The 72,089-nt window shown below is 38.2% G+C and overlaps 1 non-coding gene and 1 pseudogene across 1 annotated transcript; one reads left to right on the top strand and one right to left on the bottom strand.

Moving 5' to 3' along the window:
- Positions 1 to 58,237: 58,237 nt before the first annotated feature.
- LOC127124403 (small nucleolar RNA R71) lies at positions 58,238 to 58,344 on the top strand. The gene has a single exon (XR_007803902.1). It is a non-coding gene; the product is annotated as a small nucleolar RNA R71 (small nucleolar RNA).
- An 8,214-nt stretch (positions 58,345 to 66,558) lies between these two features.
- On the bottom strand, positions 66,559 to 67,897 carry LOC127122154 (tubulin gamma-1 chain-like; annotated as a pseudogene).
- Between the last annotated feature and the right edge of the window lie 4,192 nt (positions 67,898 to 72,089).

Genomic DNA, 72,089 nt, shown 5'->3' with positions numbered 1-72,089 from the left:
ACCAAGGAACTTTGTATGACCTTTTTCCCTCGTCAAGGTTCCTAGTAGCCAAAGTTAAGCCTTCAAATTCAGAGCTTTGTGGTGCCTTCCCTATCATAATTCCTTTATGTGCCTTCTCCCTTCTCATTTTTGTAAAAAGTTTCACGAAGAGTTAGTAATGATATTTTTCCTAAAAATCCATCCATGACCTTATCAAGGCCTTTATTGAGCCCAACAAGAAACATGAAGGCATAATAATTTTCTTGCCTCTTGAGAAACAAAACACTATCTTCTGTACACTTCAAATTGTCATCATAACATAAATTCAACTCTTGCCATAGGGTCAACAACTCATCGTAATAAGCAGTTACACTCATGTCACCTTGTTTCGCATGCCATAACTTTGATTTTAAACCAAAAATTTGGGAGGACTTTTGAATATCAAAGTATGTTTCCTTAACAGCTTCCCACACATCCTTTGCATAAGGCAAAAACATGTAAGGCTCACCTATTCCAATTTCCATAGATCTTACCAGCTACAAAATAATCAAGGAGTTTTAAAACTTCAATTGTTCGTAAATTGGTCTCCTATTTCCAATTCAGCTATTGCTCTAGTTAAAAAACAAGCTTTCATTTGCTATTGAATATGATAACAGTCCGTCATTGCATATATTTAGTCAAAAAATCAGAGCAAAACAAGTGAAAGTTGAGCTAAAACGAAGAAGAATTACCAAAGAATGAGGAAAAAATAGCTAAGTGTGAAAATTGTGGACTTAGTGAAAATTTGAATGAAAAAGGGAGCAAAAGCATACCACTAGTACAATCACACGCACCAACGTGCACACGATATGGTCTTTAAAGTTGGATCGCGTGCATGATGCAAGGCATCACGCGTGCGATAAGTACTTTTTATGGGCTTTTTTGATGCGTTTTGGTCCATTATGACACCTTTAAAAAAGGGATTTTCTTCACTTTCACAACGGTTACGAAATTGGGAGATCAAGGCATGATTTTGAGAGCACACATGGTGATTTTTAGAGCATTTGAAGCCATTGGAGGCCATTACTTCAAGGGATTTCACATGTTATTTTCATCTATCAATTATGGTATTATTAACTGAATTATGAGTAGCTAAACTCCTCTATGTTAGGTTGTGTTATGACGAACCTATTTCTACATTGTTGGATTTTATATTGATTTGACCATTGTATGAACCTTTTGATCTATAATTATGTTCAATTGCTTCTTGTTTGTAATGCTTTTTATGTGAGATACTCTTTTAATCTGATTTTGGGCACATAGGGAATACTGATCATTAGTCTATATTTTAGACATATGGCAATTGTTGTACTTACGTTGGTTGAATAGGAATAGGAGACCCCAAGTAGTGGGATAGAGAATTAACGTTCTATACATCGCCTAACCCTGCTTACATTGGCGGAGTAGGGATAGAAAGCTCTGAGCAATGGTTAGTGAGTTATTTCATGAGGGATCGACTATAACGGTTTTTTTAATTAGACATGGTGTTACAGTGATAAGGCCATTATACAAGGCATTAAACATCAACAAAAGAGGAATAGGGGATTCTAGAACACAACCTGGTTGCTTTGGTGATATTGTTTAATTGTTTATTTACTTTTCGCACATAAACTCTAAAACCTCCATTTTTACTAGTTTTCTATAAAATTACACACATTTTGTCTTGATTGAAGGCAATCCATGTGAATTCGATCTTTTTATTACTTCGACAGTATCAGTACACTTGCCGAGAAGTCATCAAATTTTTGGCACCGTTGCTGATGACTATTGATTTTTCAACAAGGCGACGTTTGTGAAATTTTTATTTTTTAATATATTTTTTAGTCTTTTTAATTTTGTTTTATTTTCTTGTTTATCATAGTGCTACTGAGGTATTTTATGTTTGTATATGCATAGTTTAGGATCAACATTAATACCATTGGATCCAGAAATTGAAATTTTTGCACGTGCTCTCAGAAAAGAAGTTAGAAAAGCATCTCTGGGAGGAGGAATACCAGAAGAAGAGCAACTATTAAATTCTTTTGACTCGGAAGAAGAAGTTGTAATGGAATCTGCATAATCCCTAACTATGGGGGATTGCTGTAAACAAACCGCTCAACCCTTTAACAATAAGGAGATCAAGGAGAAGCTGCTCAAAATAATCAACAAGAAAATCAGCAAGGGAATGATGAAGTATTCAACCATCTGTAAGAGCAACAACAAACATAATCAATGCAAGGTCAACAAGAATCAGAATTTCAAAGAAGGACGGAAGCTCACACAATAGGGGTTATAAGATGGATAACAGAAGTTTCACCCACCTTGTATGCTGAACCTCCCAGATTTGCACCAGTGTTCAGAGACTTCTATGAACAACAAGAAGACCATATGCCTGCTCAGAGCTTAAGAGCCCGACTTGCCTCAACTGAAAAAATGGAGAATTACTTCACAAACCAAGATCAAGAGCAAGCAAGAAAGAGAGGCCACATGCGCGCAGAATGGACAAGGCAAAACAGTGGCTTAAACGACACAATGCATGTGCCTGATCTTTTATGCAATAATAACAGGTGAAAAAACATATAGTTTCTTTTTATTTTTAGAAGACTTTATTTTTTTACTTTCAACTATGACCTAGAGAAGAGCAATAGTTATCATGAGTGCTCTTCCTTTCCCAGTATATTATCCAAATCGTTGCTTAATAAACAAGTTTGTAGCGATTTTGATTTTTTTTCTTCAGATTTGCAAGTTTAGCACTTTAGCATTGAACAAATGATCCAAAAGAAACTTGATCATTGCAATAGCAACTAGCAACTTGAAGATGAAGGATGAGAAAATGATCAACAAACTTGTACTCAATCTACAAATATCTTATCTAGTAAGGTTTGAGCCAAATATTTTCATTGTTCACTTTTCTTTCTTTATGAGTGTGTCCATTATTTTATCTAGTTTAATCTATTTCTAATTAAGTTATCTGGTTTGACTGACACACACTGAGACAATTTTTTGTTTATAACTTTGAGCCCTTTGAAATCACTTGTAGTAATAGGTAATCCATTGCTAACCACTTTGGGCCTAAGCCATTTCTTTCGGTGACATAGCCATATATATTAGCCAATTGACTTGAAAGATTAAATCTTTCCACCCTCTCTTTAGAGTTAGATAGAAAATTTAGTTCTTTGGTGATATCTAAAAGAATAAGTTTGATGTTACTCTTGGAAGTGAGCAAACTTTTAAGTTTGGGGTGGGGGTAGGGATGCTCATGGACGATTAATTTCCATAGCAAGTCCATAACCATAAATAATCCATATGTTTTAACTAGGTATTAAAACCAATTGTTATAACCGGATTTTATTTTGTAAAATGGTTATAAACCAGTTATTAATCGATTATATCCATAACCAATTTTAAAATTAGTTTTGATTTAGTTTTTTTTAAAATCATTTTTTGCAAGATTTTTTTATTTAAAAAAATCTTTTTTTTTTAAATTTTAAGAAAAAATATTTATTTTCAATAATAAAAATTAGTTTTTTTTTTCGATTTATTTTTTATTTTTTGAAAAAAAATATTAAATGTTTTTCTATTTTTTATTTTTTTTTGTATTTAATGAGAAAAAATTAAAACTTTTCTTTTGAAATTGTTTTTTCAAAATTAAAAAAATAAATATATTTTTTTCTATTTTCAAAAATATATATATTTTTTGAAAAAATAGACTGATTGGGTTTTTATTTTGGATATGGATGTCCAAAATACGGATTTGGTTAAAACCATATTATTAACATATATAAAATATGGATTTGGTTAAAACCATACTAATAATTAACCGATTTTTAATAACCAAATTTGGATAATTTAAATAATCGGTTAATTTGAGCACCCCTAGGTGGGGGTACTAGAGAGTATGGTCCAAAAGTTCAAATCTTTTGAGAAAAAAGAAGTGGAAAAAGAGATTTCTTCAAAAAAAAAAGAGAAAAAGAAAATAATGATATTAAAAGAAGGACCAAAACTCTTTAGTACCATGTAAAAGGAACAAAGAGGTATTATGATAGAAGGATAATTAGGTACATAACTCCAAAGGTTTAAACCTACTTTCCTCAAAATATCCTACCCAAACATAAACCATGTTACAACCTGAAAAGACCTATAATGTGTATGCTGTGATTTTTATGATGAACTCTATTAGAACATTATCAAGCTAAGTATAACTGATTTTGCATGTTGATTAAGAGATCACCTTATCCACCGAGTGAGTTATAGTGAGTTTAGAGACATCATGAGTACTCGTCAATGTTGAGGACATTTTCCGAATTCCTCGGATAGGAGTTGAGAGCTAGAACAATGTCCAGGTAAAGGAAATATTTAATTTGGTGGTTCGAGTGTTATTTTGCAACTTGTTGTTTATTGAAATGTGCACTTGCATGTGATTTACTTGAGGACAAACAACGATTCAAGTTTAGGGTTGTGATGACAGTCTGTCATTGCATATATTTAGTTGAAGAATTGGAGCAAAACAAGTGAAAGTTGAGCTAAAATGAAGAAGAATATCCAAAGAATGAGGAAAAAATAGTTAAGTGTGAAAATTGTGGACTTAGTGAAAATTTGAGTGAAAAATGGAGCAAAAGCGTGCATCCACTGAAATAATCACGCGCACTTTAAAGCTACATTGCACGTAATATATACTTTTTCTAGGCTTTTCTGATGCGTTATGGTCCATCCTGACCTCTTTAAAAGGGGATTTTCTGCACTCTCACAAGGATTACGAAATTGGGAGATCAAGACATGATTTTGAGAGCACATGTGGTGATTTTTAGAGCATTTGAAGCCATTGGAGACCATTACTTCAAGGGATTTCACATGTTATTTTCATCTATCAATTATGATGTTGTTAATTGCATTGTGAGTAGCTAAGCTCCTTCATGTTAGTTTGTGTTATGGTGAACCTATTTCTATATTGTTGGATTCTATGTTGATTTGACCATTGTATGAACCTTTTGATCTATAAGGAAATTCAATTGCTTATTGTTTGTAATGGTTTTATGTGAGATACTCTTTTAATATGATTTTGGGCACATAGGGAATACTAACCATTAATATATGTATTGGACCTAGGGCAATTTTTGTACTTATGCTGGTTGAATAGGAATAGGAGACCCCGAGTAGTGGCATAGAGAATTAACGATATAAACATCGCTTAACCTTGCTTACACTGGCGGACTAGGGATAGAAAGCTCTGAGTAGTGGTTAATGAGTTATTTTGTGAGGGATCGACTATAACGATTTTGTTAATTCGTCGTGGTGTTATAGCGATAAGACCATTCATACAAGGCATCAAACATCACCAATAGATAAATAAGGGATTCTAGAACACAACATGTCCACTTTCGTGATATTGTTTAATCTTTTATTTACTTTTCGCACTAAAACTAAAAAACTCCCCTTTTTACTAGTTTTATACAAAATTGCACACATTTTGTCTTTTTTTGAGGCAGTCCCTATGGATTTGATATTTTTTTTACTTCGACAATATCAGTACACATGTCGATAAGTCATCAAAATACTAAGTGAATGATTTGGGCCCATTACTAAGCGAGTATGAGTAATCCTCTTGGTCATTGCCGCCTATGTTGGAATAATTGTCACCATAAATAATCTTGTCTTGTTTCCATTGTTACCGCCATTGTTTATGACCATAAGTGTTTCCTCTATTATGTCGTCTATACGACCACCTTTGTTTCCTTTGCCACCGTGACCACTCTCATCGCTATTTCCGCGGTTACTGCCATAGTCTACACCCGACTCAAGTGGTGGTTGTTTGCCATGGTTGGATCCGGTGTAGGCATATGCTGGGGAAGGCCACATGTTATTGTGATTTGCCATAGAGGGCTCAATTGGTATGTGAAGTGGGTCGGATAAGGGAACGGGTTGAACATAATTTTTTCCCGAACCCCACTAGTTATGGAAAGCTTTACTATAAAATCTTCACCTAATGCTCTTGATACCATATTTAAGATAATAGGTAAAGTGATGTTTACTTTATTCCTCACCCCCAAGCTCACTTGTATAGTGGGAATACAATAAATTAAAATTAGTTCTCTCCTTAATGGAGAATAAAGGAAAATAACAAAAACAATAAAATAGGGAAATAAAATATTATATATATATATATATATATATATATATATATATATATATATATATATATATATATATATATATATATATATATATATATATATATTCTCGAGTTGACTCATGAACACAACGGGTCGAACTATACATGGTTCAAGTTCAACTCGTTTAGTTAACGAACTTAGTTTTTTGCTCATATTCAACTAATTATATTCGTGAACCAAGTTCAACAATTTAGTTGTCGAATCGAGTTTCAAAGTATGTTCGAGTTCCGTTCATTTCCAGCCCTAGTTGAAGCAAGAATAACATTGCATTGTAAGAACTCTTCATTTTTATAATTTTTTAATTTTTTTTAGATATATGCTATCAACAATTAAATTTAATAGGATACTCAAAACTTGAAATTAAGAGCTCTTGAGGAACTTCTATATCTACCAGACCATCATTTGGTTCACAAATCTTACCATCCCTCACATTTAAAATCCATTTTGAGAATTTAGCTAATTAACTAACAATGATATCATACATAAGATGAGCTAATTAAAACATTGACTATATTAGAATAACTTCCTCTTGGAAAAACATGAAGAATTTGTCTAAAATCTCCTCTAAAAACTACTATTTTGCCACCAAATATTGTATTCTTAAGACATTGAGAGCTCATGATATCTTTAAGCGTTATCTCAAAAACCTCAAAGCAGTTTTTATGAGACATATGTGCTTCATCTCATATTACCAACTCTGTTTGTACCAATAACTCTGAATGTTCACTATGTTTTTTAATGTTGCAAGTAGATCTTTCAAGTGTTGACACATGAATTTTTAAATTTGAGTGTGATGTCCTTCCACCTGGCAATAATAATAAAGCCATCCAACTCGAAGCAAAAATAAGTACAATTTTTTCTACAAGCGCAATGCACTTGATAGAGTTCTCCATATGACAGTTATTCCAGTACCTCCATAACCATGTAAAAACACCCCTCCTCTTTGATTTTTCACAACTTGTGTGCTTTTATAAAAAAATGCATGTTGTTTATCTATTAATTGAAATGTAAGGATTATCATTAAAAATAACACATTATCAATTAATAATATAGTTTTGACATATAATTGTTGTTAGTAAGATAATTACCTGTAAGTGAACGAAATAAATCATGGAATTTTTGTCGTTCAATATCAACATTGTAATCACGTTCTTCATAAATCAGTTAGTTGCCTATGTGCCTCGTGAAATATGAATTTGGATAAGTCATACCTTTAAATTCCTTACAAATTCTTCAATTTGCTTATAACATATTCTCAATTTTGATAAGTGTCATATTTCGTATCTCTTCCTCAGTCAATTGCAAGCATGTGAAAGTCGGATAACAAATATAACTTCATTTATTGTCCATTCAGTATAATATTAGATTCTCTATAATGAATCTTTTATCATGATATATTCTAAGCAAATGCATGAATAATGTTGAAAACATTGAATTTGATAATGAATGTGTTATGTAGAATGGTTTAGAATATACAACTTCAACATTTTCTAAATATAATCTTACTCATATACATAAAACAGAAGGTACAACAATGTAGGAAACAAAGTAGTTATTCACTCAGATTTGTTTGTTGTTTTATGCAGTAAGATCAAAAAACAAAACAACAATGTATTAATCAATAAGAATACAAGACATTGGTTGATATTAGCATCATCGAGACTATATTGAAAGGAGTAAAAGATTGAAGAATCGAGCATTTTATAATACTAACACACATATGATCATATAAAATATTATGATTTCAAAAATATAATACTCAATTACCTTTATTACTTAACTTAATTCTTTGTTCATATAGGGTGTTGTCACATAACCAAATCCAAGTTCTTTCCCATACTTGATAGGGTATATTGACGATACTTGACAAAATCATAGTCATAAGTAAGTTTCTCAAGAAGGGATCAAAACCCAAATCCTTTACCTCTTTTATATCCGCTACATATTCATTATCATCTTCAAGAAATCCCATTTCAAAACATGCATCTCAGAAAAGCAATCTTTGAATTTCAGGACAATTTGGATTGTAAGTAAATGTGATAAAAAGGCCTGAAACCTAATATGGCTACAAATTCCCATTCCATCAAAATAGAGTTGACCCATGTACCTATGCTTCTGACATAACTTGAAGGTAACACCACTCTTTTACCTTTGTTTGATCATTCAGTGTTTATAACTTGTTTTATTTCATTTAGTCTACAATATTTACCAACTCTTAGCTTTTTCTGATTATTCTGAATATATGACAATCTCTCTAGGAAATCCATCAACTAAAAATTGTTGAAACAATTGTCTTGACTGCAACAAAGTGTGAGCTTTATTGATTATAGTTTGAATTCAAAATGTAACCCATTCTCTAATGGTAAGCATATTCCTCTTGCGTACCTTTTTTTTCTTCCTTGAAGCACTCAAAGTCTATAACCATCCTCATTGTATGAAACAAAATTGGATACTAATACGCTAGATAACTTGGATGAAACTCATTAATTCCTTTCATTTTCCCACTTTGTCTTTCAATTATAATATCTCTTTTAGAAGTAGTATCAACATCACCAACATCATGGGCAACAACCTCAGAAACAATTGGTTGTTTGTAAATTCTTCCATCGGTTGATCTTTCATATATTAAATTCAACTTTAGATCAGGTACAAAACTATATTTTAATCTTAATGCTGCCATTCTAAAAGACTTATCATGTGTATTATACTAATCCAACATAATTTTCAATTTTTTCATAATTTCTAGAAGAATATTAGTGTTGTTGATGCATTACAAAATAATCAGTATAATATAATATGATATAATACATGTTGATCGCAGCATATAGAAAATAACACATCCTCTACTTGATTTATTGATGAAGTATAAAGAGTAATGACCTTAGTCCTTGATTCCTATTTGTCATAAATGTAAAGTTATGAAACTTTGGTGAATGTCCAAGTAAAGGTAGCATGCTTCCAATTCTATGGAAAGTTTGTCCCTCTATTCTTATGTGAAAGCAAACATAGTGTTGTATATTATGGCGTGCTTTTGGTAATTTCTGCTATATGGTTCATCCCGATCAAACAACAAATGTTTAACTAATAATGGAGGTGATTTCAAAAGTGGTAACTGAACCTTACCATTTCCAAAACGGAGTTGATAGTTAGGCATTGAACTATGTCTATTTTTGACGATACCACATTAATAATCCGTAATGTTTGCATTTGATAAAAGGATCACCAATTTCCGAATATCCTGAATAAAAAAATGATTTGAGTAATTTATCAATAGTACCCGATAACGTTTATACTAAAAAACACAAAAGCATAATATAATATAATGATATGTACCAAAATTCTAATAACCAACAAAAGTAGAAATTGAGCTTGTCTAACATCTTCATTTTGGTATTCACCAACACTGCCACTTTAGTAATTTGTTGTTAATATTTCATCATCAGAGTCTTCACTTTGAATGTGTTCATTTGAAGTAACAGACAAGGTTGTAGTTTCATTTGTTTTTTTTTACACTTATTGATAATGAAGCTATATCTTGAATCTCATTTACAAACTTATTCAAAGATTAACACCGAGTGATTGAATAACACAAACATTTAATCTTTTAGTAGATAGAATACCTGATCCACTTGGCTATGTATGAATATTTTGGTTTCTAATATTAAGATATGAGGAAGTTATATCATTAAGTGTTGTGGTATAATGACTTCATGACGGAGAGTTTATGAAGTGCATCTCAACAATTGAAGTATATGAGTTTACGGAATATCATAACTGTTACCATCCATGTACTTAGAGAGTTTCTGATGTGCAACTCAACAATTGAAGTATATGAGTTTATGAAATATCATAATCATAATGTTTTAGTATAATAATTATTTAGAATAATACATAATACATAACAATCTTATTTACCATGTCTTTAGAGAGTTTGTGTTTTACTTACCGCTCAATTCTATAAATATTGTAGGTTACTTTGAAGAGACGTTAAAGAAGGTTGAAAGCTGGAGAATGTTTATGATTTTGTGGTATATTTAGAAATTTGTGTATGTATTTGAATGTGAAGGTGTTGTTTAATTGTAAGCCAGGTAAGATGGTTTAAGATTCAAATTATTATATTTAGTTTTAAGAAGAGTACTGATAAGTCATATGGGGTTGTTGAGCAATATGTGTTTTATTTATGAGTCACCATATATGTTTTCCTTGTAATTTTATTTCACTAGGATGCACTATCTATGTTCTAACTATATGTGTTTTTTAAATAAAATATTTTTTTATCTATTAGTCATATTCCAATTTGTACTGATAAGCAAAATCTATGTACTGATATAGATATACATATAAGTTATCTACTATTGTAAAGTTTGAGATGCAAAAACATTGAATAATGTAAACTTGCCAACAATAACAATGTTGATACAATTAATATTATGAAATATAAATATTGATTAGGACATACCAATGGGTACAATAATAATATTTATTTATAAACATAGTTGTAATATCAACATGTTTACCTTAATATGAAGCTTGTTGTTGTTGATGATTATGGTTATAGTTGAATCAGTTTCTACCCATATCTTTCCTGAGGAATATTTTGTTGTAGATTTGAAAATTTCAAACATGTTTAAAACCTAAGTAAATGTCAAAAGCATTGTATCAGTTCCATAAATTTAATGAAAGTACTAATAAACACAAAACTCATAGGTAACCTTCTAACAAACATGACAAGTTCCATAAATTTATCATTTCAAAGAAAAACCAAATTGGAAAAATTGAAGTTGATAAACCAAATTGGAAAAATTGAAGTTGATTCTAAAATGAATGCTAAAGTTGGGGATTTATACAAAATGCTAGAAACTTTAAACAAGTAAAATATGCATTTTGGAATATGAAAATGATGTATAAGAAGAAGTCCAAATGAAACATTCAAAATGACCAAACTAATAAGAGGATTAAAACATTAACTAAATAATAAACAATACATAATTAGAACACCATAATTTCAAAGCATCAGAAGACCACATAATCAAAATATGACAGTCAAACTGAAATCAAAATAGGAAGCTTTATAGAATTTAGGATAGGTCTTAAGTTACAAAAGAAACTTCTAGAACCATTAAAGTTATGGTTGAATCAACCAATGTCTATCAACACATGGTAAAATAAAACTACAAAACTAACAATATATCTTAAAGGTATCCGGTAGAAAAATACAACATCATTTTTCCTTTTTAACATCTTTGATTATCTTTGTTGAGGATTTTCCATATCATCAACTGATACAATTGTTGATCTTTTTGAAGGAGTAAGACCTGAACTTTCACCAATAAGGCCATAATCAACTGAGGCAAAGAGAGATTCCTGCATAGAGACAAATTAAGAGTATGTAAGAATATGTGGCTCAAATTGCAGTATGTTATTGTTAATAACAAATGATGTTATTTTGAAAAATAAAAATGAACTTAAAGTTTGTATGTATTTTAGAATCAATGTTATTTTGACACAATCATTGTTCCAAAATACAAAATTTGTCATGTATTTGTTATCCAAAAACATGAACTTAAAGTTTGTATCTATTTTAGAATCAAGTATGAAATAGATTCAGACACAACATAGTTATGAATCTTATGAAAAATTTACAATCAATAATCTAAATAACACACCTTGGAACTTATTCAACAATTTTGATGACTTCTCGATAAGTGTACTGATAGTTTCACAGTAATAAAAAGAATATCGTATCCCCATGGACTGCTATTTAACAAAGCAATAGTTGTGCAAGTATAAAAAGTAACAATTGGGGGGGGGGGGGGGTTGTCAAGTTTGCAGTTGAAAATAAAAGAAGTGTTCTGACAATTTAGAGAAAGTGGTCAGGTTTTGCATAGAATCCCCTATTTTTCCCCTGTTGATGTCTAATGCATTCCATAAATCAAGCTTCATTATATTTCCACGACGAGTTAATAAGACCATTATGCTCAATACTTTGGTGTATAGCTCACTGATTCCTATTAGAGGTCTCATATCCTTATTCAACCGGCATAAGTGAAATCAGACGATGATACAATATGTTAAATCTAAGGCCACTACTCGAGGTATCATATCCCTATTCAACCGGCGTAAGTACAATAATTGCCCTAGATCAGACGCATAGGCTAAGGGCCAGCATTCTATATACCTCCATAATAACATTGAAAGAGTATCTCAAATAATGTGCTTTAAGAAAGAAGCAATTAAATAGAAATATAACTAAGATAATTCATGCAACATCAAATTAAACATTTGTCCCAACAGGTTCATCAGACAAAACCTAAACTAAAAGTTTTTGGCTACTCATACTGATAGAATTACAATACTAATTGATAAGAATAAGATTGCATAAGAATTCCTTGAAGATCTGGCTTCAAATGGCTTTGAATGCGCTTAAAAACTCACTTTTGGTGTTGTAAATCGTACTCTCTAGTCTCCAATCCCAGAACCCCTAAAAAATTCAAAGTCTGCTTCTTTTTATAGCCATCAAATCATACCTGAACATGTCAGAAATTTCCCTGAAAAAGATCCCATCGCGCGTAATAGACTACATCGCACGCTCGATGCTGCATTGGCTGCTCTTTCACGCGCGCGATGGTGCCCGATACCACTTTTATTTTTTTCTACCATGCGCGTAACAACGTGTAATTATTCTAGTGACTTGCTCTCTTTTGCTTTAATCCAAATTTCTCTAAGTCCACAATTCTTCATACTTGGTCATTTTTGCTCCGTTCTTTGGCCATTGTTCATCAAATTTGATCATCTTTGACTTTTTTTTCTTTGTTTCTTCGACATAAAACATGAAATGACAGAGTGTCATCACAAACCTAAACTTGAATTATTGCTTGTCCTTAAGTAACTTGTCTGCACTGCAAATTCCAAATAGAAAAACAAGTTGCAACAATAACAAGTGAACATCACCATATGAAATTTGTTTTACTTGACCACTATTCTAGATTCCAAATGCAATCCGGCAAATTCAGAAAAATCCTCAATCTTTTATGAGTACCCAACTTGTCTCTCATCTCATCATGACTCACTCAATTGATATGGTAGTCTCTCAATCAACATGCAAAACAGTTTATACTGAGTTTGATCATGTTCTAATAGAATTCGTCCAAGAAATAAAAACACAAACACTTGAGGGATTTTTTGATTGTAATGTGGCTTATGTTCAGGTAGGACATTTTTTTTGGGAAAGTAGGTTTAAATTTTGGAGTTAGGTACCTAGTTCTCCTATTGTTATCATACCAACTCTTTTCTTGATTAACGATACAAAATATATCGCTATTGTGGTCCTCAATATTCATTTTGCATTCTTTTTCTCTTTTTTTGAAGAAGTTATTTTTAACTTCTTATTTTCTAAAAAAAATTGAATTTTTGATCGTTTCTTCTCTAGTACCTCAACTTGAAACTTAAACCTTGCTCACTTCCAAGAGCAACCCCAAACTTATTTTTTTCATACAACTTTAGAACTAAAAATTTCTACCTAACTCTAAAGAGAGGGTGTAAAGATGTAATATTTCAAGTCATATGACTAATAAATAAGGTGAAGTCACCGAAAGAAGGGCTAAGCTCAAAGTGGTTAGCAAAGGACTTTACCTATTACTACATGATGGTTTTAAAAAGGCTCAGAGTTCATAACAAACAACGGCCTCTATGTGTGTAAATCAAACCAGAAAAATTGAATCAAAAATAGCTCAAACCTGATAAAGCAATAATGCATGGATACACTCAATGAAAGGAATAGTGAATAGTGGAAATAATTTGGCTCAAATCTTACTAGTTGAGGTATATGAATGTTGAGTACAAGTCTGTTGATTCCTTTTTCATCATTTGCTTTCAATTCATAAGTCACTTTCCTAATGATCAAGTTTCGTATGATGGTGCTTTTGGTTCTTCTGTTCAATGCTAAAATTGTAATTTTTGTAAATCTAAAAGAAACAGGAGTAACAAATTGATTCATTAAAGACAAACATGATTAAAACCATACAATAAGGAAGAGTACTTATAAGTGTTATTACTCTTTGTTGGACATACATTAGAAAATAAATAAAAAATCTCTAGAAATTTAAAACTTGCTACATATCTTCTTCACATGTTATTATCGCGGGAAAGATCATGCATGTCATTCATGATGTTGAAATTATTATTTTGTCGAGTCCATTCTGATCTCACATGCTATTTTCTTCTTTCTTTCTCTTGATCTTGATTTCTGAAATGATTATCCATTTCTTTGGCACTTGCAAAGCATGCTCTTAAACTTTGACCAAACATATAGTCTTCTTGTTGGTTGTAGAAGTATCTAAATACATGTGCAAATCTTAGGGGTTCAACATACAAGATGGGATTTGGAGAAATTCCCTAGGGATTTGGCGAAATTCAATGTTTCTAAGTTGCAGCACTAAGCCATGCTCAATCACTCATTCAACCCCATGTCTACAGAAAGCATCAAGCATTTCTTGGGCCATGGTTTCGTTTATAACACAATGCTTATTTCTATAAGTCCTAAGAGCACAAATGAGAGGAGTTTGAAGATTCAAAATATAATTAATAACACTAGAAGAGTAGTCGATGTACTTACCTGGAACTTATGAAGTATAAGAGTCCACATCACTAAAAGCAGCATTTGCATAAAACTCGAGGCCAATGGTTTTGTTGGTTTTCTGAATTAAATCATTAACACTTACCCATTTTCGTTGTTGCAACATTTCCACCACTTCTTCGAAACCCCTCATATCATCGCATGCAAAATATCTTTCTCTCACGATAAGGTAGTCCACCAACTTTAAATACTTTTCAGCATTTCAGAAAGAAACTTCAAATTTGGAAAAGTTGAGGCATTTGGTGTGGGAGTACCGAGTGATGATGAACCTCTTTCAACTCTGCATCTTTTTGACCCATTCTACCTGCAACAACATACAAAAATAACAACTGCACAGAGAAAATATTGAGTAGAAGATGGTGATTAAAATAGATTTGGGGTTAAGAGAGATTAGAGAAAAGGGTTGTCAGGAAAAGAGATTTGAAAATCTCCATTTATATGCAAATTTTTGTTCTTATCGCGCGTGTCATGCATCCATCGCGTGCCCGATGCTAACGGTTCTTTCAACGTCTCTTTCGCGGGAGTCATGCGTTCATCACACACACGATACTAACAGATCCCAGATTCTCTAAATTCTCTATCGTGCATGTTATTAAGTCGTCACACGCGTGATATAGCCCTGCCATGCATGCAATAGGCTGCGTGATTTTTCCAGGGGCTTTCTTTTTTTTCCTTTCTTCTTTTCTTTTCACCTATCTCTTATCTACTTTATTTTTCATTTGTGTTCTTTTCTTTCCAGATAACATACATAAATCAACATGTTTTAATAAAATAAAATAAAAAATTTAAAAACACACTTACTAATGGGTTGCCTACCACCCAATGCTTCTTTACCGTTATTAGCTTGACGGCCATGCCTAAGGCATGTCGGGTGCAAGGGATACCCTCACGCCGGATAATTGTCCTTTATTCTTTCCTTTTTCATCCTTGATACCTTTGTCTTCAATATGGTAGCATGTTTCTAGATTATTTGCGTGCGGTGTCCATTCATAAGCATTAAACACCACTTTTTCATTATGGAACTTCAAGTTAAGTTCGTCTGTTTCCAAATCTATTAACGCTTTTTCGGTCGTCAAGAATGGGCGTCCAAGAATAACTGAACCACTCGTGCCTCCCTTCATATCTACTACCATAAAATCCACAGGAAAAACTAGGCCACCGACATGTACTAACACATATTGTAAAACACCATGAGGATGAGTAACATATAAATCAGCTAAGGTGATAGTTATATTACTAGGTAAGATCTCTCCCAAGTTTAATTCTTTCGCCTTATTAAGAGGAATTATATTGATACTTGAGCCTAAATCACATAGAGCATGTGGTATCTCTACCCTACCAATAGTGCAAGAGATGGTAAACTTACTTGGATCCTTAAGTTTTGTTGGCATTTTTTGAAGCAATGCCGTATCACATTTTTCATTCATATTTACATGCTCTTTATCCAACTTCTACTTTGTACCAGTTAATAATGCCTTCATAAACTTAGAAAATTCTGGCATTAGCTCTAAAACTTCATGAAAAGAGATACTTACCTGAAGCTTAGTTAACATCTCTTTAAACCTAGTAAACAACCCTGCCTCATCTCCCTATAGTGGTTTCTTCTTAATTAATGGATATGGTGGTTTTATGGAATCTGGTAGCTCTGGGTTAGGGTCATTAAAAATTTGTTTCTTAGTTCATCTCAAAGGGGAGTTTTTTTCTATCAAATGCTCAATGGTGACCCCCTTCTCAACTTGGTCACTCTGATTTTCATTATCCTCTTTCTTAGATCCTACTTCATCCTCTTCAATCAAGACATCTTCTACTACTTCATCCTCACCTATATTGGTGATTACCTTAAAACTTGCTTCTAAAGCCTTGTAGGTCTCATTTTTAAGATTATCCACAATGTTACATATAAATCCTCCATTAGAACTAGGTAAAGCGGCTATTTTTCAAGATAGCTAACGAATTTGCATCTCCAATTTTTTTTATAGATGCATCATGGTTCTTACTCATTGTTTCATGATGTTTATTTACCTGTTCAAAACTACTATGACTGACCTAGATGAATTTGTTAAGGGTCTCCTAAAGGGGTGAAGGTTTCCTTTAGGTTGGAGCCTATTGATTTTGCTGAACACCCTGATTAGCATTTGTGTTATGACTATTACTCCATCTAAAGTTTTGGTGATCCTTCCATCCGGGATTGTAGGTGTTAAACTATAGATTATTTTTTTAGAAAATTTCAAATTGAGCTTCTTCACTAGATCCTTCCAAAGAGAACACTCCATTTACATGTCCCTCTCCATAGAAATCATATTTCAATGCTTGTACCTGACTCACGTTAGCTTGACTCAAGCTGCTTTTAGCTAGCTTTTTATTCAATAATTCAATTTGAGCTAAAAGTGCAGTATGAGTATCAATAGCTAACATACCTTTTGGTGTGCCTGCAGTTTCAATTTTTATTGATCTTTCACTCTTTGAATGATATTCATTTAAGCACATATTTTCAATCAAGTCTTTAACCCTTGGTTTTGTCATGATTCTGACCGTGCCTCCCGCGTAAGCATCTAGAAGCATGCATGTTTGACCCTTGAGACCTTTAATAGAATTATGCATTTGCTCCATGTTATTCATGTTATGATTTGGGCACTTGTGTAATAAAAGTTTAAACCTTTCCCATGAGTTATACAAAGATTCAGTTTCCTACTGCTCAAAGTTTGTGTTTTCATCTATTCGTTTAGAAAATTCAGTGATGGTGAAAAATCTCTCAAAGAATTTGTCCTCTATCTCTCTCCATGTTCGTATGGGTCCAATTGGAAGGCAAAGCAATCGATCTTTAGCTCTTCCAATTAGTGAGAAACTAAACAACCTTATCTTGACTTGGTCTTCAGTGACATTAGCTGGCCCGCACATTGCAGTTATTTCGTATAAGCGAGCAAGGTGCTCCCACGGGTCTCGAATTGTGTTCCCGTCGAACGAATTGTCTCTCAAACCTGAAAGCACATAATTTTTTATGTCAAAGTTAGCGGGATTTTCCAGTATAAACCCTCTAGAAATATGTCCTTTATCAGTCCTTTTGCAATACTCCCCCATAATGGGTGGTGGTGCCACGTTTGCTATGATGATTTCCTCTTCGAAGTCTGAAGAAATCAGTGAATTTTCTTCTACTAACATCCTTTGAGTTAGAGTCGCTTCTCTAACCGCTCTCTTGATGGCACATGCAGTACTTTCAATTTTGGGTTCAAGAGGTGTCAATTCAGATCTTGAGTTGTGCATAGACAAACAAGAAATACCTCAGTAGCACTGTAGTTAAACAATTATGAGAAAACAAAAATAAAAATAAAAACTAAATAAGTAAAATTTTACACAAGCGTTGACTTGTTGAAATTATCAACAGTCCCCGACATTGGCGCCAAAAACTTGATGACTTCTCAGCAAGTGTACCGATAGTGTCATAATAATAAAAAGAGTATTGAATCCACAAGAAATACGATTTAACAAAGCAATAGTTGTGCAAGTATACAATTAACAATTGGGGGGACTTTCAAGTTTGCAGTTGAAAATAAAAGAAGTGTTATGACAATTTAGAGAAAGTGGTCAGGTTTTACCTAGAATCCCATATTTCTCCCCTGTTGATGTCTAATGCATTACATAAATCAAGCATCGTTATATTCCCACAACGAGTTAACAAGACCATTATACCTAATCCCTTGGTGTATAACTCACTGATTCCTACTAGAGGTCTCATATCCCGATTCAACCGACGTAAGTGAAATCAGGCGATGATACAATACGTCAACTCTAAGGCCAGTACTCGAGGTCTTCTATCCATATTCAATCGACATAAGTATGATAATTTCCCTATATCATACACATAGGCTAAGGTCCAGTATTCCTTATACGTCCATAATCACATTAACAAAGTATCTCAAATAACACGCTTTAAGTAAAAGAAGCAATTAAATAGAAATATAACTAAGATAATTCATGCAACATCAAGTTAAACATATGTCCCAACAGGTTCGAAATAGGTTCATCAGACAAAACATAACCTAAAAGTGTTTAACTACTCATACTGATAAAATTACAATATCAATTGATAAGAATATGATTGCATAAGAAATCCTTGAAGATCTGGCCTCCAATGGCTTTGAATACGCTCAAAAACTCACTTTCGATGTTGTAAATCATACTTTTCAGTCTCCAATCATAGAACCCCCCAAAAGTCCAAAGTATGCCTTTTTATAGCCATCAAATTGTACTAGAACACGCAGAAATTTCCCAAAAAATGGCTCATCGTGCATGCAATAGATTGCGTCGCATGCGCGATGCTGCATTGGCTGCTCTTCCACGCGCGTGATGGTGCACGATACCACTTTTCTTCTTTTTTATCGCATTTGCGATACCGCGTGATGCAACACATAATTGTTCCAGTGGCTTGCTCGCTTTTTCTCTTTTTTCAGCTAAATTTCTCTAAGTCCCCAATTCTTCATACTTGGACATTTTTGCTCCGTTCTTTGGCCATTATTCATCAAATTAGATCATCTTCGACTTGTTTTTATTTGTTTCTTCTACATAAAATATGCAACGATAGAGTGTCATCAAGTTTCATGATTAGAGAAACACTTCAACTTTTCATCTTTAAGAGAAACACTTCTTGTACACTGACCACAACAATCATAGTACCACCCAGATTGCCCAACTTCAAATTTATCTATTATGATTACAGTGACGCAAGTTGTCTCCTAGCTTCAAGAGAAACAAAAACTTAATTGATAATGTAGTAGTATAGTAGTCTGAAACGAAATCAACAAATACAACCATTATTATCATATCAACATACACTTACATATTGAATATTGTTGATTTTAGCAAGACTTGAAACCTGAGATTTTCATGTAAACTTCTCAAGATAATAATATTGAGTGTTTTGAGTCATATCAACTTGCAAGTTAGATGTTGATAATAAGGGAATCTCCCTTTGAAGATTGGATATAAAATAACATAAAATTATCGTCAAACATTAATCCAAATTAGATATATCATCTAAGTAAAAAAAATATTAAATTACAACACCTATTTTTGAACTTCTTGATTCCATCTATCGTAACATTAATGATTAGTAACTTTGTGTTATTCCATGCATTGGACACAATCAAAGGAAAAGTTCCTAAAGTTATGTAAATCACTAAAGTGGACATGAGATATATTAACAACAAATAATATTAGTGTTGATTCCAATCTTAATTTTTTTAATGATATGTTCTGAATAAACCTCATATCTCTGATAAGTTAATATTGATGACATATCACATATTGTTATATAAAGACATATGCTTGAAACAAACGAACAAAACTAATTGGTTAATGGAGGGTTAGACAAATAGAACTCATAATAATAGTGCTTAGTTTTTAAGGACTGAGCAAACCTCCTCAAGCAAGTATAAAGAGAGAGAAGAGAGTTTTCTTAACAGAATTTCATTCATCCCCTGCTCCAAGAGCAATTACAGCATATAAGGAAATGCAATAGAGAATCTAGTGAGAGATCTCACAGCTAAGCAAATCCTAACAAACTTGGCTGAGTCACAACCTTCTAGAAACATACTAGGAATAAGGGAATAAAATGCAACTAGGAAAATATAGTATTCATTAATAAAGCAAGTGGTCATTGTACTTAGAAGGAATCCTCTTAGTACGAGTGGGCCTAACTTCAACAGTGTTGGGCTGCAAAACAGTGGGCTGCTCATTACTAATTCCACCATTAGGAGTTGTATCTGTATCAATACCCATCCCTTCAAATTCAACCTTGTCCTCAAGGTTGTAAACTTCTTGCATCGTCTGCCAAGCTTCCCATGATGCCTCCTCTGGTGCTAAACCAGTCCATTGCACCAGAACTTGTTGTTGAGGGCTGCCATCAACTATAACGATCCGCTTATCCAATATAACCAGAGGAGTGAGTATAGGATTATTCCCCAAAGAATCAGCAGGAAGCTGTCCACTCTCAGCAGGTGGTGGACCAACATGAGGTTTCAAAAGCGAACAATGGAAAACATCGTGAATCTTTGAATATGAAGGGAGCTCTAATTTATAAGCTATGGGTCTAATGCGAGAGAGCACACGAAAGGGACCATAATACCTCTTATGCAACTTATTGTATTTGATACCTGAAAGAGAGACCTGTCGATATGGCTGCAGTTTGACATATACCCGGGAATCAACCTTATAAGCAACATCTCTACGTTTACCATTAGCAATGGACTTCATGGTAGACTGAGCTTTAGTCAAATTCTTCTTAAGAAGGTCTAGGATAGCGTCACGTGAGCTCAACAACTCATCAGAAGCAGCCAAATCAGACGTGCCAGCCACGTAAGAGGGAATAGAGGAGGGTGGCTTACCATAAACCACCTCATATGGTGTCAGACCAGCAGTGGAATGGAAGGAGGTGTTATAGTGCAGTTCTGCCCAAGGAAGGAATCTATGCCAAAGAGAGGGTTTGTGGTGAACAAATGCCCTCAAATATTGCTCAATTGTGCGATTAGTAACCTCCGTTTGGCCATCCGTTTGAGGATGGTAAGACGAACTCATGCGAAGGAGAGTGCCACTGAACTTAAACAGCTCAGTCCAAAATTTGCTAATAAACACCGGATCTCTATCCGAAACAATGCTCCTAGGCAACCCATGTAATTTGCAAACAATATTGACAAATAAATCAGCCACCTTATATGCAGTGAAATTAGAAGGCAATGCTCCTAAGTGCACATACTTGGAGAAACGATCCACCACAACAAGCAGAACTGTAAACCCATTAGAAGCAGGTAACCCGGTGACAAAGTCAAGGGAAATGTCTTCCCAAATACGTACCGGAATGGGCAGTGGCTGGAGTAGCCCCCCTGGTTTACTTGTCACATATTTAGTCTGTTGACAAGTGGCACATTCACGCACAAACTGTTTGATGTCTTGGTGCATTGCAGGCTAGCAAAAATTAGCGGAAAGGCGCTTGAGAGTCTTGACAACCCCTGCATGGCCTCCAATAGGAGTTTCATGAAATTCCTTAAGCAGCATGGCCTTGAAACGAGATGTAGAAGGGATCCAAATGCGCCCTTTGTGCAACAATAACCCATTAGAAATAGTGTAATTCGGAGCAAGAGAGGGATCAACAGCAACTTGCTGACACTTAGTCTGATAGTCAACATCCGAACTCAATTCTTTTCGTAAATCATCAATGAACAAGAACTGAGGGGTGGAGAGCACATTCAACTCAGCAACATGGGGTTCTTGACAGCGAGACAGGGCATCCGCAACAGTATTCGTCTTCCCGGGCTTGTACTGAATGTCATAATGGTACCCCAACAATTTATATAAATAAAATTGTTGTTCTGGGGTTTGTATCACTTGAGTAAGCAACTTCTTCAAGCTACGGTGATTAGTTTGGATTATAAAGTAATGACCAAGCAAGTATTGACGCCATCTTTTCACGGCACAAGTAATGGCATGAAGCTCTCGGATATAAGTTAAAGCTTTAGAGAGACGAGGACAAAACAACTTACTAAAATAGGCGATAGGGTGTTCATTTTGTAACAAAACAGCCCCCATAGCATACCCAGAAGCATCAGTTTGCACTGTAAAAGGCAATGAGAAATCCGGCAACACAAGAACCGGTGCTGTGGCCAAAGCAACCTTCAACTTATCAAAAGCCTATTGAGCAAGATCAGACCACTCAAAGGAATTCTTCTTAAGTAATGAAGTTAGAGGGTGATCCAAAGTAGCATACCCCTGCACAAACTTCCGATAGAAACCAGACAAGCCAAGAAATCCACGCAAACTCTTCACTGATTTATGAGTTGGCCAATCTACCACTCCCTGTATCTTAAGTGGGTCAGGTGCCACCGTGCCCTCAGAAACAATATGGCCCAAGTAAGCAATCTGACTTTGACAAAATGAACATTTTGTGGGTTTCAAGTGAAATTTGTGATTAATTAGCCAAGATAGTAAAGACCTGCGTCAGATGATCCAAATGTGTATCAAGTGAAGAGCTGAAGACCAGGATGTCATCAAAGAAGACGATGACAAATTTACGCAGCAACTCACGAAATATGTCGTTCATCGTAGCCTGGAAGGTTGCCGGAGCGTTACACAAGCCAAACGACATAACACGATACTCATAATGGCCGTCGTGAGTGCGGAAGGCGGTCTTAGGAACATCACCCGGAGCCAAGCGTATCTGATGGAAACCAGAAGTAAGGTCTAACTTGGAAAATACCCTGGCGCTACCCAATTCATCCAATAACTCGTCGATGGTTGGGACTGTAATTGCATTCAGGGCACGATAATCGACGCACATACGCCAAGAACCATCTTTCTTTTTAAGCAGAAGCACTGGAGATGAGAAGGGGTTTGTGCTAGGTTGTATCCACTGATGTGTGCTTTTCGCAAGTATACGAACACGTCAGAGTAATATAAAAGATTATCGAATCCACAGAGACCAAGTGCCAATCTATCGTTATCTGTTGTTATGGTGTTTATCAAAGGCAATCAAAATAGGTGTTTTTGGAGTGTGCAATGAAAAGTTAAGTGTTGAATAAAGATTAATTAATAAAGACAGGGTCGAATGTAATTCACGTAATCAATTAATAATCCAAGTACTTGCTAGTAGAGCTACTTATGGGCAGTGTTTCCTACTTTGAAAAGAACTAATTTAACAGGAACTGTCGCTTTCGCGTATTCAGAACCGAGTTGTACTCCCTAATCAAACCCTCTTATTGTCACTTATAAAAAGGCGCGCATTGCGTTAGAGTAGTAAACCTATTTTTAAGAAATATAGTATCTTGACTAAGTTGAAAAGTATTATAACCTGGATTTCTTAACCAAAAGAGGTTCTCACGAACCAGACTCTAAACTTATAAACGTGTCCGAAAATAGTTTTAAAATCTCTTTTCTTTTTAATGTTAAAAACTCCTAATGAACTAAACAAAGCGCTTTCGCTGTTTTTGAAATAGTTAAAAACAATTAAGTTTAAATAGACGTTGGACGGCTTTCGATCTTACCCAACGGAATTGAAGTGCGGGAAAACTTAAGTTGAAAGTTAAAATAGCCCTTAAGTGTTTCTACAAACAATTGTACGGATTATCGGTTCAATTATGATCCTTACATTCTAACCTTATAAATTTAGTTAGACATGGTAAAGTAAAAGTGCATTAATATAAATAAAAGTAGTGCGAGTGCGGAAAATAAATGAAAGTAGTGCGAGTGCGGGAAATAAATAAAAGTAGTGCGAGTGCGGGAAATAAATAAAAGTAAAGCGAGTGCGGAAAATAAATAAAAGTAGTGCGAGTGCGAGGAAATAAATAAAGTAAAGCGAGTGCGGGAAATAAATAAAGTAAAGCGAGTGCGAGGAAATAAATAAAAGTAAAATGAGTGCGAGGAAATAAACAAAATAAAGCGAGTGCGAGAAATAAATAATTTAAAGCGAGTGCGGGAAATTAAATAAGATAAAGACAAGTAATAAAAACCTGCTCCAATCGGAGGGTTGCGTAAATTGCAATGCGGAAATGAAAATGGCGGCAGGATTAACTTCCTTCCAAAGTGCTCCAAACTCGATTACAGACTCTATCACAGACTTGATTACACAATTGTGGTAACACTCCAATGCGAAGCGATTACCACTATAAAATACTGAATATATGCCTAAGTGAAACAAATTTGCTTCTGAGTTTGTCTCTGTTCTAAGTTTGGATGATTGTAAAAGTGAGTTCGCGTTTCTATTTATAAGCAAGTAAAAAGATGGAAATGACTTGGATGCCCCTCAACTTGAAAATAGGAGGAAATCGTTTTTCCTCTTGTGGCGCCCGCCACAAGGCCATGGCGCCCGCCACAAGCACAATATGGGGCGCCTTAGTGGAAGTAGTGGGAAAACGTGGGAGTTGATGGAAGTTGAGTTTGACACGTCATGGCTTGGTCTGTGGCGCCCGCCATTGGGTAGTCCATAAGAACAAAATGCTGAATTTTAGGGTTTTTAGCCCTTTTTCGCTCCTTTTCTCGATCGGGGCTCCGATTAAAGTAAAATCCTGAAAACAAAGGAAAACACAGTAATAACACAACAAAATGACAATAAAACAACTAGAATGCATGTGAAATCAGAGTCGAAAATACGTAAATTTCAGTGTTATCAAACTCTCCCACACTTAAACCTTTGCTTGTCCTCAAGCAAAACATTATAAAGCTCGTGAAAGAAAAACTGGTGTAAACGAGTGCTTCAGGTAAAAATTCTAAGTTCAAGTCGGGATGCAGTGATAGGTACTAACTGAGTGAACTAAGAGTATCATGATGACACTAATCCGCAAATACGGACATAAACTTCATTCCTATATTAACCAACCCATATTATCCCACAATACCTAGGCCTGCCTCTTCATCTCTTTTTGTGTCCTTTTCATTCAGGCGCAATCACATTAAGCCCGTTATTCGTACATGCTTCGTAGTAGAGTGGCCTGTTAGTGATTATGATCTGAACATGGGATTTCTGGCACATAAATATGTGTAAACCCTTTTATTGGACCCAACTGTAGTTGTGGGGGATCGGATCGTAATCCGCCCTACCGAGTTCAGTGCCAGATACCTCTGAACCAACTAGCAGTTGGTAAGTTTTTCTTTTTCTTTTTCTTTTTCTTTTTGTAGCAATTTTTTACAATTCTTTGGTTTAAATGACTTTGTGAGGGTCACCTATACCGGAGTTGCCTTTTTGCTTTCTTTTGTTTTTTTGTTTTTCTGGATCATTCACGTATTTGCATCGGTCCCCTACGTAGAGGATGCGTAGGCCGGAGCTGACTGCTAGGATAAACTACTGAGGACTTATACGAAAATGATGATTAAGGCCATGGTATATGGGGTTTCGGGATTGGTTCCTGTCATACCCCAAAATTTGTCCGTTAATCTTGCAAGACATTTTTCAAGGCACTCCAACTCATTTTTCAAGACATTGATCTTAAAGGAACAAAGACCCAGCACACAGGTGGCCAAATCCAGAAAACGACTTAAACTGGCTTGCTCGCTAGGCGAGCAAAATCCTTCGCCTAGCGAACCCTTCGCTGCACCACTCGCCTAGCGAAGCTTGCGAACACCAGAAATTTTGGGCTTCATTCTGAGCCCATTAGGTCACAAAAAACTATTATAAATACCAGAACTTCACACAGAAAAAGGGACAGAGGCAGATAGACAGAGAGAGACGGAGAGAGACCTACGGGGGCGAAAACCCACACCGACAGCAAAACCTGGAGGCTAACCAAGAGAATTCAGAGCAACCCTAAAGGAAACCCTGAAGGAAACTCATCTGCACAAAGGTTACCTCCGCCCAACTCAATCCGGCACCAACCCTAAGAGTGATCTGCCAATTCAACGTTGCAATTCAATTGCAAACAGGTTTGCACTACCACTACCGCTTTATGCTCCCAATTTACACGTGACATAATGATTAAATTTATAAATATATCTTAGTTTTTGCATGTGGATTTAAATATGCATGCATGTCTTGAATGTTTAACCATGTAATTTCTGTAATGGATGCCATAAGGTTTGGAGCTTGCTGAAATCGTACTGTCATTAAAACCAAAACCCGCGGCCGTTCGCTAGCACATCGCTAAGCGAACATGTAGCGAGTGTTCGCCAAGCCTTCGCTAGGCGAGGCAGTAGCGAACATGACAGTCGCTGATTTTCTTTTCTGTTCCGTTCTGTGTTTATCTGACATGTCCTATCATAGCTGTGTATTATTTGCCTGACATTATTACTGTTGCGCTTCCTTTGTTCGGTGCAACTATTGATTGCACCCCATTTGGTATTCTGACCTGTTTGCTGAATTTTGTGAGGACTCGCATATTCCCGAAGAAGGTAGCTTGCTAGGTATTCCACTTTATTTGTGGGATACCCTTGTGGAGATTCATCCTAATTACCTAATTGCTTACAAATGTTGCCTTTAAATACGTGATCTGATCCCTCTCTTTGTTGCCTTACGATATTACGGCCATGTCCCGCGAATGTAAGGATACCCTTAGCAAAGACCCTCCGGTTAAATCATCATAGTCCCTCGAATGTTGCCTTCGAATACATGGCTTTGTCCCTCGATGACCCTTCGTGGTAGCCTACGGTTAAATGATGATTGTCCCTTCGAATGCTAAGGTATCCTTACAACTGTTGCCTTCAATGACCAATCGACGACCCTACGATGTCCCTTTACATCCAAAGGATAAGACTACTTACTTCTCAATAGAAAGGACAGTTTTACCCTCCTAAGGATAGGAAATGCCCATAAAGACCTTGGGTAGGTATAACTCTTAAATGCTGACTCACAACTTAAAATACTTTTCACACCTCACACTTTGCAAAACATCTATTAGAAAATCACCACTTGGTATACATTCATACTAGAATCATTGCCAAGTTATATTTTTCTAAACAGTTTTCAAAATTAAACGAGATAAATACTTTGTATACATTCATACAAGAATCGTTACAAAGTTAAACTCTCTTTTCAAAACATTTTCTAAACAGTTCTCAAACACTTTTCCGGACAAGAAAAACATAAGTGATTAAGCAATTAAGAGCCCATGGATAACCATGGATACAAAGGGTGCTAACACCTTCCCTTTGTATAATATACCTCCCGAACCCAAAATCTAATCAAGGTCTTTCCTGTTCTTTTCCGCCTTTCCTTATTGGATAAAAGAAAAGTCGGTGGCGACTCTTGCTATCCGCGACATTTGCTTTCCAAAGCAAAAACACAAAAAGTCAGTTCACCGTATGACAGAACTGGCGACTCTGCTGGGGACATTTAAAGAGAGGTTACCTTAAAAAAAAAAGGATCACTTATTTGAATTGTCTGATTTACTTTTAAGGGATTGCTTGGGTATTCTATGCTTGAGTGAAAGATCCTACACCCGGATCTAGTGTACCTTAGGTAAGTAGCAAGAGATCATTGCGACTATCCGGCGTATACTGGAATGGTTAAGATGATGGCTACGGTTAATGTGACGCTTTGGATGTCCTGATGTTTCTCATGTTTACTTGAGGAAAAATTTGGCGTCTGCGTGGTGTCATCAAAGCATTAACTAGACCGTTAGAACCCTAATTGACTCATCCTAGCCATTAGAAAGTAGTGAGATAACTGACTTCGGTTCCGACTGGGGTTGGTTGATACTCGATACTACACTCTTTGAGATTGGACTTTAGGGAAATTTTGGTCAACCACTTGGTGTTGCACTGAAGTGGACTTAAGGAAAGGTCGATGATTGGAGATCCTTCTGTAACCCGGTTACTATTCTAGGACAGGTGGAACCAACCAAACTTCAGTGGGGAGGGTACTTACCTATGGAACTCATGCAAGCCTTAAAACCTAGGAATGATTGCGGCGTGACTTGTTTGTGTTTGTTACTTACATAACATCATAACATCATGACATCATGACATTGTACTAACCATTTCAAGGACTTAGGGATTTAATTTTGCTCTGTTAAACAGGCTATGGCTTCCAGGAAGACTATCCGGATCAATCTTGTAGCGATCTCTCCTCAACTCAAGGATTTAGTGTCGGAACTTCCCGATCATGCTCAGTTCATCAAGAAACATGGTTATCTCCTCAATTTAGTTACCACCGGTTTCAAGGAAGATATGATGAGAGTTCTATTCCAGTTCTTCGATCCTAAACATCATTGCTTCACTTTCCCGGATTATCAGTTGGTACCCACATTAGAAGAATTGTCCAGGCTGCTTGGGATACCTATCCTTGATCAAACACCTTTCAGTGGTTTGGAAAAGATTCCGAAATCTGAAGAAGTTGCCGCAGCTTTACATATGACAAAGTCCGACATTGAAGCTAATTGGGTAACAAGAAGTGGAGTTAAGGGTTTACTTGCCAAATTTCTGATAAATAAGGCCCGAGAAATCCTAAAGATTATAAATGTCCAGGCTTTCGAAGATGTTCTAGCACTACTAATATATGGTTTGGTGCTATTTCCTAATCCGGATCAATTCATAGACATGCATGCGGTTAGGATATTTCTCACTCATAACCCTGTGCCTACCTTGCTTGGAGACATTTTGCATTCCCTTCACACTCGTACTATGAAAAGGCAAGGGACTCTCATGTCCTGCGTACCTTTATTATCCAGGTGGTTTATTTCGCACCTTCCTCAATCAGTCTTGAAGAATGAGCAAAATTTGAAATGGTCTCAAAGGATAATGTCGCTCTCCCATTCAGACATCCATTGGTGTCCCCAACCCAAAGGAAATGTTATCATCATTGACCGTTGTGGAGAATTCTCTAACGTACCACTCCTGGGGATAAGAGGAGGTATTACTTATAACCCAGCTTTAGCCCTACGTCAGTTTGGTTATGCTCGAAGAGATGGTCCACATGAAATAATTATTCAAGGCACTGTGTTTGACTATGACAACGACTCTCAAGGTCTCCGTCAAAGGTTTGTACGAGCTTGGGGCATGGTGAAAAGAAGTACTTTAGGACAGAAAAACTCTATTCCTATGGAACCTTACCTCAGATGGGTACGCGCCAGAGCTCGTGAGCTTACCATGCCATATCTTGCAATCGGACCTCTGATTGTCGAACCAAAAGTTGAAGGAGGTGCCCCTCAGATCATTCCTTATCCAGATATGCCTACCAATGTTGAAGAATTGAAGAAATCCTGGATCCAGTTGAGAGAGGAAAGGGATACCTTTGAAACTCAGTTCAGTGCAGAAAGGAAGAAAGTATTAGAGCTCACCAGCCAGCTTAATGAGGAACGAAGACTCAATGCATATCTCCGTCCAAAAAGAAGCCGTCCCTGAGAGACTTGAGCTTTCATTGTATTTTCATTATTTTTTGTAATGAACATTGATTAAAGAAGTTATTAATAAAAGTTTCCCTCTTTTTGGTGGTTTACGCAGGGTTAAATTCCAAAAGTCCTTGAAAACATTTCATACATTGCATAGCATAACATAACATTGCATAACAGGTACTCTAAATGATCAATGTTCTCACGGTCTTCCTCTCAAACAGAAAAATGGCTCTCGAACAAACTGTCAAAGACCTCCAGGCTCAGAATACTCAATTCCAGGAGATGATCTTGAACTTATCCAAGGGGCAGGAGGAGCTGAAAGCTCTCTTGCTCGAGAAGAAGAAAGACAAGAAAGTTATGAGTTACATCAACCCGGGAAGAAGGCTTAAAGGACAGGCTCCAGGAGTCAAGTTTGGAATTCCGAAGGATAAAGAAGATGAGACAGAGAACGATTCGGAAGATGAGGATGCTGATCCCTTCAACCCTGAGGACGACGATGAAGATTATGAAAACAAACAGTACTCTCCAAAAGATGACAAGTATAAGTTGCTGGAAGAACGCATGCTAGCTATGAAGAGTCAGAAGGCGCCGGTCTGGATTTCGAAAGCTTAGGCCTGGTCTCTGATGTGGTCATTCCCCGCAAATTCAAGGTCCCCGCTTTCACTAAGTATGATGGTGCGTCTTGTCCCCAGATGCATCTGAGGGCTTATGTGAGAAAGATTCAGCCATATACCACTGATAGGAAGCTATGGATCCATTTCTTCCAAGAGAGTCTGTCTGACACACAGTTAGAGTGGTATGATTAGCTCGAGAGCTCTAACATCCGCACTTGGACTGATTTAGCGACAACTTTCTACAAGCACTACCAGTATAATTCTGAATTGGCGCCTACTCGGCTACAGTTGCAGAGTATGACTATGGGATCTAAAGAAAGCTTCAAAGAATACGCTCAAAAATGGAGAGATTTGGCTGGCAGAGTCAAACCCCCTATGACTGATCGAGAATTAGTGGACATGTTCATGGGCATGCTGACTGGCCCATTCTACAGCCACCTATTGGGAAGTTCCTCATCGGGTTTCACTGAACTTATATTAACAGGTGAACATGTTGAAAGTGGCATTCGAAGTGGAAAGATACAGGTGGCTACCTCTGCAAGTACCAAAAAGTCCTATCAGGGGAAGAATGAATCAAATGCTGTGTACGGTCAAAGGAGTCATAACAAGAAAAATCGTGACCATGCTGTTGGAGCAGTTACGATTGCAGCACCGCCATCTCAAAACTTCCAGCACAGACAAGACAGGCCGAGAAGACAGTTTACGAAGATCAATATGACTTTAGCACAAGCACTGCAGGGTATGCTAAAGGCAAATTTAATTACCCTCAGAGGCCCTCCTGCAAATCTCAACACTACTTCTCCTCGTTATAATCCCAATGCCAGGTGTGCATATCACTCCGATAGCCCCGGGCATGATACCAACGATTGTTGGTTGTTGAAGAATAAGATTCAGGATATGATCGATGCTGGAGAGATTGATTTTGATCCTCCGGAGACTCCTAATGTCATCACTGCTTCTCTGCCTAATCATGACAAGACTGTCAATGCTGTAGAAGATGCTGATAGCGATTGTGACTTGGATAGCTGGATTTTCCCAACAATTGGTGACGGACTCAATAATTGGAAGGCTGAAGACACTATCCCGATTTCCTTTAGTCAGGAGTAATTGTTATTGCTATTTTAGTGTTTCAAAGCATTGTGTCTATACCCGGGGCACAATAGCTAATTTTTCAAGGGTTTTGTCATTTTCATAAGCATATTCATATTCAATAAATCAATGGACCTTTTGCATTCAAATATTGCGCTCTTTATCTTTCCTGTCATCTTTCAAATAAGTTATGCTTTCTTACACACACTCACGTAACAAATTGCAGATCCATATCCACTCTGGATCCTGTTGATGATAATTCTACTACTGTTCATTATGACTTTGAAAATCCGATCTACCAAGCCGAGGGTGGAAGTGAGGAAGATTGTGAAGTACCTGGAGAGCTTGCCAGACTGTTACTACAGGAAGAAAAGACTATACAGCCGCATGAGGAATCAATTGAAATTATAAATCTGGGTACTGACGTACAGATAAAGAAGTCAGAGGTTTCTTGGGACGCTTGAATTACATTGCCCGATTTATCTCCCATTTGACTGCTACCTGCAAACCCATCTTCAAATTACTGAGGAAAAATCAAGAAATGGTATGGAATGATGAATGTCAAGAAGCTTTTGACAAGATCAAGAAGTATCTCCAAGAACCTCCAATTCTGATGCCACCAGTTGAAGGAAGACCTCTAAACATGTATTTGACCGTGTTAGAAAATTCAATGGGGTGTGTGTTGGGGCAACATGACGAGTCTGGTCGAAAAGAGCATGCCATATACTACCTTAGCAAAAAGTTTACCGACTGTGAAACAAGATACTCATTGCTCGAGAAAACTTGTTGTGCTTTGGCTTGGGCTGCTCGCCGACTAAGACAATATATGTTGAATCATACCACTTTATTGATTTCTAAGATGGATCCTATCAAATATCTATTTGAGAAATCTGCTGTCTCCTGAAAAAGTTATCACTGATAATGGTACTAATTTGAACTCTGCACGCAGTTCAAAATAAAACACCATAATTCTGAATTGGCGACTTGGTAATAAAGCGTATCATTCTACCACAAGGTGATTCTAGAGGCAAATGGACTCCCACATACGAAGGGCCATTTGTAGTTAAGAAGGTATTCTCTGGTGGAGCCATGTGTTGGTGTAAGCCCTAGAGGTCAATACTTTTGGTACTTGTATCGAATTATTTATTAATAATAAAAGGCATTTTCTTTATTATGGTTGATTAATAAAGTCCCTAGAATAGATAGTCCGTTTAATGTATTAAGTGTGACTTAATCATGAGAACACATTAAACATAAGGGCACTATTCTTAAAGTATCCGTAGTCGAGCTTTAATGTGAAGTGGGATAACATTAAAGCATTAAGACTATTATGTTTGTAGACTGATGATCACATCTCATGGATCATGGATAAAGAGTTATCAAGTCTTAAACATAGGTATGATTATTAGGAGTAATATTTATACCGGATTGACCCGCTATGAGAATGCTATATAGAAAGTTATGCAAAGTGTCATAAGTTATTCTCATGGTGATAATAGTGTATACCACTCTTCGACCTAAAACCACTATGGATCCTAGATGTAGAGTTGAGTGCCTTATTACTGATCCAACGTTATCCGTAACTGGATGACCATAAAGACAGTTGATGAGTACTCCACGAAGCATGCTGAGGGACATGAGTGTCCTAGATGGAATTTGCCAATCCTGCGTAACAGGATAAATGTCTATGGGCCCAATATTGAACTGGACAAGGTGACACGGTCTATACCTTATGTTCAATATAGACATAAGGGCAAAGGGGTAATTATACACATAATTATTATCACAGGAGGTTTTGTCAGATCACATGACATTTTCGTGACTTGGGTAGCAGTGATGTGTTGCTAGATACCGCTCACTGTTTATTATGTTAAATGCGTGATTTAATATAATTGCCAACGTCGCGAAAACCTATAGGGTCACACACAAAGGACGGATTGATGAGAGATAGAATAATTAAGGATCATCGTAAGGTACGGTGTACTTAAGTAGAATACGAAATATGGTAAGGTACCAAATACTTAAGTGATTTTGGCATATTATGAGATATAGGCCAAAATGCACTTAAGTGGGCTTTTTGGCTTGAAGCCCACACAAGTGGTTCTATAAACAGAGCTCTTGTGCAGAAGCTTTGTATGGGAATACAACACAACTGAAGAATTGGAATTTCGTATCTCTCTCTCACTCAAAGCCTTCATTCATAACAGCTAGCACTGCGATTGAAGGAATCCGTTCGTGTGGACTGAGTAGAGACGTTGTCATCGTTCAACGTTCGTGATCGCCCCGTGGATCTGTATCAAAGGTTTTGATCATTATCAGAGATCTGCACCAAAGGTTTGAATCGCCACAAGAGGTAACGATTCTATCACTGATCATGCCCATTCGTAAGGATCACTAAATGGAGAAAATTTTAAATTCCGCTGCGCCTTGGATGGCAATTCTCCAACAGTGGTATCAGAGCCTGGTTACGAAACCATGAATCTGATATCTGTTTTTGTTCTGTAATAATATGATTAAAACAGAATGAATCAAAGGTTAAATTGAGATCGATCAAGTTACATATATGTGATATATGTAACCCTTATGCAAAATACATTATATATGATATAGTGTTCTTGTTTCGTTCATTCAAACCCTCGATGATTGTTTTCCTTTGAGCGATCAATGGTCGTTTGCTTCTTGATCCGACATTAGTATGGTGAAGCAATGACATGTTGATCAATCATACTGAATTAACAATCGAGATGTGTTTGACGGTCTGAAATTGGTGCATCAGGGTTAGTGACGACACAAGGGTTGTGTTGTCAGAGAGTTATGCGATTGGGGTTTGAACGCACAAGAGTTGTGCTTCCTAAACACTTTTTGGAACAGTGTTAACCGGTTAACGCATATGGTTAACCGGTTAACGAAATGCGAAATAAATTTTTTGAGTTTTTTAATAGTGTTAACTGGTTAACGCATATGGTTAACCGGTTAACGCAAGCGGAAAACAGTTTTCCAAGACATTTTCAAACAGTGTTAACCGGTTAACGCATTTGGTTAACCGGTTAACGTAAGGCAGAAAAGAATTTTCTAAAAGTTTTCAAACAGTGTTAACCGGTTAACGCATATGGTTAACCGGTTAACGCAAGGAAATTTTCACCCGTTCGGCTAACTCAGTGCTTTAAAAGTGTCAAGTGTTGATACGAAAAGCGACATCGATTTTAAATGAATTGTTCATTAAAATGTGATGATCGGTCGTCGAAATTTAATTTGATTTTAATTAATTAAAGGAATTAATGATAATAATAAAGTGTTTATTATTGCCTTGTGGTGATCGGTTATGGCCTTAGTTTTCCTTTGTTTTGCTTTTGGGTTTTTAAAATACGACCTGCGTGTCGTGCCTCTCTCTTAATCTCTAAAATGTAACTTCTTTTCTCATCTCACTCCCTCGTATGTAAAACGAGTTTCTTTCATGTAATGTATTGATATGAAGAAAGCAAAGAAGTCAGTGCCAAAGGAGGACAACCTTGAAGATCTTGCTTGTAGAAGCTTAGATCGTCGTAGGTTAGCTTAGGTTCTCTCATTGGCTTGGGAGAACAATTGCGCTAGGGGCCATAACTGTTTCATTTTTGTATGTTGATGCATGTGAATGTATGTTGATGCATGTGAGAGACGGTTTATATGATAAACAAGCCGGTGAGATCAGAAAATTGCAATTCCCTCAAAATTAAATATTAAGTTTATGCTTTCCAAGTTTTAACACTCATCAAGACTAGTAATGGATAATGTAGGTTTCGCCTACGCGAGGTGCATGATCTATATATTAGTAAGGTGCGATGGGATAATTGTAATATCCAACTGTTAAAACAATGGGTCAAACTTAACTAAACAAATTATGAGAATATTATATATGTTTGCTTTCCAAGTTTTAGCACTCATCAAGACTGGTATCGGATATGTACGTTTCGCCTACGCGAGGTGCATGTTTTGTATTAGTTAAGGTGCGATGGGATAATTGTAATGTCCAACTGCTAAAACGATGAGTCAAACTTGATTATAATTTTCTTATATATGTTTAGAAGCAAGAGTTGGGAATAATCCATATGATGGATTGGAATAAGGAGTTATTCACCCAACTGAAATTTTCGAGAGTTGTATGAGATACAACTGGAAGGAGTTCCTACCTAAATAACCTAGTTTTGTGTAATCCGCCTACGCGGACTTAGAACGAAGTGAAATATGGATCTCGACCCACTAGGAAATCTTCCAACGGGATTTTCCGAATCAAATGATGAGGGTCATTTGTTTTGAGAAAAATAGTGGGAGCATGTTTAATTAAAGGCGTAATTAAATATGTCAATGATACTTATATTTTCATTAATCCTTATGTAGATTACCATGACAGCAAACACCTCTAACAACATCCTGCGATCAATCCTTGATAAGGAAAAATTGTCTGGGACAAATTTTCTGGATTGGCACCGAAACCTGAGGATTGTCCTCAAACATGATAAAAAGCTGTATGTCTTGGAGACACCTGTTCCTGAAGAGGAACCTCCTAGTTCTGCACCTAAGGCAGAAAGAGATGCTTATAAGAAGCATGTCGATGATGCCAATGAAACTGCTTGTCTCATGCTGGCTACCATGAACTCAGAATTGCAAAAGCAACATGAGAACATGTCAGCGTTCGATATGATCGAACACCTGAAGTTGCTCTATCAAGAGCAAGCAAGGCATGAGAGGTTTGAAGTTTCAAAAGCCCTTTTTCAAAGCAAGTTAGCTGAGGGAGCCCCTGTAGGTCCCCATGTACTCAAGATGATTGGGTATGTGGAAAACCTTGAGAGATTGGGTTTTCCCCTCGAAAAGGAACTTGCAACTGATTTGATCTTGCAATCGTTGCCAGATAGTTTCAGTCAATTTGTCCTAAATTTCAATATGATTGATATGGACAAATCTCTTCCTGAACTGCTCGCCATGTTAAGAACTGCCGAGCAGAATCTGAAGTCAAAAGGGAAGTCCATTCTGATGATCGGAAATGGAAAGAGACAGAACAAAAGGCCCACTAAGCAGAGTGATAAGGGGAAGGGCAAGGAAGTTGCCAATCCCAGACCCACTACAGCTTTGAAGCCTAGTGGAGGCATAGCAAAAGAAGGCACCTGCTTCCATTGCGGTAAGACCGCACACTAGAAGAGGAACTGCCCAAAGTACCTGGAAGATAGGAAGAATGGAGTAGAGACTCCAACTTCAGGTATTTTTGTTATTGAAATTAATTTATCTACTTCTGCATCATGGGTATTAGATACTGGATGTGGTTCTCACATTTGTACAAATGTGCAAGAACTAAAAAGGAGTAGAAAATTGGCAAAAGGTGAAGTCGACCTACGAGTTGGTAATGGAGCAAAGGTTGCTGCCTTAGCCGTAGGAACTTATGAATTGACTTTACCTAGTGGTTTAATAATTCAGTTAGAGAACTGTTATTATGTACCAGCAATTAGCAGGAATATTATTTCCGTTTCTTGTTTGGACAAGTTCGGTTTTTCATTCATAATAAAGAACAATTGTTGTTCAATTTATTTGAATGATATATTCTATGCAACTGCACAAATGAACAATGGACTATATGTCATTGATCTTGAAATTCCTATTTATAACATTAATACTAAAAGGATGAAACCTAATGAGTTAAATTCAACTTACCTTTGGCATTGTCGATTAGGCCACATAAATGAGAAACGCATTTCCAAACTCCATAAAGATGGACTGTTGGACTCTTTTGATTATGAATCATATGAGACATGCAGATCTTGTTTAATTGGAAAGATGACAAAGTCTCCATTCACAGGAAAAGGTGAAAGAGCTAATGATCTTTTGGCCCTCATACATACTGATGTATGTGGTCCACTGAACATATCAGCCAGAGGAGGTTTTCAGTACTTCATCACATTCACTGATGATTTCAGTAGATATGGTTATGTGTATTTAATGAAACACAAATCAGAGTCCTTTGAAAAGTTCAAAGAATTCAAGAATGAAGTACATAACCAACTAGGTAAGAATATCAAAACTCTTCGATCAGATCGAAGTGGTGAGTATTTAATCCTAGAGTTTGATAACCATCTGAAAGAGTGTGGGATCCTATCCCAACTTACTCCTCCTGGCACACCCCAATGGAAGGGTGTATCTGAGAGAAGAAATCGAACCCTGTTGGACACGGTCCGATCCATGATGAGTCACACCAATCTTCCAAACTCCTTTTGAGGACATACACCATTGACATCAGCTTACACACTTAACCGTGTTCCATCCAAAAGGTTGAAAAGACACCATATGAGATATGGAGTGGTAAGAGACCACATATGTCTTACATGAAGATTTGGGGTTGCGAAGTTTATGTGAAACGACAAATTTCAACTAAGCTTGAGCCCAAATCTGACAAATGCTTATTTGTGGAGTATCCTAAAGAAACAAGAGGATATTATTTCTACAATCCTTCTGAGGGCAAAGTGTTTGTCGCTCGAACTTGAGTTTTCCTAGAAAGGGATTTTATTTCCAAAGGAATCAGTGGGAGGAAAGTAGAACTTGAAGAAATTCAAGAATCACAAAGTATCGATACACCTATGGAGGAATTAAAGCAGGAAACACAAGTAGTTGTGTAAGAGCAACCTGCTCAAGTAGAACAAGACCAGCGTAGGTCAGGCAGGATACGTCACCTACCTGAGATATATGGATATCTGATCTAGGTGATGTATTACTCATGGATCAAGATGAGCCTGTGACCTACTCATGGAATCTTCGTTTTGATGAAACAGTTAAACTGTATGGATTCATCAAGAACGAAGATGAGCCTTGTGTCTACAATAAGGTTAGTGGGAGCATGATCGTATTCCTGATGTTATATGTAGATGACATATTACTCATTGGAAATGATGTCCCTACCCTGCAACAAGTAAAGACTTGGTTGGGGAAAATGCTTTTCTATGAAGGACCTGGATGAAGCAGCCTATCAGAATCTATAGAGATAGATCATGAAATGCTTGGCCTAAGTTAGAGTACATAGACAAAGTGCTGAGACGCTTTAATATGAATGATTCCAATCTGGTTATGTGTTTTGCTTAAATGGTGGCACTGTGAGCTTGAAAAGTTCAACGCAAGATGCAGTTGCTGATTCTACCACTGAGGCCGAGTATATTGTTGCCTTAAGTGCAGCAAAGGAAGCTGTTTGGATCAATAAACTTGGCATAGTCCCTAGCATTGTGGATCCCATTGGTCTCTATTGTGATAACAATGGTGCTATCGCACAAGCTAAGGAGCCTAGATCTCACCAACGATCCAAACACATACTTAGGCGTTGTGCGAAAATATGTAAAGTACCTACACTTGACAATATAGTTGACCCACTGACAAAGCCTCTTGCGCAGCAGAAGCATGATGGCCATACTAGATCAATGGGCATACGGGGTATGTCTGATTGGCTCTAGTGCTAGTGGGAGATTGTTGGTGTAAGCCCTAGAGGCCAATACTTTTGGTACTTGTATCGAATTATTTATTAATAATAAAAGGCATTTTCTTTATTATGGTTGATTAATAAAGTCCCTAGAATAGATAGTCCGTTTAATGTATTAAGTGTGACTTAATCATGAGAACACATTAAACATAAGAGCACTATTCTTAAAGTATCCGTAGTCGAGCTTTAATGTGAAGTGGGATAACATTAAAGCATTAAGACTATTATGTTTGTAGACTGATGATCACATCTCATGGATCATGGATAAAGAGTTATCAAGTCTTAAACATAGGTATGAATATTAGGAGTAATATTTATACCGGATTGACCCGCTATGAGAATGCTATATAGAAAGTTATGCAAAGTGTCATAAGTTATTCTCATGGTGGTAATAGTGTATACCACTCTTCGACCTAAAACCACTATGGATCCTAGATGTAGAGTTGAGTGCCTTATTACTGATCCAACGTTATCCGTAACTGGATGACCATAAAGACAGTTGATGAGTACTCCACGAAGCATGCTGAGGGACATGAGTGTCCTAGATGGAATTTGCCAATCCTGCGTAACAGGATAAATGTCTATGGGCCCAATATTGAACTGGACAAGGGTGACACGGTCTATACCTTATGTTCAATATAGACATAAGGGCAAAGGGGTAATTATACACATAATTATTATCACAGGAGGTTTTGTCAGATCACATGACATTTTCGTGACTTGGGTAGCAGTGATGTGTTGCTAGATACCGCTCACTGTTTATTATGTTAAATGCGTGATTTAATATAATTGCCAACATCGCGAAAACCTATAGGGTCACACACAAAGGACGGATTGATGAGAGATAGAATAATTAAGGATCATCGTAAGGTACGGTGTACTTAAGTAGAATACGAAATATGGTAAGGTACCAAATACTTAAGTGATTTTGGCATATTATGAGATATAGGCCAAAATGCACTTAAGTGGGCTTTTTGGCTTGAAGCCCACACAAGTGGTTCTATAAACAGAGCTCTTGTGCAGAAGCTTTGTATGGGAATACAACACAACTGAAGAATTGGAATTTCGTATCTCTCTCTCACTCAAAGCCTTCATTCATAACAGCTAGCACTGCGATTGAAGGAATCCGTTCGTGTGGACTGAGTAGAGACGTTGTCATCGTTCAACGTTCGTGATCGCCCCGTGGATCTGTATCAAAGGTTTTGATCATTATCAGAGATCTGCACCAAAGGTTTGAATCGCCACAAGAGGTAACGATTCTATCACTGATCATGCCCATTCGTAAGGATCACTAAATGGAGAAAATTTTAAATTCCGCTGCGCCTTGGATGGCAATTCTCCAACACCATGATGCTTGCTACAATGGATGACGAAGAGTCCCCGCATCCCGTGAACACGGACATAGATAAAAAATACTACGCATGTACACCCGGCAAGTCGAAAACCTGAAAAGACGGCTTGGGCAAAAAAGGGTATCCTGGTGGACTGAAAACCTGAAAAGGCGGTCCAGCCAAAAATTAGGGATTAAAGCGTATGACTATGTCCCGTTCTCGGTTAGCTTCACCAAAGCCAAAAGGACTGAACAAGCCAATCACTTCTATCCGACAGCAGGGGATGAGATGCTTGAAGACATAATGGCAGTAGTAGAATTAAAATCAATAGGACTTTTTCTTCATAGCTTTTTCTTTGTTCTCTTGACAATTTCCTCTTACTAGGATTTCTGTCTCCTTGTACTCAAATTGCCTATCTATAGGCCCTCTTTCAAAATCAATACAATTTTATTCCCAAAAAGATGCTTTTGTTTTACTTTCTGTGTTTTGTTTGCATGAACGTCCATTGATTTAATTCGAATTAATGTATGCATGTGAATACGATTGATGTTTACCAAAAATATATGCTTAAAATAGCAATGGCAGTTACTAAAAGACTTTAGGGTCAAGGATAAAGTCTAACCATGCTTTCCGATGAATCCGGTTGCTAATCCTATTCCCCAGCAAAACCAGTTCTTTCCCAGAAGAAATTGGCATTACTAGACAGACTGGTCATCTCTGTTATCCCCCAGCCAGGTCCTGTTGAATATTTCTACCATCAGACAAGAAATCAAATATCCCCAGCTAAGAAAGGGTCATCAATATAAATATCTCCAACCAGAATATCGGGATTTATTTTCCCATGGCAAATTTTCCAGACGCATAATTCATTCATGCATCATTTCACAGCAAATGCATGCATACAATGTTCGCATTCATTTTCAAAAGCATAAAACATCTCATGCATCATAACATTGCATGAGGCTAACTTTCTTTTCAGGTTAATTATCCTCCTGATACAGTCAAAATAAAGATTCATTCAGACGGATCTTTATCAATTACATTCAAGATTCAACTATATCTTTCATATATAATCCATATGAACGTTCGTTCTGACAAGCACTCTGACATCCTCCTAATGATGGCATCTTTAAGCCCATCCCAGACATTTATCGCGAATACAACATATACCAATATTATCAGATACAGCCTAACGTACGGCTCATTCTGCAACTCAGATACGATCTAACGTACGATCCATTCTGATCTTCATTCCTCAGATACTACCTAGCGTACGGTACATTCCGAGGTGTAGTCTAGCGTACGACTACTTATTATCAGATATAGCCTAACGTACGGCTCATTCTGCAACTCAGATACAATCTAACGTACGATCCATTCTGATCCTCATTCCTCAGATACTACCTAGCGTACGGTACATTCCGAGGTGTAGTCTAGCGTACGACTACTTATTATCAGATACAGCCTAACGTACGGCTCATTCTGCAACTCAGATACGATCTAACGTACGATCCATTCTGATCTTCATTCCTCAGATACTACCTAGCGTACGGTACATTCTGAGGTGTAGTCTAGCGTACGACTACTTTTTGTCAGATACAGCCTAACGTACGGCTCATTCTGCAACTAAGATACGATCTAACGTACGATCCATTCTGATCTTCATTCCTCAGATACTACCTAGCGTACGGTACATTCCGAGGTGTAGTCTAGCGTACGACTACTTTCTGTCAGATACAGCCTAACGTACGACTCATTCTACAACTCAGATACGATCTAGCATACGGTCCATTCTGATCGTCATTCCTCAGATACTACCTAGCGTACGGTACATTCCGAGGTGTAGTCTAGCGTACGACTACTTTTTGTCAAATACAGCCTAACGTACGGCTCATTCTGCAACTCAGATACGATCTTGAAGGAGAATTGCGACCCAAAGCGCAGCGGAAATTAAAAATTTTCTCCTTTAGAGATCCTTACGAACGGTCATGATCAGTGATAGAATATTTACCTCTTGTGACGACTGAAACCTTTGGTGCAGATCTCTTGTGACGATCAAAACCTTTGATGCAGATCCACGAAGCGATCACGAACGTTGAACGATGACAACGTCTCTACTCAGTCCACACGAACGGGTTCCTTCAATCTCAATGCTAGCTGGTACGAATGAAGGCTTTGAGTGAGAGAGAGAGAGAGTGATAGAAAACGAGAATAATGCAACCGCAAATTTTTGCTTCTGCACAAGGGTTCTATTTATAGAACCACTTGTGTGGGCTTCAAGCTAAAAAGCCCACTTAAGTGTATTTTGGCCCATATCTTATAATATGCCCAAAATCACTTAAGCCCATGGTACCTTACCATATTTCGTATTCTACTCAAGTACACCGTACCTTACGATGTTCTATAATTCACTTAAGGGCACCGTACCTTACGGTATTCCTTAGTTACTCTATCTCTCATCAATCCGTCCTTTGTGTGTGACCCTGTAGGTTTTCGCGGCGTTGGCAATTATATTAAATCATGTATTTAACATAATAAACAGTGAGCGGTATCTAGCAACACATCACTGCTACCCAAGACACGAAAATGTCATGTGATCTGACAATTCCTTCTATGATAATAATTATGTGTATAATTACCCTTTTGCCCTTATGTCTATATTGAACACAAGGTATAGACCGTGTCATCCTTGTCCAGTTCAATATTGGGCCCATAGACATTTATCCTGTTACGCAGGATGGGCAAATTCCATCTAGGACACTCATGTCCCTCAGCATGCTTTGTGGAGTACCCATCAACTGTCTTTATGGTTATCCAGTTACGGACAACGTTTGATCAGCAATAAAGCACTCGACTCTACATCTAGGATCCATAGTGGTTTCAGGTCGAAGAGTGGAATACACTATTATCACCATGAGAATAACTTATGACACCTTGCATAACTTTCTATATAGTATTCTCATAGCGGGTCAATCCGGTATAAATATTACTCCTAATATTCATACCTATGTTTAAGACTTGATAACTCTTTATCCATGATCCATGAGATGTGATCATCAGTCTACAAACATAATAGTCTTAATGCTTTAATGTTATCCCACTTCACACTAAAGCTCGACTACGGATACTTTAAGAATAATGTCCTTATGTTTAATGTGTTCTCATGATTAAGTCACACTTAATACATTAAACGGACTATCTATTCCAGGGACTTTACTAAACAAACGTAATAAAGAAAAAGCCTTTTATTATTAATAAATAATTCGATACAAGTACCAAAAGTATTGGCCTCTAGGGCTTACACCAACAATCTCCCACTAGCACTAGAGCCAATCAGGCATACCCTTAATACCCATAGATCTAGTATGGCCATCATGCTTCTGCTGCGCAAGAGGCTTTGTCAGTGGGTCAGCAATATTGTCAAGTGTAGGTACTCTGCATATTTTCACATCTCCTCTATCTATTATCTCTCGAATGAGATGATAACGCCTAAGTATGTGTTTGGATCGTTGGTGAGATCTAGGCTCCTTGGCTTGTGCGATAGCACCATTGTTATCACAGTAGAGACCAATGGGATCCACAATGCTAGGAACTATGTCAAGTTCACTAATGAACTTTTTGATCCAAACAGCTTCCTTTGCTGCACTTGAGGCAACAATATACTCGGCCTCGGTTGTAGAATCAGCAACTGTATCTTGCTTTGAACTTTTCCAGCTCACAGCGCCACCGTTTAAGCAAAACACATAACCAGATTGCGATCTAAAGTCATCCTTATCTGTCTGGAAGCTAGCATCGGTGTATCCAATTACAGCCAACTCTTCCTGACCTCCATATATCAAGAATGAGTCCTTAGTCCTTCTTAAATACTTAAGGATATTCTTGACAGCTACCCAGTGAGCATCACCAGGATCAGATTGGTACCTACTCGTTGCACTTAAAGCATACGAGACATCTGGTCGAGTACATAACATGGCATACATGATAGATCCTATTGCAGATGCATATGGAATCTTATTCATGCGATCCCTTTCTTCCTTAGTTAAAGGGGATTGTGTTTTTGATAGACACAGGCCATGTTGCATAGGTATGAATCCTTTCTTGGAATCATGCATATTAAAGCGTCTCAACACTTTGTCTATGTATGTACTCTGACTTAGGCCAAGCAGTTTTTGTGATCTGTCTCTATAGATTCTGATTCCTAATATATAGGCTGCTTCACCTAGGTCCTTCATAGAAAAACATTTCCCCAACCAAGACTTTACTTGTTGTAGGGTAGGGATATCGTTTCCAATGAGTAATATGTCATCTACATATAATACCAGGAAAACGATCATGCTCCCACTAACCTTCTTGTAGACACAAGGCTCATCTTCGTTCTTGATGAATCCATATTGTTTTACTGTTTCATCAAAACGAAGATTCCAGCTTCTGGAAGCTTGCTTCAATCCATAGATTGATCTTTGTAACTTACATATCTTTTGGGCTTCCTCTGGTATGTCAAATCCTTCAGGCTGTGTCATGTACACATCCTCAAGAAGATTCCCATTAAGGAAAGCAGTTTTGACATCCATCTGCCATATTTCATAATCATGATATGCAGCGATAGCAAGTAAAATCCGAACAGATTTAAGCATTGCAACTGGTGAAAAGGTTTCATCATAGTCAATCCCATGAATTTGTTTACATCCTTTTGCAACCAGTCTTGACTTATAGGTATGTACCTTACCATCCATGTCAGTCTTCTTTTTGAAGACCCACTTGCATCCTATAGGGTTAACTCCTACAGGAGGCTCTACCAAGGTCCAAACTTGGTTTGTGTACATGGAATCCATTTCAGATTTCATGGCTTCTAGCCACTTCTCAGATTCGGGACCAGTTATGGCCTCTTGGTAGGTCACAGGCTCATCTTGATCCATGAGTAATACATCACCTTGATCAGTTATGAGATATCCATATCTCTCAGGTAGTTGACGTATCCTGCTTGACCTACGCTGGTTTTGTTCTACTTGAGCAGGTTGCTCTTCCACAACTTCTTGTGTTTCCTGCTCTAATTCCTCCATAGGTGTATCTATGCTTTGTGATTCTTGAATTTCTTCAAGGTCTACTTTCCTCCCACTGGTTCCTTTGGAAATAAAATCCTTTTCTAGGAAAACTCCAGTTCGAGCGACAAACACTTTGCCCTCAGAAGGATTGTAGAAGTAATACCCTCTTGTTTCTTTAGGATACCCCACAAATAAGCATTTGTCAGATTTGGGCTCAAGCTTAGTTGAAATTTGTCGTTTCACATAAACCTCGCAACCCCAAATCTTCATGTAAGACATATGTGGTTTCTTACCACTCCATATCTCATATGGTGTCTTCTCAACCTTTTTGGATGGAACACGGTTAAGTGTGTAAGCTGCTGTCAATAGTGCATGTCCCCAAAAGGAGTTTGGAAGATCGGCGTGACTCATCATGGATCGGACCATGTCTAACAGGGTTCGATTTCTTCTCTCAGATACACCATTCCATTGGGGTGTTCCAGGAGGAGTGAGTTGGGATAGGATCCCACACTCTTTCAGATGGTCATCAAACTCTAGGCTTAAATACTCACCACCTCGATCTGATCGAAGAGTTTTAATATTCTTACCTAGTTGGTTTTGTACTTCATTCTTGAATTCCTTGAACTTTTCAAAGGACTCTGATTTGTGTTTCATTAAATACACATAACCATATCTACTGAAATCATCAGTGAATGTGATGAAGTACTGAAAACCTCCTCTGGCTGGTATGTTCAGTGGTCCACATACATCAGTATGTATGAGGGCCAAAAGATCATTAGCTCTTTCACCTTTTCCTGTGAATGGAGACTTTGTCATCTTTCCAATTAAACAAGATCTGCATGTCTCATATGATTCATAATCAAAAGAGTCCAAGAGTCCATCTTTATGGAGTTTGGAAATGTGTTTCTCATTTATGTGGCCTAATCGACAATGCCAAAGGTAAGTTGGATTTAACTCGTTAGGTTTCATCCTTTTAGTATTAATGTTATATATAGGCATTTCGAGATCAATGACATATAGTCCATTGTTCATTTGTGCAGTAGCATAGAATATATCATTCAAATAAATTGAACAACAATTGTTCTTTATTACGAATGAAAAACCGAACTTGTCCAAACAAGAAACGGAAATAATATTCCTGCTAATTGCTGGTACATAATAACAGTTCTCTAACTGAATTATTAAACCACTAGGTAAAGTTAATTCATAAGTTCCTACGGCTAAGGCAGCAACCTTTGCTCCATTACCAACTCGTAGGTCGACTTCACCTTTTGCCAATTTTCTACTCCCTTTTAGTTCTTGCACATTTGTACAAATGTGAGAACCGCATCCAGTATCTAATACCCATGATGCAGAAGTAGATAAATTAATTTCAATAACAAAAATACCTGAAGTTGGAGTCTCTACTCCATTCTTCCTATCTTCCAGGTACTTTGGGCAGTTCCTCTTCCAGTGTGCGGTCTTACCGCAATGGAAGCAGGTGCCTTCTTTTTCTATGCTTCCACTAGGCTTCAAAGCAGCAATAGTGGGTTTGGGTTTGGCAACTTCCTTGCCTTTCCCTTTATCATGTTTGAGGACAATCCTCATGTTTCGGTACCAATCTAGAAAATTTGTCCCAGACAATTTTTCTTTCTCAAGGATTGATCGCAATATGTTGTTAGAGGTGTTTGTTGTCATGGTTATCTACATAAGGATTAAGAAAATATAAGTATCATTGACATATTTAATTAGGCCTTTAATCAAATATGCTCCCACTATTTTACTCAAAACAAATGACCCTCATCATTTGATTCGGAAAATCCCGTTGGAAGATTTTCTAGTGGGTCGAGATCCATATTTCACTTCGTTCTAAGTCCGCGTAGGCGGATTACACAAAACTAGGTTATTTAGGTAGGAACTCCTTCCAGTTGTATCTCATACAACTCTCGAAAATTTCAGTTGGGTGAATAACTCCTTATTCCAATCCATCATATGGATTATTCCCAACTCTTGCTTCTAAACATATATATAATCTTATTATAATTTGTTTAGTTAAGTTTGACCCATTGTTTTAACAGTTGGATATTACAATTATCCCATCGCACCTTACTAATATATAGATCATGCACCTCGCGTAGGCGAAACCTACATTATCCATTACTAGTCTTGATGAGTGTTAAAACTTGGAAAGCATAAACTTAATATTTTAGTTTGAGGGAATTGCAATTGTTATGATCTCACCGGCTTATTTATCATATAAATCGTCTCTCACATGCATCAACATACATTCACATGCATCAACATACATTCACATGCATCAACATACATACACAATGAAACAGTTATGGCCCCTAGCGCAATTGTTCTCCCAAGCCAATGAGAGAACCTAAGCTAACCTAATAACGATCTAAGCTTCTCCAAGCAAGATCTTCAAGGTTGTCCTCCTTTAGTATTGAATTCTTCTCTAAGCTTCTCCAAGCAAGATCTTCAAGGTTGTCCTCCTTTGATCTTGAATTCTTCTCTTTCTTCATAACATTGTCTTCTTCTCTTTCTTCACAGTATTACATTCCAGAAGAAACTCGTTTTACATACGAGGGTTTGAGATGAGAAAAGAAGTTACATTAAGAGATCAAAAGGAGAGGCACGACACGCAGGTCGTATTTAAAAAAAAAAAAAAAACCCAAAACAAAGTAAAGAAAGACTAAGGCCATAACTGATCACCACAAGGCAATAATAATAAACACATTGTTATTATTAAATTTTAATTCCTTTAATTAATTAAAACCAAATTAAATTTCGGCGACCGATCACACTACGCAGCGCCCCTGTCCAAAATTTTAATGAACAATTCATTTGAAATGGACATTGTTTTTGCATCCACACAACTCTTGCGCAGGCACAAAACAGAAACCCCAAAATTTTGACTCTGGGAGTGTGACGACCGTCACAGGCGTGTGACGACCGTCACAGGCAATGTGAGTGTGACGAGCGTCACAGGGTTGTTATGACCGTCACAGGTCAAAACAGAAATGCCTAAAATTCTGTGAGTCTGTTACGACCGTCACAGGTCAATCTATGGGTCTGTTACGAACGTCACGCGTCTTGTTACGACCGTTACGCATCCAGTTTGTTACGCTTGTTATACTCGTCACACGATCTTCACGAGGCCAATTAACAAACTTTGAAACAGTCAACACACGTGTTCCAAAAACCCTAAATTGACAACTCCTTGACGGCACAACCCTTGCGCCGTCACCAACCCTAATGCGCCAATTTCAGACCGTCAAACACACCTCGATTGTTGATTCAGTATGATTGATCAACAGGTCATTGCTTCACCATACTAATGTCGGATTCCGAAGCAAATGACCATTGATCGCTCAAAGGAAAACAATCATTTAGTGTTCGAATGAATGAAATAGAAACAGTATATCACATATACTGTACTTTGCATTGGGATTACTTATATCATATATAAGTTGATCGGTCTCAATTGCGTAACCTATGGACGATCGATGTATCGCTGCTTCACCATACTAATGTCGGATTCCGAAGCATAGTCAACATCAATCATCCAACTCGTACACTCATGATGCCAAATTTAATTACCCGTTTAATTAATTGATTCATTCTGTCTTTTAATCATATTAATACAGAAATTAAACACCTATCCGAGTCATGGTTTCGTAAGTGGCTCTGATACCACTGAAGGAGAATTGCGACCCAAAGCGCAGCGGAAATTAAAAATTTTCTCCTTTAGAGATCCTTACGAATGGTCATGATCAGTGATAGAATATTTACCTCTTGTGACGACTGAAACCTTTGGTGCAGATCTCTTGTGACGATCAAAACCTTTGATGCAGATCCACGAAGCGATCACGAACGTTGAACGATGACAACGTCTCTACTCAGTCCACACGAACGGGTTCCTTCAATCTCAGTGCTAGCTGGTACGAATGAAGGCTTTGAGTGAGAGAGAGAGAGAGAGTGATAGAAAACGAGAATAATGCAACCGCAAATTTTTACTTCTGCACAAGGGTTCTATTTATAGAACCACTTGTGTGGGCTTCAAGCTAAAAAGCCCACTTAAGTGTATTTTGGCCCATATCTTATAATATGCCCAAAATCACTTAAGCCCATGGTACCTTACCATATTTCGTATTCTACTCAAGTACACCGTACCTTACGATGTTCTATAATTCACTTAAGGGCACCGTACCTTACGGTATTCCTTAGTTACTCTATCTCTCATCAATCCGTCCTTTGTGTGTGACCCTGTAGGTTTTCGCGGCGTTGGCAATTATATTAAATCATGTATTTAACATAAAAAACAGTAAGCGGTATCTAGCAACACATCACTGCTACCCAAGACACGAAAATGTCATGTGATCTGACAATTCCTTCTGTGATAATAATTATGTGTATAATTACCCTTTTGCCCTTATGTCTATATTGAACACAAGGTATAGACCGTGTCATCCTTGTCCAGTTCAATATTGGGCCCATAGACATTTATCCTGTTACGCAGGATGGGCAAATTCCATCTAGGACACTCATGTCCCTCAGCATGCTTTGTGGAGTACCCATCAACTGTCTTTATGGTTATCCAGTTACGGACAACGTTTGATCAGCAATAAAGCACTCGACTCTACATCTAGGATCCATAGTGGTTTCAGGTCGAAGAGTGGAATACACTATTATCACCATGAGAATAACTTATGACACCTTGCATAACTTTCTATATAGTATTCTCATAGCGGGTCAATCCGGTATAAATATTACTCCTAATATTCATACCTATGTTTAAGACTTGATAACTCTTTATCCATGATCCATGAGATGTGATCATCAGTCTACAAACATAATAGTCTTAATGCTTTAATGTTATCCCACTTCACACTAAAGCTCGACTACGGATACTTTAAGAATAATGTCCTTATGTTTAATGTGTTCTCATGATTAAGTCACACTTAATACATTAAACGGACTATCTATTCCAGGGACTTTACTAAACAAACGTAATAAAGAAAAAGCCTTTTATTATTAATAAATAATTCGATACAAGTACCAAAAGTATTGGCCTCTAGGGCTTACACCAACAGATCTAACGTACGATCCATTCTGATCTTCATTCCTCAGATACTACCTAGCGTATGGTACATTCCGAGGTGTAGTCTAGCGTACGACTACTTTTTGTCAGATACAGCCTAACGTACGGCTCATTCTACAACTCAGATACGATCTAGCATACGGTCCATTCTGATCTTTACCTCTCCAGCATACAGCCTAACGGACGGCTCATTCTGCAGCTCAGATATGATCTAGCGTGTGATCCGTGCTGATCCTTTATCCCCAGCGAAGTCGACAACCTAATGGATGACTCACTATACGGTCTAGCTTATGACCCGGTGTGGCACCCATGTCTTCAAGTTGGCCTAATGTACGACGCACTCTGAAGCTCTCATCATCAAACTTTCTGGATGGCATCTCTAAGCCCATCTCCATCGAGACTAACTTTTAGTTAGCAAGCGCAAATTTCTGGGGCATTCTAAGTGTTCAATAATCTTACATCTCCAGATCACGAATGGCATACATACCATTCTAACTCTCTCGGTTTAAGAATATAGAACAGGAGCAGCTGTCATACCCCAAAATTTGCCCGTTAATCTTGCAAGACATTTTTCAAGGCACTCCAACTCATTTTTCAAGACATTGATCTTAAAGGAACAAAGACCCAGCACACAGGTGGCCAAATCCAGAAAACGACTTAAACTGGCTTGCTCGCTAGGCGAGCAAAATCCTTCGCCTAGCGAACCCTTCGCTGCACCACTCGCCTAGCGAAGCTTGTGAACACTAGAAATTTTGGGCTTCATTCTGAGCCCATTAGGTCACAAAAAACTATTATAAATACCAGAACTTCACACAGAAAAAGGGACAGAGGCAGATAGACAGAGAGAGACAGAGAGAGACCGACGAGGGCGAAAACCCACACCGACAGCAAACCCTGGAGGCTAACCAAGAGAATTCAGAGCAACCCTAAAGGAAACCCTGAAGGAAACTCATCTGCACAAAGGTTACCTCCGCCCAACTCAATCCAACACCAACCCTAAGAGTGATCTACCAATTCAACGTTGCAATTCAATTGCAAACAGGTTTGCACTACCACTACCGCTTTATGCTCCCAATTTACATGTGACATAATGATTGAATTTATAAATATATCTTAGTTTTTGCATGTGGATTTAAATATGCATGCATGTCTTGAATGTTTAACCATGTAATTTCTGTAATGGATGCCATAAGGTTTGGAGCTTGCTGAAATCGTACTGTCATTAAAACCAAAACCCGCGGCCGTTCGCTAGCACATCGCTAAGCGAACATGTAGCGAGTGTTCGCCAAGCCTTCGCTAGGCGAGGCAGTAGCGAACATGACAGTCGCTGATTTTCTTTTCTGTTCCGTTCTGTGTTTATCTGACATGTCCTATCATAGCTGTGTATTATTTGCCTGACATTATTACTGCTGCGCTTCCTTTGTTCGGTGCAACTATTGATTGCACCCCATTTGGTATTCTGACCTGTTTGCTGAATTTTGTGAGGACTCGCATATTCCCGAAGAAGGTAGCTTGCTAGGTATTCCACTTTATTTGTGGGATACCCTTGTGGAGATTCATCCTAATTACCTAATTGCTTACAAATGTTGCCTTTAAATACGTGATCTGATCCCTCTCTTTGTTGCCTTACGATATTACGGCCATGTCCCGCGAATGTAAGGATACCCTTAGCAAAGACCCTCCGGTTAAATCATCATAGTCCCTCGAATGTTGCCTTCGAATACATGGCTTTGTCCCTCGATGACCCTTCGTGGTAGCCTACGGTTAAATGATGATTGTCCCTTCGAATGCTAAGGTATCCTTACAACTGTTGCCTTCAATGACCAATCGACGACCCTACGATGTCCCTTTACATCCAAAGGATAAGACTACTTACTTCTCAATAGAAAGGACAGTTTTACCCTCCTAAGGATAGGAAATGCCCATAAAGACCTTGGGTAGGTATAACTCTTAAATGCTGACTCACAACTTAAAATACTTTTCACACCTCACACTTTGCAAAACATCTATTAGAAAATCACCACTTGGTATACATTCATACTAGAATCATTGCCAAGTTATATTTTTCTAAACAGTTTTCAAAATTAAACGAGATAAATACTTTGTATACATTCATACAAGAATCATTACAAAGTTAAACTCTCTTTTCAAAACATTTTCTAAACAGTTCTCAAACACTTTTCCGGACAAGAAAAACATAAGTGATTAAGCAATTAAGAGCCCATGGATAACCATGGATACAAAGGGTGCTAACACCTTCCCTTTGTATAATGTACCTCCCGAACCCAAAATCTAATCATGGTCTTTCCTGTTCTTTTCTGCCTTTCCTTATTGGATAAAAGAAAAGTCGGTGGCGACTCTTGCTATCCGTGACATTTGCTTTCCAAAGCAAAAACACAAAAAGTCAGTTCACCGTATTACAGTTCCTATATTTACGAAGTCTATAGTGCTAAGATAATACTGATGTTTCGGAAAGTTCTCCCAAGTCACCGCATCCTTACTTAAAACATGTCTTTAAAACCTGAAAACTTTCAGAATAACACTGTTTTCTTTTGCAAAAAATTTTGGTGGGGCTAAAGGTATGGGGAGGTAGGATTGTACTAAAGATCTACTATATTTGGTGACTTGTCAGACTCATGCATTATACTAAAAAGCAAAATAAACAACTAAAAGGAAATAAACTATCTAAAAACAGTAAAGAAAAAACGATAAAGGAAAACGAGAAAAGACAACAAAGAAAGGACGATAGAGTCTCCTCCCACACTTAAATCGAACATTGTCCCCAATGTTTTGAAATAAGATAAGGAAGAGTTACCTGGCAACCTATTGCTGACCACTAGTGCCCTCGCCATCCTGAGGTGGACGACGGGATCGGGTTACTAGGCTCGATACCCAGTGCCTCCATACAATGCTGATCAGGATAACATGTGGGTGCCATAGGGCGCTGATACAAAGCAATGTATCGCTCCCTCTGAGCATTATCTCTATAGGCAACATGCATGTCATCGAAACCCTGCATCCTGTAAACGTTAAGAAAGTGATCCTGAAAATGCAAACCATTCAAATTTTTAGTCTCGATGCAAAAAAAAAAAAAAGCGAAAAAGTAAAATGAAAGAAAAACCATGGGTTGCCTCCCACGCAGCGCTTGGTTAACGTCAATAGCTTGACGATTAGAATCTATACACCTGTAGTGGGAATTGGTGGATCAATCAGGGTGTGGCTCGAGTAGTATGCTGGAATGTCTCCTCCTTCGTAGAGCTTCAGTCTTTGTCCATTTACAATGAATGGACTACATGTTTGGTTCTTGATTTCTACGGCTCCGGATCTCAGAATCTTGGATACTTCGAAAGGAACAATCCATCTTGAACGTAGCTTTCCAGGGAAGAGTCGTAACCTAGTGTTGAAAAGGAGAACAAAATCGCCTATATTGAAGTTTTTCTTTACTATTCTTTTGTCGTGATAGGCTTTTGTCCTCTCTTTATATATTTTTGCATTCTCGTAGGCAGATTGCCTAAGTTCTTCTAATTTATGAATGTCTAGGGTACGCTTTTCTCCAGCGGCTAGGTAGTCTAAATTCAAAGTTTTAATAGCTCAATAGGCCTTATGCTCTAATTCGAACAGTAAGTGACAAGATTTTCCATAAACCAGTTGGTAAGGAGTAGTTCCTATAGGGGTTTTGAAAGCGGTTCTATAAGCCCATAATGCTTCTTGAAGCTTCTGAGACCAGTCTCTCCTAGAAATAGAAACAGTTTTCTCTAGGATTTGTTTTATCTCCCTATTAGATACTTCTACTTGGCCACTAGTTTGTGGGTGGTACGGTGTTGCTACTCTATGCCTAACTCCATATTTTCTTAAAAGTTTGTCAAATATTCTCGATATAAAGTGTGATCCTCCATCGCTTATGACTAAACGTGGTGTTCCAAATCTAGGGAATATATAGTTTTTAAATAGTTTGATTACTACCCTAGTGTCGTTTGTGAGTGCAGCTATAGCTTCAATCCACTTAGACACATAGTCTACAGCTACTAAGATATACCTATTTCCTAAGGATGGTGGGAAAGGTCCCATGAAATCTATACCCCATACGTCAAAGAGTTCTACTTCCTGAATGTTTCTTAGAAGCATTTCATCACGTCTTGAAATGTTTCCAGTGCGTTGGCATCTATCACATTTGACAATGCAAGCATAGACATCGCGCCACAATGTAGGCCAGAATAGGCCAGCTTAAAGAATCTTGGCGTATGTCTTAGAGGTGCTCGCATGTCCACCATAAGGTGCAGAATGACAATGCTCGATAATATTATTTACCTCTTCTTCTAGAACGCAACAGCGAAAAATGCCATCTTTACCCCTTTTGAAAAGGAGCGGTTCGTCCCAATAGAAGTTTCTCACATCGTGGAAGAATTTCTTCTTGCGGTGGTAGTCAAGATCAGGGGGTACTATATCAGTAGCTAGGTAATTAACGAAATCTGCATACCAGGGTACGTTACTTATTGCTAAGGAATTTTGGGGGTGCTCATAAGGATCTAGGTTATTATCTTCAATGGTTTCTACTTTAGCGATCAGTCTATCATAAGCGAAATCATCGTTTATGGGTACTAGTTCAGGCTTTAGATGTTCTAGCCTAGAAAAGTGATCGGCTACTACATTTTCAGTGCCTTTTTTATCTCTTATATCTAAATCAAACTCTTGTAGTAATAGAATCCATCGGAGTAACCCGGGCTTGGCATCTTTTTTACTTAATAGGTAACGAATGGCAGCATGATCGGTGTAAACTATAATTTTTGCTCCTACTAGATAAGATCAAATTTGTCTATAGTGAAAACTACAGCGAGTAATTCTTTCTCAGTTGTTGCATAATTAAGTTGGACAACATCTAGGGTTCTACTGGCATAATAAATGGCATGTAATTTTTTATCTTTCCTTTGTCCTAGAACGGCTCCAACTGCATAATCACTAGCATCGCACATAATCTCAAAAGGTTCCGACCAATCGGGCGGTTTCATAATGGGTGCTGAGATTAATGCTTGCTTTAAAAGATTAAATGCGTCATTACATTTTTCATCGAAAATGAATTCAGCATCTTTCATTAAAAGTCCAGTTAAAGGTTTAGTTATTTTGGAGAAGTCCTTAATAAAACGCCGATAGAATCCAGCGTGTCCAAGAAAGCTTCGGACTTCTCTGATTGTTTTTGGGGGTTTTAGGTTTTCTATAACTTTTATTTTAGCTTTATCTACCTCTATACCTTTTTCGGAAACTATATATCCTAAAACTATTCCTTCGGTTACCATGAAATGACATTTTTCCCAGTTTAGCACGAGGTTCACCTCCACGCATCTCTCCAGGATTTTCTCAAGGTTAGCAAGGCAATTATGGAAATCAAATCCACAAACCGAGAAATCATCCATAAACACTTCCATGATACCATCTAGGTAATCTGCAAAGATTGACATCATGCAGCGTTGGAAAGTAGCTGGAGCATTACAGAGGCCGAACGACATTCGTCTGTAGGCAAAAGTTCCATAGGGGCATGTAAAGGTAGTTTTTTCTCGATCTTCGGGGTGAATAGGTATTTGGAAGAATCCAGAGTATCCATCCAGATAGCAGAAGTAAGAGTGTCTGGCTAGATGCTCCAACATCTGGTAAATAAATGGTAAAGGGAAATGATCCTTCCTAGTTGCTTTATTTAATTTTCTATAATCTATACACATCCGTCATCCTCCTTCTAAACGTTTTGCTACATGTTCGCCTTTATCGTTTTGCACGACTGTGATGCCTCCCTTTTTAGGTACTACATGCACAGGGCTCACCCACTTACTGTCCGAGATCTGGTAGATTATACCTGCCTCAAGTAACTTAAGAACTTCCTTTTTAACAACATCACTCATTATAGGTTTTATTCTTCTCTGATGTTCCCTAGAGGGTTTTGAATCTTCTTCGAGCGAAATCCGATGCATGCATACGGATGGGCTTATACCTTTCAGGTCAGAGATATTATACCCTAAGACTGAGGGATATCTTCGTAAAACGTCTAAAAGTTGGTTCGTTTCCTTTTGGCTCAAGGTAGCACTAACTATCACTGGACGATTCATCTTTTCATCGAGGAACTCATATCTCAGGTTCTTAGGAAATTCCTTAAGTTCTAAGGTTGGTTTCTTAGGGCATGGCATAGGATCTGGGGTAAGGGATAAACATTCGTAAAGGTTATCATCGACGTAGGGTTTCTTAAAGTCATCATCTTCCCTTATGAGAGTTGATGGTAACTTAATTGTTTTTATAATTTCTTTTTGTTCTAATTCTCTAACACATTCATCAATGATATCTAAGGCATAACACGAGTCTCCCATCACAGGTGCCATAAGAAATTTCGAAAGTATAAATTCTATTTTCTCGTCACCTACCTCAAATGTCAACTTTCCTTTCTTGACATCTATTATGGCTCCTGCAGTCGATAAGAATGGTCTACCTAGAAGGATTGGTATATCATTGTCCTCTTTGATGTCCATGACAACAAAATCAGTAGGGATAAATAACTGACCTATCCTAACAGGAACATCTTCTAAAATGCCTATCGGATATTTAACAGATCTATCGGCTAACTGAAGTGACATCTTAGTGGGTTGTAATTCTCCTAAGTTTAACCTCTCACAAACTGCTAAAGGCATTAAGCTCACACTAGCTCCTAAGTCTAGAAAAGCTTTTTCGATGACATGATTACCCAAAAGGCAAGGAATGCAGAAATTTCCAGGATCTTTATCTTTCTTTGCTAATTTGTCCTCGGAAATAGCATTACATTCCAAAGGCTTCGGATCGTCAAGTCTACGTTTGTTGGTAAGGATGTCTTTGAGAAATTTTGCATAAGAAGGTATTTGGGTGATGGCTTATGTGAAAGGGATTTCTACATGAAGTTTTTCTATAACTTTAATAAATTTTTGATACTGTTTATTGATCTGGGTTTGTTTGAGTCTTTGCGGATATGGTATAGGTGGTTTATATGGAGGGGGTGGTACATAAGTTTTATCTTTAGGTTCTTCTCCTTTTTCTCGACCATCCTGGTTTTCAGATTCCTCTGGTTCCTTTACTTCGTCCGTGGGTTTTGTACATTCCTTAGAAGTTTCAGGTTCACTCAATCTAGGGTTTGGTGGCTCATCATAAGCGTTCCCACTTCGTAGGGTAATGGCATTGGCTTGTCCTCTCGGATTTTGTTGAGGTTGTCCAGGGAATTGTCCTCCAGGTGTAGTCTGAGGGGCTTGGTTTAAAGCTACCTGAGAGATCTGGGTTTCAAGCATCTTGGTATGAGTAACTATTTGGTCAACCTTGGTTCCTAACTGAGTAATCAATTCGTTAACATGAATGTTTTGGTTCATGAACTCCTTGTTTTGTTGGGTTTGAGCGGTCATAAAATTTTCCATAATTTTCTCAAGGCTCGGTTTTGGTGGTACAGGTTGCATAGGTTGATTTGATCTTGGGGCTTGATAACTAGGTCTCGGAGGTGTATTATTTTGAATAGGGTTATTGTTTTTATAGGAGAAGTTCGGGTGATTCCTCCATCCAGGGTTATAGGTATTCGAGTATGGGTTCCCTTGGGTGTAGTTCACTTGCTCAGAGTGGGTTTCGTTTAATAGACTGCATTCTGCAGATTGGTGTCCTTTGGTTCCGTATATCTCACAATCCGACGAAACTGCGGCTACAGTATTCGGGTTTATGCACATATGCTCGACTTTAAGGGCTAATGCGTCCATTTTAGCTTGCATCATGTCTATAGAGCTTAGTTCATGCACTCCTCCTTGGGCTTCCTTCTTCTCAACTGTCACTCGTTTGACTCCCCATGATTGATGGTTTTGGGCCATATCTTCAATGAGGGCACTAGCTTCAGGATAAGGTTTGTTCATCAGAGCACCGCCTGCGGCAGCGTCGATGGTCATCTTTGTGTTATAATGAAGTCCATTATAGAAGGTTTGAATGATTAACTAATTTTCTAAACCATGATATGAGCATGCTCGTAACAACTCTTTATATCTCTCCCAAGCTTCAAACAACGATTCTCCTTGGTTTTGGGTAAATCTAGTTATATGGTTTCGAAGAACGGTGGTCTTACTCGGGGGAAAATATCTAGCAAGAAAAACTCTTCTAAGGTTATCCCAAGTCGTAATGGAATTGGGTGGAAGGGAATCTAACCATGATAGGGCTTTATCTCTGAGGGAAAAAGGAAATAATCTTAAACGTATTGCCTTAGGAGAAGCTCCATTGGTTTTAAAAGTATCTGCTAATTGAAGAAATATTTTTAAATGTTGGTTTGGGTTCTCGGTAGCGAGACCTGCAAATTGTCTCTGTTGCACTAGTTGCAACAGGGATGGTTTAAGTTCAAAATTATTGGCTGGGATAGTTGGGTTTACTATACTAGAACTAGGTTCTTCATTAGATGGTTGAGCGAAGTCCTTAAGAGGTCTTTGGTTTTGATCTTCGGCCATAGCTCTCTTAATTCTATGAAAGAATAAACGTGTGCGAGCGTAACGTTCAGGTTCCGCCAGAGGGTATACTAAGCTTAAACTTCCAGTGCTGCGAGTTCTTCGCATTGACCGGCGGGAAATAGCCTAAGTCTAAACGGTACAACAACAGGAAAATGAAATTTGACGAAATTGGTCCCCGGCAACGGCGCCAAAAACTTAATGCGTGCTTTTCCCAAGTATACGAACGCGTCAGAGTAATATAAAAGATTATCGAATCCACAGAGACCAAGTGTAAATCTATCGTTATCTGTTGTTATGGTGTTTATCAAAGGCAATCGGTGTTTTTGGAGTGTGCAATGAAAAGTAAAGTGTTGAATAAAGATTAATTAATAAAGATAGGGTCGAATGTAATTCACGTAATCAATTAATAATCCAAGTACTTGCTAGTAGAGCTACTTATAGGCAGTGTTTCCTACTTTGAAAAGAACTAATTTAACAGGAACTGTCGCTTTCGCGTATTCAGAACCGAGTTGTACTCCCTAATCAAACCCTCTTATTGTCACTTATAAAAAGACGCGCATTGCGTTAGAGTAGTAAACCTATTTTTAAGAAATATAGTATCTTGACTAAGTTGAAAAGTATTATAACCTGGATTTCTTAACCAAAAGAGGTTCTCACGAACTAGACTCTAAACTTATAAACGCGTCCGAAAATAGTTTTAAAATCTCTTTTCTTTTTAATGTTAAAAACTCCTAATGAACTAAACAAAGCGTTTTCGCTGTTTTTGAAATAGTTAAAAACAATTAAGTTTAAATAGACGTTGGACGGCTTTCGATCTTACCCAACGGAATTGAAGTGCGGGAAAACTTAAGTTGAAAGTTAAAATAGCCCTTAAGTGTTTCTACAAACAATTGTACGGATTATCGGTTCAATTATGATCCTTACATTCTAACCTTATAAATTTAGTTAGACATGGTAAAGTAAAAGTGCATTAATATAAATAAAAGTAGTGCGAGTGCGGAAAATAAATGAAAGTAGTGCGAGTGCGGGAAATAAATAAAAGTAGTGCGAGTGCGGGAAATAAATAAAAGTAAAGCGAGTGTGGAAAATAAATAAAAGTAGTGCGAGTGCGAGGAAATAAATAAAGTAAAGCGAGTGCGAGGAAATAAACAAAATAAAGCGAGTGCGAGAAATAAATAATTTAAAGCGAGTGCGGGAAATTAAATAAGATAAAGACAAGTAATAAAAACCTGCTCCAATCGGAGGGTTGCGTAAATTGCAATGCGGAAATGAAAATGGCGGCAGGATTAACTTCCTTCCAAAGTGCTCCAAACTCGATTACAGACTCTATCACATACTTGATTACACAATTGTGGTAACACTCCAATGCGAAGCGATTACCACTATAAAATACTGAATATATGCCTAAGTGAAACAAATTTGCTTCTGAGTTTGCCTCTGTTCTAAGTTTGGATGATTGTAAAAGTGAATTCGCGTTTCTATTTATAAGCAAATAAAAAGATGGAAATGACTTGGATGCCCCTCAACTTGAAAATAGGAGGAAACCGTTTTTCCTCTTGTGGCGCCCGCCACAAGGCCATGGCGCCCGCCACAAGCACAATATGGGGCGCCTTAGTGGAAGTAGTGGGAAAACGCGGGAGTTGATGGAAGTTGAGTTTGACACGTCATGGCTTGGTCTGTGGCGCCCGCCATTGGGTAGTCCATAAGAACAAAATGCTGAATTTTAGGGTTTTTAGCCCTTTTTCGCTCCTTTTCTCGATCGGGTAGTCCATAAGAACAAAATGCTGAATTTTAGGGTTTTTAGCCCTTTTTCGCTCCTTTTCCTCCTATCCTTATGCCTCCAGTCTCAGGGAGACCGCTGATTATGTACTTGACAATTCTATGGGTTGTGTTCTCGGTCAACACGACGAGACAGGTAGGAAAGAACATGCCATCTACTACTTGAGTAAGAAGTTCATAGATTGCGAGTCGAGATACTCAATGCTTGAGAAGACATGTTGTGCACTTGCATGGGCTGCTAAGCGATTGAGACAATACATGCTGACTCACACAACCTTACTGATCTCCAAGATGGATCCAGTCAAGTATATATTTGAGAAGTCAGCTCTCACCGGAAGGGTTGCTCGTTGGCAAATGGTACTGATAGAGTACGACATCCAGTATACATCCCAGAAAGCCATCAAAGGGAGTATTCTATCAGACTATCTTGCTCAGCAGCCGATTGATGATTACGAGCCGTTGAAGTTTGATTTTCCAGATGAAGACATCATGTTCCTCAAGATGAAAGACTGTGAAGAGCCAGTTGTTGGGGAGGGACCTGATCCAGACGAAAAGTGGACTTTGTTATTTGATGGGGCCGTCAATGCCAGAGGAAGTGGAATTGGTGCTGTCATTACAACTCCGAAAGGTGCCCACATGCCTTTCACCGCTCGTCTGACTTTCGAATGCACCAATAATGAAGCTGAGTACGAGGCCTGTATCTTGGGTATTGAGCAAGCCATTGATTTGAGAATCAAGACTCTGGACATCTTCGGAGATTCAGCTCTAGTGATCAATCAAGTGAATGGTGATTGGAATACTCTCCAGCCCACTCTGGTCCCCTACAGAGATTACACGAGAAGACTGTTGACTTTCTTCACAACAGTAAAGCTGTATCATATACCTCGTGATGAGAACCAGATGGCAGATGCTCTTGCTACTCTATCCTCCATGATCAAGGTGGTTCGGTGGAACCATGCTCCTAGGATCGATGTTATGCGCCTTGATAGGGTCGCGTATGTGTTTGCCGCTGAACTAATGGTTGATGACAAGCCCTGGTATCACGATATCAAGTGCTTTCTGAAGAATCAAGAGTACCCTGCAGGGGCATCCAACAATGACAGAAAAACTTTGAGAAGATTGGCAGGCAGTTTCTTCTTGAACAAAGACGATGTGCTGTATAAGAGGAACTTCGACATGGTTTTGCTCAGATGCGTGGACAAACACGAGGCGGACATGTTAATGCAGGAAGTTCATGAAGGTTCCTTCAGTACTCATGCCGGCGGACATGCAATGGCTAAGAAATTGTTAAGGGCGGGTTATTATTGGATGACCATGGAATCAGATTGTTTCAAGTATGCTCGGAAGTGTCATAAATGCCAGATTTATGCTGATAAGGTGCATGTACCGCAGAATCCTCTGAATGTGATGTCTTTGCCGTGGCCGTTTGCTATGTGGGGCATTGACATGATTGGAAAGATTGAGCCGACTGCTTCCAATGGGCATCGCTTCATCCTCGTTGCCATCGACTATTTCACCAAATGGGTCGAAGCAGCATCATTCGCGAATGTCACCAGACATGTGGTTGCCCGTTTCATCAAGAAAGAAATCATCTGTCGCTATGGGATTCCCGAAAGAATCATTACTGATAATGGTTCCAATCTCAATAACAAAATGATGAGGGAGTTGTGCCAGAACTTCAACATTCAGCATCACAATTCTTCCCCCTATCGTCCTAAGATGAACGGTGTTGTTGAGGCAGCAAATAAGAACATAAAGAAGATTGTGCAGAAGATGGTCGTTACGTACAGAGATTGGCACGAGATGCTACCCTTCGCCTTGCATGGGTACCGCACTTTAGTACGTACGTCGACCGGGGCGACCCCTTACTCCTTGGTGTATGGTATGGAAGCAGTCCTACCTGTTGAAGTGGAGATTCCTTCTCTAAGAGTCCTGTTGGATGTCAAGCTAGATGAAGCTGAATGGATTCGGACAAGGTTCAATGAGTTGAGTCTTATCGAAGAGAAGCGAATGGCAGCCATTTGTCATGGGCAGTTGTATCAGAGTCGGATGAAGAAAGCCTTTGACCAGAAAGTGCGCCCTCGATGTTTCCAAGTCGGAGATTTGGTGTTGAAAAGGATCCTTCCTCCTCAGACAGATCACAGGGGCAAGTGGACTCCTAACTATGAGGGACCGTATATCGTCACCAAGGTTTTCGATGGTGGGGCCTTAATGCTTGCAACGATGGATGGTGAAGACTTCACTTCCCCGGTAAACTCAGACGCAATTAAAAAATACTTCGCATAAAATAGACCCGCTGGACAGTAAAAAGAACAGTCCAGGAAAAAATGGGCATCCTGACGAACCAAGAAAATGAAAAGGTTCGGGCAAAAATTAGGGATTGAAAATGAAAAGATTGTACACCCGGTAAGTTGAAAACCTGAAAAGGCAACTTAGGCAAAAATGGGTATCCCGGTGGATTGAAAACCCGAAAAGGGCAATCCAGGCAAAAGTTAGGGATTAAGCGAATGACTGCGTTCTGAGTTAGTTCTGAATCTCATCTCATGTTGATGACTGGAAACTTTCAAAAGGAAGAAAACAATCTAATCACCTTTTCAGAAGGCTGATCATCTGGAGGATCTTGAAGACGAGCAAGTCATAGCAGAATTGGAACCCAATAGAAATCCATTTCACATTGCCATTAGATTAATTTATATTTTATCTTTTGTGCAATTACCTCTTTCCAGGAATTGCTTCCTGATGTAAATGCTTATTCAGAGGCCATTCAATCAATAAAATCATGTTATTCAGTACATCTCTGTGTTCATTTTCATTTTACTGTTTTGTTTGCAAAAATGACGTCCGAATTTTTGATAAACATTGCATCATGATACATAAGGGCTTTACAGGTATATGCTTAATAAACATTTAAAGTTGCTGTGAATTTTAAGTGCTTTGGATCATCTATTCAGAATAGATACCCTCGGGGCATTTCCTGAGCATGTGTGTCAGACTATACACTCCCCAGCGGAGTTGACAGTACCAGACTGTATCTTCCCAGCAGAAGCAGCTGCTCCTCAGAGTTCGATGCCAGATCGAGGATTTCAATCCTAGATCGATGATCTCCTTCCTGGAAGCATAACCTCGGTACCGTATCGGTGTTTGCTCCCCCCTGCTGAGTCATCTCTCGTAGATTATGGTTGCCAGAACCACTATCGCTTCCCCCAACAACAGGTTTCCAGCGCCGTTCTCTCCCCAGTCAGAATCTCGGTATCTCGTCATTGCCAGAACACCGCGCGACCGGTTATTTCCCCACATAGTTCATTATGCTGTGCATCTCCAACAATAGTGCCAGGGTCCAGAAGATTGTGATCATTTCCCCAACAGGATTCCTTGCTTCGGCTTGGCATTTTCCCCAGCATTTCGCATCCCTGCATGTAGAATCATATTGCATTGCATCCTCCCAAATCGCGTAGCATTTCCATTTTCATGGAGCATTACGCCATCGCAAAATTCAAACATACGCATGTAAGCATAAAACATTCTCGGTATCCCAAGTGATAAGCCAGAAGATGGTTTCCAGTGCTCAGACTGAAGGTTGTTCATTGACTTATCCCCAACAGGGATCGTTGGCCCACGTGCCGCCTCAATTATCATTTTCCCTATTTCTGCCGATGCTGACAGGCATGACAATTTCCCGGTATCCAGACCGAAGTGGCATTCAGGCCAGTTTTTCCGATATTCAGATCGAAGAAGTTTCCGACATTCAGGTCGATGCAACTTGTGGCATTCAGGCCAGTTTCCGGTATCCAGACCGAAGTGGCATTCAGGCCAGTTTCCGATATTCAGATCGAAGAAGTTTCCGACATTCAGGTCTATGCAACTTGTGGCATTCAGGCCAGTTTCTGGTATCCAAACCGAAGTGGCATTCAGGCCAGTTTCCGATATTCAGATCGAAGAAGTTTCCGACATTCAGGTCGATGCAACTTGTGGCATTCAGGCCAGTTTCCGGTATCCAGACCGAAGTGGCATTCAGGTCAGTTTCCGATTTTCAGATCGAAGAAGTTTCCGACATTCAGGTCGATGCAACTTGTGGCATTCAGGCCAGTTTCCGGTATCCAGACCGAAGTGGCATTCAGGCCAGTTTCCGATATTCAGATCGAAGAAGTTTCCGACATTCAGGTCGATGCAACTTATGGCATTCAGGCCAGTTTCCGGTATTCAGACCGAAGTGGCATTCAGGCCAGTTTTTTCCGATTTTCAGATCGAAGAAGTTTCCGACAATCAAGTCGAAGTACTTGTGGCATTCAGGCCAGTTTTTCCGATTTTCAGATCGAAGAAGTTTCCGACATTCAGGTCGATGCAACTTGTGGCATTCAGGCCAGTTTCCCGTATCCAGGCCGAAGTGGCATTCAGGCCAGTTTCCGGTATCCAGACCGAAGTGGCATTCAGGCCAGTTTTTCCGATATTCAGATCGAAGAAGTTTTCGACAATCAGGTCGAAGTACTTGTGGCATTCAGGCCAGTTTCTGATTTTCAGATCGAAGAAGTTTCTGACATTCAGGTCGATGCAACTTGTGGCATTCAGGCCAGTTTCCGGTATCCAGACCGAAGTGGCATTCAGGCCAGTTTCCGGTATCCAGACCGAAGTGGCATTCAGGCCAGTTTTTCCGATATTCAGATCGAAGAAGTTTCCGACAATCAGGTCGAAGTACTTGTGGCATTCAGGCCAGTTCCCGGTATCCAGACCGAAGTGGCATTCAGGCCAGTTTTTTCCGATTTTCAGATCGAAGAAGTTTCCGACGATCAAGTCGAAGTACTTGTGGCATTCAGGCCAGTTTTCCGATTTCCAGATCGAAGTGGTGTTCAGACCAGATTTCCGGTGATCAGACCAACATTGATACTCTCATATTCCGATGCTTAGTGTTCAGACTAATGTGCGGCGTTCAGGCCATGGGTATTCCTGTGTTACCATTTATTTTGGTATCCAGGTCAACTTTCTGTTTCGGTACTCAGGCCGATTTTCACCGGACCAGACGGATTCTTCTTTTGAGATTGCTTCTTTGCCGATTCTGACAGGCATTGTTAATTATTTCATAGGAATTCAGGATCAAAATCCGGGTCTTCTTAATATTTAACCATCTCCCATTATGATCATATGAAGAATGTCCTGCTTCATATTCTCTAGTTGAAGACGCTTAAATAGGGGCAACTGTCATACCCCGATTTTGGTCCTGAATTTTTTTTATTTTTTATTTTATTTAGCATGCTTGGCCTAACCTTACTTTGGTCTTATATGAGGATTGGTCTTGGTCCAAAATCATGGTGTTGTTCATGTGATTGTGGATACATCTATGGTCTGGGTCATCTGAACAACCAAGCTTCTTGTGTTTCAAGCCACTTGCTAGTCATGTTATTGGTTCATGGATACTATGTCAAAACCCTAACCTTATGGTCTCATTTCATGGCCTTGTTCATGTACATTATCAGTCAAGTTATTTTTCAAAAGTCAAACATTCAAGTCATAAGACAAAACAATTTGGAAACCAACTTCAAACCATTTGTTAATCCATTTCAATCTATTTCATGTCATTGTAAACCATTACATTTGATTCTACACAAGAAAATACAAGTCTTGACAATTTTTGACCAATTGTTGACTTTGGTCAATAGTTGACTTTTTGGTCAACATTGACCAAAGTCACCCAAAATCCAAAAACTCTAAAATTTCACCATAACCATTTATTCAATGTCCATTTACAAAGAAACTACAAAGAAAATTGAATTTTGACCATTTTGTTGACTTTGGTCAACTGTTGACTTTTTTGTCAACTTTGACCAAAGTTAACCTTCCTATTTTTGACCCTCTTAAACCTAATCTAATCCGTTTTAGCCTTGATTCACCATCCAAGAGTCTTGTGTGATGAGTTTGACTTTGTATCTTCTTGGCCAAGTAACTTATCTCATGTTAACCTCATGTGCAACTTGTCTCGAATTGTCATTTTGGCTTGGCCAACCATTGGTTCTGCATTGCTAAGCAAAGTAGCCTACAAAATACTGCACCAAGCAAATGTCAAGTATCATACCATAATTGTCCATGTGCATTAGCATGTTGCAAGGCTGCAATTGACATTGAACCAGTCATGTTTGCTGCAGCAGTCAGGATAGCAACAAACCCTACATCATGGAAGTACAAAGCATCAAGCCATCATGCATAAGCTATTATGGAACTAGCTGATAGAAACTTGATCCTGCATATGGGAATTGAAACCAATTCATGCGACCAAAAGTTCTTAGTGCAGGCTATCCAAGGATGCATCAGTCCTGGTACATGAGCAAACTCAGCACTAAACAAAAGAGAGTCAGTGGAAAGCCATGAGCATAATACCTGTTTTTGGATCCAGAGATCCTGCAGTACTCCCTTCACCTGTCATCATATTATTCGGATCCTCCATTCCCCATTTGATATAATCTGGGGATTCACAGGATTTATATTCATCAACCAAACTCTCAATTATGTCCCTTGATTCATCAAACTCGGAGAGGTCATTATCTGCAAACATTTGGAACTTCCGGTAGTTGTCTAAAAAGGCTTGTTTCCTTCTCAACTTATCGTACTGGCTCAGACATTTACTGAAAAGGTGGCGGATGCTAGTATGGCTAGCCAGCATAAGGCCACTGACCCTGTGTGCAGTTTGAACATATGGTGATTTCCTGGATAGAGCAACCTGAATACTTGCAGGACCTCATTCGATAAAGTTAACTAGCTTTCTTTCGCGTATCCTCTGCAAACTTTCATGAACCTGAGTTGGGTCAACCTCCCCTTGGATGATATTCAGAATTGATATATATTTTGCTTGGCTGGCATCTTTGGTCCTTGCGTAAGAAGAGACTATAATATTCTTTGCCTGCAGAAGTCTTCTCATGACATCAAGCACAGTGGTCTTACGAATTACATTAGCCTGACGTTCCACTGTCAAAGGCGTATATCCTGTCATTAGAAAATGGCATCTTGGTGTTGGAATCAGAGAGGCAAGAAGACCAACCAAGTCATTATTCATGTATCCTGGATAACGAAGAGTGGTTGTGCTGGCAGACATCACAGTAGAAACTAGGGAATTTGTTTGAGCAAATGTAGGATTTGATAAATGAAGTCGTTCCACAGCAATTCTATTTAGTGCAGTATTGTCGAGAACCACGACACAATCAGCATTTAGAGTCAGCCGCTTGAGTGTCAAAAGAGAATTGTATGGTTGGACCACCACATCACTTGTCTCCATTTGGTTAGGAAATACACTGTATGTCTAGACCAATTTTTTGCTGTAGCGGTCATTCAGAGTCTCCAACAGGTATGAGCCCATACCTGATCCTGTTCCTCCAGCAATTGAATGACATAAAACAAAACCCTCAAGACTGTCACTACCACCTGCCATTGTACATGCCAACAAGCCCTACTATGCTCAGTTTCTGGTGAGCTTTGATATGTAAAGATGTTAGACTCCAAAAAGGTAATATGAAATTAACTGTGGGAAGGATTCCTTTGTCTGCAAGAAAAGCATGCCAAAATGATGTTGAACATCTTCAGCATCCCAAAACAGATGATTGACATGTTGAAGTTGCAGTCCCTAGAACACATACTGTAGTGGAATTCCATAATGAAGAATTTGAGACTAGTTCTGTCACCAAGCTCACCAAATTCACTGCAGTAAAAAATGTACGATTAGTCCAAGCAGTAAAAATTCAAGAAATATCCCAAATTGGCATGAAGACAAAACAGAGGGAGAAAGCTTGAGTTCAGATTACCGTTCCGAAATCTAGCATCAAAAAGGACCACTTCAATTTCTGAGCACCGAAAGGACTTGGCTGGATTACTTCTTGGATCCACCATAGCAATCCGAAAACCCTAATTCACAGAACATAAATAGGGAAGAGAATCAGTAAGGAATTAACAACGAAAAACTTGGAGGCGGACCAAACCCACCAAAAGAAACCTAAATCCCAAATCAAAAAACCAGTATTGAAAAGGAAGGAGGCGGAAACAAAAGGATCTTAACGATAAAACGAAAAAGGAGAAGGAGGCGAAAAAACTTCAAAGAGCGAAAACCCTAATTCCCAAATCAGAAAAAGGAACCAATTGAAAGGAGCGGAGGAAGGAGATTCGATTGTTACCTGAGCTGCCAAACCACCGAAGGTGAGCTTTTGTTTGGGATTTTCACTTTTAATCTCTGTTGTAGTTTGCCTTTAAGTGAGATGTGAGCGACGATGGGCGATTTTAAGAGAGATTGTTGAGAGGTGAGCGAATGAGAGGTTGTGAGAGATTGTGAGAGATTGTGAAGGATGAGCAAAGGTTGACGGTGAAGGTTAGGGGTGCGAGAGCAGAGGGAGTTTTCATTGAGAGCGATTGAGAGTGTTTCTTTGTGAAGCAGATTGAGAGAGGAGGACGATTGGGATTCTGGACTTTCCTTCGTGTCCTCACCTTTTCTTTTTTTTCTTTTTTTATTATTTATTCATTATTGTTTCCTTTTTTTAGCAGAGCCTTTAAATCCCAATGGTTGAACGTTTAGAGTTTCAAATGGTCATTAACTATAGTTTATTGGTATTAGTTTTAGTTAAATGCTATTTAGTGTTCCCAATTCCTAACCTTTTGAACCCAACAGCCAAGCGGCTGGGTTTAACTACTGGTAGTCCAACAGACTTTTTTTTTTTATTTTAGTTTTTATTCTAATGTTTAATCTATTTTGGTTTATATATTTAAATTAGCATTGTAAATAACAACTAGTCATGAGTGGTCTGGTGGAGAGAGGAGGTTTCCATAGTCTTGAGTGGAGTGGGTTCAATACTCATGTGTAGCATTTTTTTAGTATTTTATTTTTCTTTTAGCATTTTATTTTCTTTTAGCATTTTATTTTCTTTTAGTATTTTATTTCTTTCAACATTTTTTTTTGTTATGTTTGTGCTTTATTATTTTCATAGTTTCATTATCATAACATAGATTTGTTGTCTTTTAATTTCATCATTCATTCAAAACCATTTTTAAACTACAAAAATCATATTTTTCTCGATTTAATATCGAGCCCATTTTCCATACCCTTGTAAGTCGATTGCTTTTAAGCATCGCCATCAACCTCACATAGCTTACTCTTGGGCTTTCTTACAATGAGCCGGTTCTCTTGCACTTACACTCATATTTCGCATCATTTTGTTGTTTGGGCCCGATTTAATTATTTCATGATTTTTGACAACCCCCATTCATAACAAATGTACCCCTCTCCCATGAAATGTATAATATTTGTTCTTTCATTCTTTATTCATCTGTAAATACAAGAATTAAAATGAACATTCGATAACCATTTCAAAGCAAGATCAAAACCTCGATCCAACGTCGAGTAATCATTTTTCAAAACCTAACAGAACCAGCACGTATTCATCCACCCTTTTGTAAGTCGATTGCTTTATGCATCGCCATCAACCTTGTAAGTCGATTGCTTCATGCATCGCCATCTACCCTTATCCCTAACATTTCTCCTTGCTCCACTCGTCGATTCTTGTTCCGATTAGGTAGCACCCATTAGATAGAACCCTTTGTATGATAACATAGGTAGGATTCCCATATCCTTTTGTATGATAACATAGGTAGGATTCCCATATCCTTTTGTATGATAACATAGGTAGGATTCCCATATCCTTTTGTATGATAACATAGGTAGGATTCCCTTTTTTCTTTTGCATGCTAACATTAGGTAGATATTCCCATTTGTAAATCCTAACACTTAAGTACATATTGCATGACAACTCTAGGGCAGAGCTTCCCCATCTTCTAGACCTTTCCGAGCGTCTCCGATCTTGTGGCATGTAGTCCGTTCTATTGCAAAGAGGTAACTGCCTAAGACTCGATTCAGCGAGCTGCGACACCTACTGCTAGGACGTGAACACATCGCCCACTCTCCTTTGACACAACTGGTGTCCTCCTTTTGTAAGTCCATATTCAGATGGCAATCCCTATGTAGCCGAACTACGGCAACTCTGATTCTCATGTTCAGATGAGATACGTAGGCACAAGATGCGATGTCTTGTCGAGTTTGACTAACGACTAACAACTAATCCTTGTTTGCTTTTGCCCTCGTTGCGATCCTTTCTCCCGCCCTCGTTGCGATCGAGACTTTCCTTTTCTCTTGCCCTAGTTGCAATCGAGACCCTTGTTCCCGTAGTTAGTTGAACTACATTATGCTCTGTTTCTCATTCCATATGAGATATGTAGGCATAAGACGCGATGTCTTAGCGAGCACACATCTCTTTAACCCATAGGTACCCGAGCTACGAAGACTCTGATTCTCATATTCAGATGAGATACGTATGCAATGGATGCGACATCCGTGCAAGTCATTTTCTTTGACCCTTTCTTTTAGTAAATAGTACATTAGATAAACACACACCCTTTAGACAAGAACAAACAAGAGTGGATCCCGTAGAGTACTACGGATGCGTAGGGGTGCTAATAACTTCCCTTCGTATAATCGACTCCCGAACCCAAGATTTGGTTGCGAGACCTTGTATTTTCCTTTCCTTTCTCCAGGTTTACTTCGAGCGTTTCCTTTCCCTCCTTTGGGATAAATAACGCACGGTGGCGACTCTTCTGTCATCTTTTTCTTTCGCCGGTTGTTTTTTTCGCACCCCTTGTTTTTTTCAGGTTGCGACACCGGGTAAGGAAGGTGAGTGAGTGGGTGTGGGTTGAGTAGGTGTATCATATGGACTGGTGATATGAAGGGAGAATAATTGGGCTTCTGGGTCAAGTCTCGTAAGCCTTTGGAAGTGATGTAAGCCTACAGTAGGAGTGGGTGAATCTCTTTTTAACTCGACACAAGTATTATTGTGAAAAAAGGTCATAGTAAGGGAATTATAATTCATTAAAACTGGGCCTAACCTTTTCAACCATTGGGCTCCCAGCACTACATCAGCACCCCGCAAACCCAAAACAAATAGGTCCATGGAGAATGAGTGGCCTTGCATTACTATTGACACCCCCTGGCAAATATGAGAACACAACAACTCTTGGCCACTACCCACCAAAACCCGGAATGGATCAATTGGGCTCAACTTCAGGCCCAAAGTTGCAGCAATAGTCTCTTTAATGAAATTATGGGTACTACCCTCATCAACAAGAACATCCACTGGTTCCAAAGAGATCCGACCCGAAAGTCGAAAGGTGTCAGCAGCTTGGTCGCCAGAAAGAGCGTGCAAGCTCAATTGAGCGGCGTGAATCGAGGTGTCCTCCGGCGTGACGCCGCCGTCAACCAATTCAGCCACCGCAGCTTCTAAATCACCTGTCACGGAAGAAAAATCATCATCATTAGCCACCATCAAAAAAATACGGGCACCACATTTGTGCTGCTTAGACCAAGGTTGGTCACAGTTGAAACATAACCCTCTGCTACGTCTATCATCCAATTCCGCCCCAGAAAGATGCCTAAATCGAGGCTTAGTAGGTGGGGTAGGGAGTAAGCCTTGCGAAGACGTCGTCATGGAGGGAGGGTCGGAATTAGGCTTTGGTGAAGGACGAGAACCAAACGTAGAATGCCACGGTGGTGGTGATGGCCGTGGACGAGA

This window comes from Lathyrus oleraceus, chromosome 2 (genome assembly GCF_024323335.1).
Source record: "Lathyrus oleraceus cultivar Zhongwan6 chromosome 2, CAAS_Psat_ZW6_1.0, whole genome shotgun sequence".
NCBI classification, from domain to species: domain Eukaryota; kingdom Viridiplantae; phylum Streptophyta; class Magnoliopsida; order Fabales; family Fabaceae; genus Lathyrus; species Lathyrus oleraceus.
The sequence above is the reverse complement of the archived record's forward strand: the minus strand, read 5'-3'. Positions and strand labels throughout refer to the sequence as shown.